Below are 72,089 nucleotides of genomic sequence, written 5' to 3'. Positions count from 1 at the left end.
TACAGGTTGGGGTAGGAGAGGAGTCAGGGTCGGTATTGTCAAGGTCAGTCATTTCCAATGTCATTTGTGGCACTACAGCCATGAATTGAGCTTTTGGTGCTATCTTAAGACAAATGCAGGTGCACATTAAACCAACAATGATCATTACCAGGACAATTAATATGGGCAGGAGCGCTCTAGCCAGAGTGCCCCACCATGATCCAAGCATATTATCCAGGAAATAGAATGGGTCATATTCATCATGGCCATGCAGAGTCTTTACCCCTTTAGCGGTATCATCTCTCAAATCTTGGACTGCCTGATCGGAATCGGATATACATGTGCAGCACTCTGCTCCGATTACGGTGCAGGTGCCTCCTTGTTCAGCTAACACAATGTCTAAAGCCATACGATTTTGCAATGCTCCCTTCTTGATTTCATCAACTTCCTTTGAAATCACAGTTATAGCACTCAGAGAGTGGTTCATGTGGGACTCTAACACCTCTGTTAGTGCTCTCACCTCAGTCTGCAGGCTGTACACACCATAGAATGTGGTCATCTGTGGCTCAGTTGGTAGAGCATGGCGTTAACAATGCTAAGGTGGGTTTGATTCCCTCTGGGACCAGATATACAGAAAAATGTATGCACTCACTGCAATGTAAGTCGCTTTGGATAAAAGCGTCAGCTAAATGGCATATATTATATAGAATGGAATTGTAGCACCAAAGAATCGTTGAGTTTTGGTCAAGGTACCTTTAGTTCTCAGTGTTACCCTTAGTTTAGACAATTAATCATGGCTTGCTTTTCTAATTAGAGGTACCACATGAGCCAAATAACGGGTACTAAATGAGCAACTGAGCATAAGCATCGCTCCCACAGACAGCGTATACATGGAGTGGACTATGTTTTTTTTAGGTTGGTAGCTGCTATCTTGGAAGTGTTGTTACAATCACTTGATGCTACGTAATTAATAAAAATCTGCAGGATTAGTTGATTCAAGATTAGAAAAGAAACAGTATGGTATGTCAAGTTGGGCATGCACCTTAAATTTCCCATAGTTGGGCTCATTATAGGACCTCGTAAGGTTAGCAGAGTGTATTGGTGCGCTACAGTTGTGTTCAACACAATCCAGACTTCCTATAGCAATGTATGAAGCCCAAGGTTTATAAGTAACCATGGCTACACACTTAAATGTGATGCCACCCTTTTTCCCTCCGGGTGGTCTGAGTACAGTCAGGCTACAGGCATTGGATATACCACAGTTGGTCTGTTTTAGGGTCAGCTGCACTGAATGTATAGTTACAGGACTATTTCTAAAATGCGTTACATGATGGAGGGCGACTCTGGAAAAGTACCTATCCCTCATAATACTTGGCAACTTTTGTTTATTTATCTCAGAGATTACATCGTCAATGCTCTCTTTATTGTAAGCTTTGGGAATTAGTCCAACAGGCAGGTGGTAAGTAACAGTCATGGTCGGTTGTGATTTCAAGGAATCTAGTCCCATGTCCCTGCCAGTCATACAACTGCCAGTCACCTAAAGTCAGGGGGAATGGGCATTAACATTGGAGAACCAGAGGTAACGGGCATGTGTTGGCATACCCAACAGTCAGACAAATTCAATTTCTCAGCATAATCAATCATCATAGACATGGCAATATTACTACTGTCTACCACATGTCGATTCTTCCTTCCTGCTTGAGCGGCTGTTATTTAAGTCCTGTTGTTGGACTGATGTAGTCTGATTGGAGACGGGGTCCTCAACTCCGAAGCACTTGAAAAACAGGTTCCGTTCTTCTTCAGCTTTTCTTACAGTCCATATTACTGTTGCTAGTAGCAGGCCTGTGACAAAGAGAAAAATGAGGACCCGGCCCATTCGTGTCTGGTTATCCCAGGGGGGAGGGACATCTCCCGGTCCCTCAGTGGGCCCATCTGGCCCAGGAGGTGCAGCGGCGTCTTGGTCCCCTGGCACCTTCCTGCAGTGGGAGGCGTGTGTCCACGTAGCCTTCTCTGCGGTCTTTATCATTGTCTGGGTCACCAGCAACACCTGGAATGGTCCGTTCCAACGGGGCAGGTACCAGGCACGTCTCTTTAGGTCCTTTATCACCACCCAGTCTCCTGGCTGGATGTCGTGGAGAGGTCCTTCCTTTGGTACTGGTAGAGTCTCTCGGACCCTGGAAAATATAGACTTCAAAACTTTGTTAAGTTCGACGCAGTAACTTACCATCTCTTTGTCAATGCCCATCAGGGTGAGTTGGTTCTGTGGAAAAGGTGTTAATCATTCTCATTGGGCGGCCCGTCAATATTTCATGTGGGGCCAACCCAGTCGTGGTATGTGCAGTACCAGTCAAAAGTTTGGACACACCTTCTCATTCAATGGTTTTTCTTTATTTTTATTGTTTTATTGTGATTAATATTGAAGACATCAAAATTATGAAGGAACACATATGGAATTATGTAGTAAACAAAAAAGTGTTAAACAAACCAGAATATGTTTTATATTTTAGATTCTTCAAAGTAGCCACCTTTTGCTTTGATGACAGCTTTGCACACTCTTGGCATTCTCTCAATCAGCTTCATGAGGTAGTCACCTGGAATGGTTTTCCAACAGTCTTGAAGGAGTTCCCAGAGGTGCTGAGCACTTGTTGGCTGCTTTGCCTTCACTCTGCGGTCCAACTCATCCCAAACCATCTCAATTGGGTTTAGGTCGGGTGATTGTGGAGGCCAGGTCATCTGACGCAACACTCCATCACTCTCCTTCTTGGTCAAATAGCCCTTACATAGCCTGGAGGTGTGTTTGGGGTCATTGTCCTGTTGAAAAACAAATGATGGTCCCACTAAGTGCAAACCAGATGGGATGGCATGTCGCTGCAGAATGCTGTGGTAGCCATGCTGGTTAAGTGTGCCTTGAATTTTGAATAAATCACCAACAGTGTCACCAGCAAAGCACCATCACACCTCCTCCTCCATACTTCACGGTGGGAACCACACATGTAGAAACCATCCGCTCACCTTTTCTGCGTCTCACAAAGACAAAAATCTCAAATTTGGACTCATCAGACCAAAGTACAGATTTCCACTGGTCTAATGTCCATTCCTTGTGTTTTTTGGCCCAAGCAATTCTCTTCTTCTTGTTGTTCTTCCTCAGTAGTGGCTTCTTTCAGTCGACAGGCTCTGCTAGACGTCTGCGAGAGCAAGATTTACAACGTTTTGGACACCACAACAGAGACACTCAAAGAGCTCTGATTATTTCGCCGGCCTGCGATTACTCGACTCGACTGCCACCACTCCCCCGGAAAGGAGAGGTCGGAAGCGGTGCGCGAGGAAGCAGAAGAGGGGCAAGCGCGGAGGTATCCGGGCTAGGCTAGCGGCTAGTCCAACTCGCCCACCCATACCATCCATCATCCTGGCTAATGTACGATCCTTGGACAACAAAATTGACCACATACGACTGCTGAGGTCAGAGAATCGGACAGTGAGTAACTGCTGTGTACTTGTTTTCACCGAAACATGGCTTAACGACAACATCCCCGACTCCGCTGTACAACTTGAGCAGCTAACATGCTATCGAGCGGACAGAGTCCTCGTCAACGGAGGTAAACAGCGTGGCGGCGGGGTTTGTGTTTACATTCGTGATGCGTGGTGCCGGGACGCTGTGGTAGTATGCAAACACTGTTCACCACTGGCGGAGTTTATGATCATAAAGTGCCGTCCTTTCTATCTGCCGAGGGAGTTTACTGCGGTCTTGCTAGCCGCGGTATCCATCCCTCCAACCTCCAGCAACAGTGACAGGAATGCGGCACTTTGTGAACTGTATCAGGCCATCAGTGAACAACAGACAGCACACCCAGATGGATTTACCATCCTCGCTGGAGATTTTAATCATGCTGACCTTAAGACTGTCCTACCAAAACTCCATCAGCTCCATGTCAATTTCCCAACAAGAGGGGAAAACACCTTGGACTTGGTCTACACTTCACACAAAGGAGCATACAAGGCCTCCCCCCTCCCCCACATCGGACTTTCTGATCACATCACTGTTATGCTAATGCCAGCATATAGGCCCAGAGTGAAAGTCGGAAAACCGGTCCGGAAAGCGATAACTGTGTGGCCGGAGGGGTCCAGGTCTGCTCTCAAGGACTGTCTTGCAACAACAGACTGGGGCATGTTCAAGCAAGCAGCCACACATAACAACCATACAGACAATGAGGAGCTTACAGACACTGTCCTCTCTTACATCCGTAAGTGCTCTGATGATGTGACCCACACAAAGACCATCATCACTCGGGCTAACCAGAAGCCATGGCTGACAGGGGCTGTCCATTGGCTGCTGAGGGCCAGAGACAAAGCCTTCAGAGCCGGGGATGAAAATGGCCTGAGAACAGCGAGAGCCAGCCTGTCCCGTGGCATCAGGAAAGCAAAACGGGACTACACCAACAAGATTACCTGCCACTTCAGGGACAGCAGAGACACGCGGAGCCTGTGGCAGGGCATTCAGACCATAACGGACTACAAGCCCGCGCCACAGACCTGCGACAACAACATCTCTCTGCTCAACAACCTCAACAGCTTCTTTGCACGGTTTGAAGCAACAAACAACACAAGCCCACAGAAAACTCCACCCCCCCCCACGATCAGGTTCTGTGCCTGTCTGCTGCCAGTGTGAAGAGGGCACTCTCTACCATCAACCCCCGCAAAGCAACAGGCCCAGACAACATTCCAGGCCGTGTGCTGAGGGACTGCGCAGAGGAGCTAAAGGATGTCTTCACGGACATCTTTAACACTTCTTTGATTCAAGCTGCTGTTCCATCACATTTCAAGACCTCCATCATCATACCTGTGCCAAAGAAATCCGTTCCATCCTGCTTCAACGACTATCGCCCTGTAGCACTGACCCCCATCATCATGAAGTGCTTTGAACGGCTAGTCATGTCTCACATCAAGTCCATCCTACCCCCCACCCTGGACCCCTTTCAGTTTGCATACCGAGCAAAACACAGAGGACGCAATCTGCTCTGCTCTCCACCCAGCCCTCACCCACCTGGAAAAAGCAGACTCATATGTGAGAATGCTTTTCATAGACTTTAGTTCAGCATTTAACACCATAATCCCACAACAACTGATCTGTAAACTGGACCAGCTGGGGCTCAACACCTCCCTCTGCAACTGGCTGCTGGACTTCCTCAGTGAGAGACCACAAGCAGTACGAGTCGGCAACAACACCTCGAGCAGCATCACACTCAGCACGGGGGCCCCCCAAGGCTGTGTGCTCAGTCCTCTGCTCTTCACCCTGCTGACTCACGACTGCACACCAACCTACAGCACCAATCACATGGTGAAGTTTGCGGACGACACAACTCTGGTGGGTCTCATCTCCAAGAACGACGAGACCCACTACAGGAAGGAGGTCAACCTTCTGACCACGTGGTGCAGAGACAACAACCTCCTGCTGAATGTCAGCAAAACCAAGGAGATTGTAGTCGACTTCCGGAGAGGCCACACCGAACACCCACCGCTGACCATCGATGGTGCTGCTGTGGAGAGAGTGAGCAGCACCAAATTCCTGGGGGTGCACATCAGCGAGGACCTCTCCTGGACCACCAACACTGCATCACTGGCGAAGACAGCCCAGCGGCGCCTCTACTTCCTCCGCAAGCTGAAGCGAGCGAAAGCTCCCACACCAATCCTGACAACATTCTACCGGGGCACCATTGAAAGCATCCTGTTCAGCTGCATCACTGTGTGGGGCGGTAGCTGCACCGAACACAGCAGGAAAGCACTACAACGCATAGTGAACACAGCTGGTAAGATCATTGGTGCCCCACTCCCTTCCCTGCAAGACACCTACTCCACCCGCCTCACCCGAAAAGCTACCTCGATTGTGAGCGACGCAAGCCACCCCGCACACAGACTGTTCAGCCTCCTTCCTTCTGGAAGGAGGTATAGGAGCCTCCGTGCCCACACCACCAGACTCATGACAAGCTTCATACCCCAAGCTGTTAGGAAGCTAAATTCTCTCCCCTCACTCCCCCCAGCCACATCCTCCAGGCTGCCAGGAAGCTGAGCCCCCCCCCCCCCCCCCCTAAAAACACTACGGACTCTGGACAATCTACCGATCTATTGCACTATTATTATTACCAGCATTTGCTATTTACTGTATTTACTGTCTTTACTGACTGTTCTTTTTGCACTGTTTAAATTATTTTATTGTCTGTCATTGAATGTTTCACTTTTAGTATGTCTTGTCTTATCTGTTGTGCCTGGGCACTTTATCTGTCTCACCGTGGGAGAGTGAGAAACGTCCTCTCGATTCCTTTGTATGTCTTGACATGTGAAGAATTGACAATAAAGCCACTTTGACTTTGCAGCAATTCGACCATGAAGGCCTGATTCATGCAGTCTCCTCTGAACAGTTGATGTTGATGTGTCTGCTACTTGAACTCTGTGAAGCATTTATGTGGGCTCTAATCTGAGGTGCTGTTAATTTGAGGATTCTGACGCTGGTAACTCGAATGAATTTATCCTCTGCAGCAGAGGTAACTCTTGGTCTTCCTTTCCTGGGGCAGTCCTCATGAGAGCCAGTTTCATCATAGGGTTTGATGGTTTTCGCGACTGCACTTGAGGATACATTCAAAGTTCTTGAAATGTTCTGGATTGACTGACCTTCATGTCTTAAAGTAATGATGGACTGTCGTTTCTCTTTACTTAGTTGAGTGGTTCTTGCCATAATATCGATTAGAACAGTAGTCGAATAGGGCTATTCACTGTATAGAACTGTGTACCAACCCTACCTCTGCACAACACAACTGATGGTCTCAAACACATTAAGAAGGCAAGAAATTCCACAAATTAACTCTTGACAAGGCACACCTGTTAATTGAAAACCATTCCAGGTGACTACCTCATGAATCTGATTGAGAGAATGCCAGAAGTGTGCAAAAGGTGGCTACTTTGAAGAATCTAAAATATAAAACATATTCTGGTTTGTTTAACACTTTTTTGTTTACTACATAATTCCATATGTGTTCTTTCATAGTTTTGATGTCTTCAGTATTAATCTACAATGTAGAAAATAATAAAAATAAAGAAAAACCATTGAATGAGAAGGTGTGTCCAAACTTTTGACTGGTACTGTAGGTTAAGGAGAGTAACATGAAATGATAGAATCTTGCCAGTAACTATCACGTAGCGGCCATTACGGTCGGCAGTGGTTAATAAATGTTGGAAAGGAGTATTTTTGCGCATTAATACAGCTACCCCACAGGTTTTTGATGAACGTCAATTGAAAGATTTGCCCCACCCAATTGCATCTCAGCCTTTGTGTTTAATGCGTTTCTTGTAGAAACATAATGTCGATGGGCAGTGACTGTCGTGGGGGTGTTTTAAACCCGGACATTCAGGCAGCCCTCTCTGATGCCTACTCCTTTTCTCATTCCCCTAGACTCTCTGGTCGAGGCGGGCAATCAGCTCAACCTTGTCTTCACCAGATCCTCCCATACCTCCAACCTTACTGTTACTCCTCTTCCAGTTTCTATCATAATTTTGGATCCTTCTCCATTCCCCTCAAATCCACCCCCTCCCAGTCAGTCTCTTCCCACACTCGTCGCAACCTGCATACCCTCTCCCTCACCGCTCTCTCTTCCTCTGTCTTATCCTCCCTACCCTCTGTTGAATCCTTCTCCCTTCTATCCACTGATGCAGCCTCCTCCACCGTCCTGTCCACTCTCCTCATCCTTCGACTCTCTCTGTCCACAGACCTCAAGGCCAGCACAATCCTCTCCACGCGCTCCTATGGGTGCCTGAAACTCTGCAAGCTTGTAGAATAGGGCTCCGGGCAGCTGAGAGGAAATGGAGAAAAACCAGCCTCCCTGATGACCGAAAACCTTATCTCTCTCTCTCTCCTCCTCAACTACACCTCATCTGCATCAGCTACTAAAAGCGTCTTACTACCATTCCAAAAATCAATCCTCTGCCTCTGACCCAAGGAAACTGTTCTCCACATTTTCCTCACTCAACCCTCCTCTTCCTCCTCCTCTCTCCTCCCTGTCTGCGGATTACTTTGTCACCAACTTTGAAAAGAAGGTTGATGACATTAGCAGCTCTTTCTCTATACCTCTCGCCAACACTGCCTCTCCTCCCAAACCCACTGCCCTACACTCGGTCTCTGGTTTATCAGCTTTTCCCCCCCTCTCCCCTGATGATATTCTAAAACTGGTCACATCCAAACAGGCAACCACCTGCCCCCTCGATCCTATCACCTCCCCCTTTCTTCAATCCATCTCCAAAGACCTCCTTCCGTTCCTAACCACCATAATCAATTCCTCTCTATCCACAGGATCTGTCCCAGCTGCCTTCAAGACAGCCAGAGTCAAGCCTCTTCTCAAGAAACCAACTCTTGACCCGCCTGCTGTTCATAACTACAGACCGGCATCCCTTCTCTCCTTTTTATCTAAAACCCTTGAACATGCTGTCTCTAACCAACTGTCTCTCTATCCTCTTTCAGAATAACCTCCTTGACCCTCACCAATCCGCTTTAAGGCTGGGCACTCTACAGCTCTCCTTGCTGTCACGGAGGCCCTCCACTCTGCTCGAGCTTCCTCTCTCTCCTCTGTTCTCATTCTTCTGGACCTGTCTGATGCATTCGACACAGTAAACCACCCGATCCTTCTCTCCACCCTCTCAGAACTGGGCATCTCTGGCTCTGCACTCTCCTGGTTTGTATCCTACCTGGCCGATCGCTCTTACCAGGATCGCTGCCCTCTCCACGAGCCCTCACCACTGGGGTCCCCCAGGGCTCTGTCCTAGGGCCCTTACTGTCCTCCCTCTATACCAAATCTCTTGGCTCTGTAATTTCCTCACATGGTTTCTCCTACCACTGCTACGCAGATGACACTCAACTCTTTCTCTCTTTCCCCCCTTCTGACTCACAGGTGGCAACACGTGTCTCTGTGTGTCTTGCATGTGTCTTGGGCTGACATCCGCTTGGATGTCAGCCCACCACCTCAAGCTCAACCTTAACAAGACTGAGCTGCTCTTCATCCCGGGGAAAGCCTGCCCTCTCCAAGACTTCTCCATCACAGTAGAGAACTCTACTGTGACCTCCTCCCATACAGCCAAGACCCTTGGGGTGATCCTTGACAACCACTTATCCTGTGTGGCGAACATCACAGCGACAGCACGTTCCTGTAGATTCTTCCTCTACAACATCAGAAGGATACGTCCATTCCTCACCAGTGAAGCAGCACAACTTTTGGTCCAAACACTTGTGATCTCTCGCCTTGACTACTGCAACGCACTCTTGGCCGCACTCCCTGCCTCCGCCATCAGGCCTCTGCTGCTCATCCACAATGCTGCCGCCCGTCTGGTGTTCAATCTCCCCAAATTCTCCCATGTCACCCCCCTCCTTCGCACCCTTCACTAGCTCCCGGTAGCAGCCAGCATCACATTTAAGACCCTGGTGCTCGCCTACCGGGCAGCAAAGGGAACAAGCCCCTCCGTACTTGCAAGCGATGGTCAGCCCCCTGCCCGACCACTCCGCTCTTCCACCTCGGCTGGCCGCCTGGCACCGCCGCCACTACGTGGATGCAGCAGCCGCACTACTCGGTCACGGCTTTTCACTGTCCTGGCACCCCGCTGGTGGAACGAGCTTCCCACTGCTGTCATGACTGCAGAGTCACTACCTATCTTCCGCAGTAGATTGAAGACCCATCTCTTCAGGCTACATCTTAAATGTCCTTCCTTAAGACCTCTTCATCCTCACTACCCCCCTGTGCAAGTTTCTCTCCTGAAAATAAAATAAAAAAATCCTTTCTTCTAGCACTGTGACTGCCAATAGCACCTGGTCCTAGCATAGATTACTTTTTCTTATGATGACTGATGGATAGATGATTCACTCACTTAGACAAATGTATTTGTCGTAAGTCACTTTGGATAAAGGCGTCTGCTAAATGCCATAAATGTAAATGACATTCCAACTAGCTAAAGTGATATTACCACCCCCTCGTGAAGGATTAACATTAGGCGGTGTCATAACCAAACATTTTATAAAACATTAGTACAGCATGAGAACTTTCAAACAAAGAGTAAAAGAGCACAAAAACACATTAAAACATTTCCCAGACCACCCTCCTGCTTCCCCAAACGAGGTGGGAATAGAGAACCCTCATTACCGTTGCGGAGCTGCAGGGCAATATACGGAGCAAAGAAAAACGCCGTCACAAACAAAAGTAACATACCTTGTTGTTACCAGCTCCATCCACAAACAAATGAAAATAATCGCTCTTAAATAAGAAAGAAGGAAAGCCACATTTATAAAACGTCCTGTCTCCTGGCTGGGAGCGCTGCCAGCCAGTCCGACGTAAGGGGAGACCCCACGCAGTCCCAGCAATCGGTCTTGTAGTGTCCCTTGTCAATTTCGGCTCTGTGAGGCTGTCTTGTAGGAAAAACTTAAATAAATCTTTCCCAAGTATAAACCAAAAAGTCAAAACATCCTGGAAAAAGAAAACAAGTTAATCAGATCCCCGTCAACTCTGCAGGGAAGCTTGTGGTGATATATACGCCTCAGCCTCTTGCGGTGACAAACGTTTTCTCCCTAGATCCGTGGGTCAGGCGTGTGAGGAAGAGGAGACCGTGGCTGATTCCCGCATCGCTGAGCCTCTTCCTAACCTCGTCAAACTCCCGGTGAAGTCAGGGTATATGCTAATCGGCCCTCGTAGGATAGCGGGGACTGGGTGCGGGCGAGCCATAGTATTTCCACCTTGTGGGGGTCATGGTGTATTCTGGCTATCATGGTGTGTGGCCGGGTGTACTCGGTCTTTTATACCCTGAGGGAAGTTGCCCGTGCCTAGTAGCTTGGGCAGGAGGTCAGCAACAAACTGGGTTGGGTGGCCTTTTTCCACCTTCTCAGGAAGGCCTGTGATTTTGATATTTTGCCTTCTGGAGCGCCCTTCCAGGTAGTCTAGCTTCAGTTTTAACTTTGTGTTATCAGCAAGCAAGTGGTCGCAGCGCTGTTCAAGCCCATCAAGCACAGCTAGCACAGTTCCCTCCTCACCGTCGATAACCACAGATTTCTCTTTTTTTTTTTTTTTTTTAGTTCCTTTTGTTTTTAGACATCATCTGGAAAGTCATGGCTCACTGCAGACATCTACTTCGGGAGAGCTTTAGAGGGAATTTTATCGAGAATGTAGAGGAGCGATGAAGGAAAGCGACGACTCCATGTGCTCCCCCGGGAGTTGCTAATTAATCCCCTTTTGAAAAGCTGGTGGACAGGTTTTTTCGACATACGCACATGCCACGCTGGAGAGAACGAGAGCGAACAGCAAATCCAGCAGTTCCTGGGCATTCTACGTTTATGGTTGATAATTTATGTTAAGTGTGTGTGGTGCAAATAAAAGGTATTACCCACCACTTCCGACGACATCTCTGTGTGCTCTATGGTACAGAACACGGCCGGAGCATTCTTGAGCCAATAAGTATTCACCTCCTTTGCTATAACACTCCTAAAATTAGCTCAAATGCAAACATTTCTTCAACGAGTTACTCTTAAGTTGAATTGAGTGCATGGATAATGAAATGAATATATATGTTTTTATAGGGTCTCTGATTTGCATAGAAATCAATTACACACTGTGTGGATTAGGCTGTCACTACCAACTCAGCTAATTCCATAATTTTCTCTTGATCCTGACAAACTCCCCAGTCCCTGTCGGTGACGAGCATACCCATAACATGGGATGGTTCGGAAACTGCATTGCATGTGCAAATATTAAAATAAAATTAATGCTTTGTAGTAAAACCAAATAAACACATTTCCAGCCACTTTGTTTGCGGTATCAGTTGAATTCATTGTTGGAAGAAGTTTGGAACCACCAAGACTCTTCCTAGAGCTGGCCGCACAGCCAAACTGAGCAATAGGGGGAGAAGGGCCATCGTCAGGGAGGTGACCAAGAACCCAATGGTCAGTCTGACAGAGCTCCAGAGTTCCTCTGTGGAGACGGGAGAACCTTCCAGAAGGACAACCATGTCTGCAGCACTCCACCAATCAGGCCTTTATGGTAGAGTGGCCAGACGGAAGCCACTCCTCAGTAAAAAGCACATGACAGCCCGCTTGGAGTTTGCCAAAAGGCACCTGAAGGACTCTCAGACCATGAGAAACAAGATTCTCTTGTCTGATGAAACCAAGATTGAACTCTTTGGCCTGAATGCCAAGCGTCACATCTGGAGGAAACCAGGCACCGCTCATCACCTAGCCAATACCATCCCTACGGTGAAGCATCATGCCGTGGGGATGTTTTTCAGTGGCAGGGACTGTGAGACTAGTCAGGATCGAGGGAAAGATTAACAGAGCAAAGTACAGAGATCCTTGATGAAAACCTTCTCCAGAGCGCTCAGGACCTCAGACTGGGACGAAGGTTCACCTTCCAACAGGACAACGATCCTAAGCACACAGTCAAAACAACCCAGGAGTGGCTTCGGGACAAGTCTCTGAATGTCCTTAAGTGGCCCAGCCAGAGCCCGGACTTGAACCCGATCAAACATCTCTAGAGAGATCTGAAAATAGCTGTGCACCGATGCTCCCCATCCAACCTGACAGAGCTTGAGAGGGTCTGCAGAGAAGAATGGGAGAAACTCCCCTAATACAGGTGTGCCAAGCTTGTACATAGTGGACTACTACTTGGTGACAGTGGATATGGTCAGAGTAACTTTTTATTCACTCCATTCATAAATCTCACAACAGCTGAGCAGCAAAGATACAACAGAGCTCATATCCGCACTCGAGGGATTGTCAAGCATATGTTTGGAGTATGGAAAAATCGATTCCAGTGTTTACGCAATACACTTCGTTTCAAGCCAAGGCGATGCTGCAAGGTGATCATTGCTACAGCTGTCCTGATCCTCCAATGGAAGATCAGGATCAAGCAGATGTGTCAATGGCTGAGGCAGGCAATGACCAACGAGGACTTGCACACAGAGTTGCTTTCACATTGCAGCACTTCAACTAGATGCATTTAAATGGAATGGAATTTAAATGGGATGTATTCATTATGGCTTATTTTTGCTTTGATGTTTGTTCTGTACAAAATTAAAATATTGTGCAACAAAATTAAATGAGTGACTAAACCAAGGCTGGTTTAAAATGTAGTTTGTGGTGATTAAAATACTCACACTCATGAATATCCAAATGACAAAACATTTATTTTTTACATATCATCTTGTTCACCATGGTTGGTAATTACAATTGTATCATTACTGTATCTTTTTTGGATCATAGCTCTCTCTTCCAACTTCATATCCAATTCAACCTATAGAATTCTCATTTTCATTTCATGTTCTTCCTTCAGATATTTCATTTTATGCTCATGAAATTCATTGGCTAACTTTTCATGCATGGTCATCTTTTTTGTTCTCTGCTGAAAGGTGGTGGCAGCATCTTCTCTCAGGGATGCTATAGCAGATGTGGAGGGTATACACTCACTGTACACTGGCTCTTCCAACCTGTTCAGATTAGTTTCCTCTGGAAAAAGAACACCATTTGAAGCACAAATAATATATGCCATTTTGCTGGCGCTTTTACCCAAAGCGACTTACATTGCAGTGAGTGCATACATTTTTCAGTATATATATATATATATATGGTCCCAGCAGGAATCAAACCCCCAACCTAAGCATTGTTAGCGCTATGCTCTACCAACTGAGCCACAGAGGACCACACAAATAAACTCATATGGTCCTTAGAATGAAAGAAGAATAAAGATTGCCACCGACAGTGGAATATATTTAACAAAGGAATTAACCAATTTACTTTCTTTGGTATATTTACCATTTGTGCTCAGTTCTTCATCTGAACTGTCCAAATGGTCATGGTCTGGTATACCATCTGGTATACCATCCAGAGGTTGCTGGTGCTCTATTATTCCAGACAGCAAGTCACTCAATTCATCAGTGTTGTCTTTTTTTGGTCCATCTCTTCTGATCTCTGCATTCTCTCTTTTTAAAGCCAGTTTAATGTTCTTCCACAGAGTCTATAAAGGCAGATATCATTAAATATAAGTGATGTCACAAAAATATGAATATGAGAAATGTGAAATACTCATAATAATGAAGATATCTCACCTGAAGTTGTTGTACTGTTCTTGTGGTTACATTTTCATTTGCATTGAATTCACTGCAAATTGCAGCCCAATCACTCTTTTTCTTTTGCCCAGTAGCAGTAGTATGGTTTTTACTTGTTTTAGTAGCGTTTTTTCATACTCACTAAAGTTTTTTGAACAAATAATGTTTTGCCTCTGCCATTGTTTTGTCTCAAGATTCACACAAGTAATGGTGTTTTCTATTCCATTCCGGGTTTTTATGAGCACCATTAGACCAACAGCATGGCTTAACCCAGGTGTTCTCATTTAGGCTTACTTACCTTACTCCAGGACTCCATAGTCTCTGACTAACAAAGCCAAATTTAAGCCACGTTCATGAAAGCTACTGAAATGTCAGAGTTTAACTCGTATACATTGGACCAGTTTCACAGACAGGGCTTAGATTAAGTCATGAGTAGGCCTCAATGGGCCAGTTTCACAGACAAGGCTTAAACCTAGTCCCAGACTAAAATGCTTGTTTGAGCTGTCTGAACTCAAAGTGACTTGCATAGACTTATCTTAAAATAGTCTTAGATTTAGCCTGTTCTGGATTAAACAAAGCTGATTGCAAAAGGGAGGATTAAAGCTACTCTAGGACTAAATTGAAGCTAGTTTAACTCGTACACATTGGGCCGGTTTCACAGACAAGGCTTAAGCCTAGTCCTGGACTAATTCACACTTTCAATGGCAAATTGCCACTGAGGATGCTTTTTAGTGTAGGACTAGGCTTAAGCCTTGTCTGTGAAACCAGCCCTAGAAGTACTAAATATGGATAAATTAACCACTAATTATATGTAACTGTATCTGGATATAAACATTTAATCCTCTCAATGTATTATTTGTGTTTTTAAGGATTTGGAATTATTTTAATATCCTAATTACTCTGATGAAAGACTGCTGCACTGCATAGCAGACACACAAATCCTTTTCCAAGGCTAAACATGATTTTTACTGCCAATCTAGTCAACAACACTTCTAGAATATGAATCAAGTGAGTCTCAACCATGAGGGGTGTCATACAGAGTGTTGTTGGCCCTTTACTGTGGCCCAACAGTTCAAAGTTCCTTGTCTACACTGTATAGGGAACACACAATTGACCGTACACTTCCGAAACCGGAAGTCTTATTGTCGGAACCTGCCGGTTATTGTCATTAATGTAGAATACAGCTCCATACTACCCGCTCGGGCTAGGTAACAGAATGACCTTGGGACTAAATCTTTCACTTTCAAAAGTATGCCAAACAAAAATCCTTGATAGCAAAGTTCAACAAACTATAGAACTCGATGCACAAGGACTACTTCTAACAATTCAAATTGGTATTTATGGGTAGTAGAGGACTTTAGGTTCACGATGAGGTATTGGAATCAGATTTTTGTTGTATATCATCATTCTCAATGGAAGTTACTTGCGCTTCATATTTGTTTGATTTGCTGGCTTTGCTTTCCCCACTGTACTCAACAACAATGAAGTCTTCATTTATGGGAGCATGAGGATGTTGATGCAGTGGTTTTTAACTACTCCTGTATGATTTCCCACTGTTTTTCGGCTGTCCCTGTGGAAGATCCCTTTTGGAACCCTTTTAAGTTCCATGTAGAACCCTCTGTGAAGGGGGACCCATGGAAACCAAAAGGGATCTCCCACAGGGACGTCCGAAGAACCCTTTTAGGTTCTGTACAACCTGTACAATAAGTGAATGTAGCCAATTAAATTTCAGTAATTCCATTACCGATTTGATCATTCTGTTACCGATTTGGTAACAGAATGACCAGTTTTAATCACTTATTAATTAATATATAAAATAAATATCAGTAAAAACACCACATATTTGGTAGGTCTACCTATACTTATTACTTTTGTTAACTTTCATTATCCTCGCTCCTCATGAGGCAGAGACATTTGAAAATATCATACACTTCTGTGGGTTTTAATCTTACAGAAGCCAAACCATTACCTAAAAATGAAATATAAATGTTGATATTAGTTGATCAGGGTCTATGCTTGAACATAAATTAGGTTTGATGTTTTTCTAAACACCGTTAAATACTTTTACTGGTAGATATACACTTACCGGCCACTTTATTAGGTACAGCTGTTCAACTGCTCTGTAATGCAAATATCTAATCAGCCAATCACATGGCAGCAACTCAATACATTTAGGAATGTAGACATGGTCAAGACGACCTGCTGAAGTTCAAACCGAGCATCAGAATGGGGAAGAAAGGTGATTTAAGTGACTTTGAACGTGGCATGGTTGTTGGAGCCAGACGGGCTGGTCTGAGTATTTCAGAAACTGCTGATCGACTGGGATTTTCATGCACAACCATCTCTAGGGTTTACAGAGAATGGTCAGAAAAAGAGAAAATATCCAGTGAGCGGCAGTTCTCTGGGCGAAAATGCCTTGTTGATGTCAGAGGAGAATGGCCAGACTGGTTCGAGATTATCGAAAGGCAACAGTAACTCAAATAACCACTTGTTACAACCAAGGTATGCAGAAGACCATCTCTGAACGCACAACACGTAGAACCTTGAAGCAGATGGGCTACAGCAGCAGAAGACCACACCGGGTGCCACTCCTGTCAGCTAAGAACAGGAAACTGAGGCTACAATTCGCACATGCTCAGCAAAATTGGACAGTAGAAGATTGGAAAAACGTTGCCTGGTCTAATGAGTCTCGTTTTCTGCTGCGACATTCAGATGGTAGGGTCAGAATTTGGCGTAAACAACATGAAAGCATGGATCCATCCTGCCTTGTATCAACGGTTCAGGCTGGTGGTGGTGGTGTAATGGTGTGGGGGATATTTTCTTGGCACACTTTGGGCCCCTTAGTACCAATTGAGCATAATTTAAACGCCACAGCCCACCTGAGTATTGTTGCTGACCATGTCCATCCCTTTATGACCACAATGTACCCATCTTCTGATGGCTACTTCCAGCAGGATAACGCGCCATGTCACAAAGCTCACATCATCTCAAACTGGTTTCTTGAACATGACAATGAGTTCACTGTACTCCAATGGCCTCCACAGTCACCAGATCTCAATCCAATAGAGCACCTTTGGGATGTGGTGGAACGGGAGATTTGCATCATGGATGTGCAGCCGACAAATCTGCAGCAACTGCGTGATGCTATCATGTCAATATGGACCAAAATCTCTGAGGAATGTTTCCAGCACCTTGTTGAATCTATGCCACAAAGAATTAAGGCAGTTCTGAAGGCAAAAGGGGGTCCAACCCGGTACTAGCAAGGTGTATCTAATAAAGTGGCCGGTGAGTGTATATCCATATGTTTGACCAGAAGACAAAGCCTTAGCTTCTCTCTTTTTTTATTATAGAAGATGGTTGAGAAATGTATTTCTGAGTTCATTTCCCAAAAATATAGACTATTATATGTTCTTAAACTATATATATAATATAAACTTTCATTTGACACCCAATTTGATATGCTCTGATGAATTTCACATTTTGATCCTCATGGATCCTTTTACACGCGATAAAACTAAGATTCTTAAAAGATAAAAGTTAGCCTTTTACCAAATGAAGAGACAAAACCCTGAGTGAAGTTCCAATTGTTTAATTCCAAGATGCATCAGCTGAATACACAATAAATGAGAGTTGCAGCTCTCCTAATGTACTCCCATGAAAACACCACCCCGCCCCAAGCAATAAGACCCTTGAAGGAAAGGTACAATATAGTGAACAGAACACAGTCTCTTTGTCTGAGAGGGTGAAGTTAGATGCCAGTGTCCACCAGTGTAGCTGTACTCCCCAATGTTATCTCGTGGGAGGGTGTTCCGCAGAGCCTTGAGAAAACTTGAGCTGCAATAGCACATCATACTTGAAACTAGGCTTATGGCCGTTCAATACATGTTGCACAGTTACACACACAGTCTCTATGCAATCTATCACATGGAACTGGCCGACTGCTGTGAGTTGTTCATCATGTTCTGCTCTGTCCTTTCCACATATGAGCATATCATCGCATGGCATATAACACCACTCCATCCGAAAGCTGGGATATGCGTCAGGACAAATGCTCAGGTCCTGAGGAGATACTGAACGGCAAAACGTTGAAACCCTGCAGTGTCACAAATGTAGTGAGCTCCCTACTCTCCTCTGATAGGGGTATATTTGCCAACACCTGCTTGGTGAAACCTGTGAGCCATTCAACTGAGCCAGCGACTGAACTACTGACGGTAAGATATTGTTCTCTCTGCAGACTGCCTCATTAAGTTTGGTCAGGTCAACACAGATCCTTTTTTTTTCCATTTTGCATGGACTACCACCATCACTGCACACCAGTCAGTGGGCCCCTCTATCCTAGAGATGACGCCCATTTCTTCCATCCATTCCAACTTGTCCTTTACCTTGTCCATTAGGGTTAGCCACATGGTGTGGGGGTGGTTATGGCGTAGGGGACTCTCTTAGGTTGAACTTGTAGTCGCCCTCCAACCTCCCTAGACCAGAGAATACTTTTGCGAATGTCTTTGTGAAAATCTCCCCCTCTCAACTTCAATAGCTGGCAGTCCCAACAGAGGTCTGGCTAACTACATAAACTGGCTGGGTGGCATCTTTGTCTTTACCTTCAAGCTTACACATTATCTGCCCTACTACAGGTAATCTCTTACTACCGTTTTTTTTGTTTGTAGTGAGTAAAGGGCCATCTCTAGTGTAGTTATACAGTTTAGTTGGGATAGCTGCCACTGCAGTGCCTGTGTCTAATTTGAATGACACCACTTCCCCATTTATTTTAATGTCCTGAGTGCCAGCTAGTATTGTTTTCCTTTACTTCTCCAAAGAAAATGCTGTCCTGCTGCTCCTCCTCTAAGACCACATGCATAATTGTTTTTGATCAACAGACTGCTGCAAAGTGTCCCGGTCTATGACATTTCCTGCACTCAGCATCCTTTACTGGACATTCCAGCTATGGACATTCCAGCTGTCCAGCTATGAAATATACACAGGTTATATATGTTTGGAGAAGGGTGTCTCCTTTACGTCAACCTACAGAATTTATATTTCACAATATTCGTAAACAAGATGTTTCCTTGTGGTCAAACAGAGTTCGGTTCATTCTAAGATTTAAGGAGCTTTCACAGTATATGAAACCAGATGTCTTCTTGTGGCCACACAGACTCCTGCATAGTATATCACCTTAATGTACACAAGTTTGTGGCCCCCTTAAGAGTTCTGCATGGTCCTAGCCTAGAATGTGGTCATTCACAAGTCACTATACTATAGCAGGGTCCAAGAGGACATCAAGCTCCCGTACCTTACTGTAGGGTGGTCATAAAATAATATATTTGATACATAAGGCACACATTGGTACATGTTAAATACAGATTATATTCAATTTTCCATCACTGCTGTCTCTTTACTGACTCGCTCTACCTGACCTGATTTACAGCTTTAGTCAAAGTTAACTGTGTCTTACTGTAGTTTTTCAGAAAGGGAACGACAATCCGATCACAGATAAGTCCTTTCCTAAGAACACTAAACTGACATGACATGTTTATGAATGGCTGTGATAAAGCCATCGGCAGATTCTCCAGGTTCTTGTTTGCGCACATTAAACCTGGTTCCCTCTAATATAATGTTATGTCTCCATAGGAAATGTTTTTCAAAACAGTCTTTCACTGGCTGGTGCTTGAGCTTTTCATCATCTGACAGGTGGGAGGCGTTCAATATTACCTCTGCTTCATCTCCCATAGAGTATATCAGAGTATTAACTTGGAATCCTTCCTGTTTCAAATTTAACCCTAAAGCCACACGATACCTCTCAAACCGTCTTATCCATTTTCGCCAATTCTAAATGTCCATACAGTCAAAGTTCTCCGGGGGGCGAAAACCTTCAGTTGTGGCTGACCTATACGTATTGGTGCCACTGGCGCGAGGACCCCCTGTGTCGACTGATCTTGCTAGCTCCTTGAGTCTGATAATGATACTTCCAAACTGTGATTCGCTCAGAAAGTCTTTGTATTTTATTTTAAGAATATTCTAACCACTCTGACACCATGTGATAATAAGTATGGAGGAGACAGACACCAGGGTGCATCTTCAAGTATGTTTACTGAACTCCGACTGCGTATGTCACACACAGGTATGGATGCCCGCAATGGACATCCTTCTACAGTCCTGGTTTCTTATCCTTTTACCCCCAAATCCTTTCCTCTTTCCCTCAGGGTGCTGTGTGGCTCTTGAATCCGTGTGGAGCTGTCCACAGGTATGTCCAGGAAGACCAGGCATGGCCGGCCCAGCCGTTGTCACTTTGGTCCCAGCAGCCACTGCTACCAGTGCGGGGACAGGGGCCACTATGCCTACGACTGCTACCACTTTAACAAGAGGGGGGGGTCGCCGGAGCAGGTACTGTAGTGGTTGTTATTTGAAAACCCTATTTTTTGGGCTTTGAAATATGTTTAATTATGTGGTCAAAGTAAACTATTAGCATAACAGAAGAAAAACTCTGAAGGGTGGTATGTGGTCACAAACTATACTGACCAGGTTAGATTATTCTCTATGGTTTCAGTAGAAATACCGGCTTTCCCCTCATGTTATTCCTATAGAAAGAGACATCCCCCTGATCACGCTCCAGGTGTCACTCACAGTCCAGGTTTCGTGGCCGCCATTATCAGTCGCACTTCCGCAGCAGCAGCAATGGCTAATGGTAAATTAGCATTACCATAGCTTCCCCTTCAGTGCCCCTGGTCCCAGATCAATATGGGATGGTTTCCTGGACTAAATCACACTTTCAAGAGACAATCTCCATTGAAGATCAAATTTAGTCAAGGATTACCCTTAATCTGTGCCCAGGAAATCAGCCCTATGTGTGTTAAATCCAGTCCTGTGACAGTCGTTGTCATGGTGTCATAGGAATTGATTGAAGCACATAGAGATCTGGGACCAGGCAACCTGCTCAGTCTTATGTCCTTCAAATCCCTCTTTGTACTGATATTTGTGTTTATACCCACAACACAGCAGGAACCGCTCCCCATGTTACTCCAAGCAGAGGAGCAGGTAACAGAGGAAGAAGCATGTTGCATTTGTGTTTTGTCAACTCTTCTCCTCCCTTATTAGGTCCAGGACCCCTGTGAGAAGGTATGTCCAAATGTATTAAGGGAGCAAAATATGCTTCTTAAAAGCAAGTCTTGAGTGATCCCCTCAAGGTTTGGGGATGCCTTCAGGTTTTTTGCTCCCATGGTTTTTGTCTTGCAGTCGCTAGACGGGCCCGATTCCAGGTCAGGGTTCAGGGCCAGAGGGCGTTCAGCCTCCCGCTCTCACTCCAGGTCCCACTCCCCCAGCTAAAAGAGGAACAGATAAGCTCCCCATCATGTCAAGCCTTCAAAGCTGTCTTGCAGGGTCTTAAATGTCATAACATAACCAATCGTCTTTTTGTCTTGTAGCCCTATATTTGACAACACTGCTATTAATAGTTTTTCTGATTTGGAACATGTCTTTGCTAATGTGGTTCAATAGAATATGCACCTATTTTTCAGAGATAACAGTCCACACGTCTACTCAGCTGAAGCTTAGGTATACTGCCATCTGTCAGACAGGGCTAGGTGTGCCCAGGTAAGTCATGGGTAGTAGATGCCTCCCCCCCTGAACATGACTGCTTAATTTGGACTTAAGCAGTCACTTAATTTGATAAATCTGTCCCATCTCTTTTGGGTACCCTGAAATAGGGGGACTATGCATAAAAAGTGTTGTAATTTCTGAATGGTGAAACCAATATGTACACAAATACCTGAGAATCTCTACTTTAACCCCATAGTAATTGTTGATTTCAAATCCAAACTTTTGGAGTGTAGAGCCAAAAAAAAGAAAAAATGCTTCACTGTCCCATTACTTACGCAGGGCACTGTATATTGAGTGTTTGTGCTCTTGGGTTTAAGTTTCTGCACAGAGGTGATACTTTGTCCGCTTTGCAAGGTCAATAGGATTACTAAGCACTTTGACTTGTCAAAGGAAATCCTTTTGCCATTCATTTGACCTGTCAAAGGCAAGTCTTTTGTCATTAATTTGCTCAGAGTGAATGTTTGTTATGGGTGTTAGGTGCCAATAAGTTCAGCTCCTGCCCTGCTCTTGTGTTTTTTGTGACGTTTGTATCACCTAAAACAGCACTTAAAACACCTCAGTTGCATCAAACTCTCCTCCATTTCCTTGGCCTTAGGAACTTTTACTTAATTTCACTAAATGTGCAAAACTAGGGTGCTCCTACACTGCAAAAAAGGCCCTACTAGAAATAAGCCTAATATTCCTAAATCTAGCCAAATTATCTTGTATTGAGCAAAAAAATCTGCCAATGGGGTAAGCAAAATATACTAGGTTAGAATTCTTAAAACTAGCAAAAAAGTCTAGCCACTGGAGAATCATAATGCGCCTTAAAACTAGACAAAAAGGAATTTGAGCAAATTGAGCTTACTACAAGCAATGCAATCAATTTATTTAAGACAGAGTAACTTAAAATGAGAAATTTAGTTTTATATTAGTATAATATAGTATTAGTATTTATATCTTGAAATAAGATTAATAACTAGCAAAACTCTTAAAATAAGCATTTTATTCTCTTAATTGAGCTGATTTTAAGAATTAATACCTTGAAGTTATATTAATAACTAGCCATAGCCATTTAAAACAAGACACTATCTTAAAACAGCACGATAAAAATAAGTTAATTTGTCTCAAATCAAGGCACCAGAAGCATCTTGTTTTTAGCATTTCTTTCTTTATTAAGAGATGTTTTAATCAACATGCTTCATTCAAAGCAATTGTTGTAACTTCTTCCTGTCAAAAGTGGTCACTGGTGTGTTTCCAATGGCGATCATGCAGTTATCCTCATAGACGAGCACAACTGGACAGGACAGGGGTTGCTGGCCAAGTATGCATCAGGGTCTTCTGAAGCCTAGATGACAAGAGTGGAAGTTTAGGAAATCACAAGTAACAAAAACTTTGTCCTGGACTGGGATACTTCCAAAAAAACACAACAATTAGGTCACTGACAACACTACCTTTTTTGCATAAATGACAGAGGCTTACCACAAAATAGAACAACTGAAAAATTAAATACTTTAAGTCTCACCGTAAGGACATGGAAAACAGCCTCGCTGCTTGCGCCCAGCTTCTTAGGTGGCATAGTGCTGGATGGGAAGAGCAGTGGCAGGGCTCTGAACACAGCAGTGGCATCCACTATTTTGAAAGAAAGCACAACACAAGGCAGTATGAGTAACCACTCATCATGAGATCTCAAAATATAAACTTGGACAAATCAAGGTATACAGTGACCTCACCTCCATCCAACGTTTTAGGGGGTTTCATTGCTTTTGAACATTCCAGTTGTACATTCAAATAAGGATCATATATAATATTTTGTTGCATATGTCCTGGTCTATCTATATTTTTATCATCTTTTGCTAGAAATGGTAGAAAGAAGCTCATTAGAGTGTTCAGAATTGAATTTTCAGCTTTCCCATATTCAAAAACCTACTTTTAGACACCAAGATCATCCAAATTGATCAAAGTGGTGAGATTATGTGTCAAATGTCCCCATCTACAAGTCTGCATGGCGGCCATCTTGGAAAATGGGTGGCCCGCGTGCTTTTTCAGAAGAATAATGTCTAAGGAGTATTTGTACCAAGTTTAGTGCTTGTATCACTATTTGAAAGATTGTTTCAGTTACTGCTAAATAACGTTTTGGCAAAGACACAAAACATCTACCATGTTGTACTAGCCTGCTAGTTCTAAGGTCTAACTGTCCTGAAAACTTAGCACTAAAGTTCCAGAGTTAGCCAACAGTTGTATAATTTCCTTAGTTAAACTTCATGCACTTTTGCAAAAATAGCATCAAAATACTTAATGTTTGATAATAAAATGCACAATATTAACTGTAGATACATACATAAGGATATTTTGAGCTTTACCATGCTAGTTAACTTAATGGGTTTTAGCACACAACCCAACCTAGCAAGGCAGGTTAGACACATAAAATGAAAAAAGTTAATGTTAATAAAACAGATAACTTAACAATATAACGTACCTCTTAGTGTAGCAATTGCAACTTCGTCCAGTTGATCCATTACCGCGATTCCAAAAACTCTCTGGCTGCAAAAATATGTACCTGCATTTGAGATCCAACGGTTACCGGCCTCTCTTCTCTACAGAAGACCGCACGTTGGAATATACCTTTTCAGGGTAGGGTCGGGGGTGCGGCCGGCCGGCCGAAATAGCTTAGTTTTTTTAGTTTTTTTTATTAAATTGAAATTCCTTTAGATAATTTCACTAACATATAATACATATTAAGCCCGTGTATGGGATAATTAATTAATGACTGGTTGCTGCTCTTATGAGACCCAGAGTCACTTCCCCTTGATGACCTAATGTGTCGCCCCAAGGGGATAAAGATATTAAAACTTTTGTTCCCATTAATAAATTGTGTGATGAAACACTTAGTACTTTTAGGACAACTTGACTTGGATGTTCTCAATAGTGCATTACTTGCATTTCCCTACTCTCCACTTGATGTCAGAGATAAACCAAGCCCTATAAGCTACAGCACATTAGCATCCAGTGACAATAAATTAAAGCAGTCCTCAGGCCAAATGATTGTTCTACTTAAAATTCTTCCATTTCTGATTGATACAGTTAAAGGTAATGAGTACACAGTCATTCTTGAGCTGATAGAAATAGTTCAAATTTTGTTTGCTCCTGTTATTGGTCTACAGACTATCAACAAATTGAAAACACTCATTGAACAGCACCTAAAACATATGAAGAACCTTTTCCCAGATAACAACATCACTCCAAAGCAACATTATTTGATTCATGTTCCATCTCAGATTAAGCTACTGGGACCAATGGTTCATCATATGTGCATGAGATTTGAATCAAAGCATTGCTTTTTTAAACAGTGGGCTTCAAAACTAAACTTTAAAAATGTCTGCAAGTCCTTAATAAGGCATAATCAAATGTATGAATGTTGTCAGAATGTAAGTAGTTCTGAACACCCCATTTTTTCAAATGATTGTACATTGGGACCGATATCAGAAATAAGCAACATGTCATACTTAAAAGAAAAAACGAGAGCCTTCCTTGGAAATGATGAGGTAAACCATGCAGTGTCTGTAAAATGGATTAATCTAAATGGCAACAAATATATACGGAAAAAGTCATTATTTGTGAATAATGTTAATTCTGATCTGCCAGAATTTGGACTTTTAAAAAATATCTATGTGATTAATTCATCATTGTTTTGTTTTGAGTTCATACAGTACAACACCATTTGTTATAATAGAGATTATATGGCATATCAAATAGAGATCCCAAACTTGGCACAAGCAACTGAACTGATATCGGTCGATAACCTTGTAGATTTCACTCCGTATTACAGCTTTACTCACAAGGATATGGTCTATGTCCCAATGAAATATTACCTCGGGGACGTGATTGGGCTACACAAAGCCTCATCTGATGTATTGTAAAAGGCACATTGTTTTTCTGTTATTAAAACAGCTGTGGCTCATATACAGTCATGGAAATTCTGCAAAAAGTTATTGAAATGTTATGAAATTAATTTGGTAAAAAGATAGTGGGCAACACAGAACTGTTTAATACCTTTTTCCAAATCAGTCAAACTGTATTGTCATGTTTGTCTAGTTAATAATGACAATAAATGAAAAATAAAATAATAAATTGCTGTCATTTCTTAAGATTCTTAAATTGAGAAGTTGTGCAAGTGGTCTCAATCTTAAAATAAGGAACATAATCTTGTTCCTTTGCTGGGATAATTTGCAAAATATGTCCATACCTTGTTACTAGTTAAATTGAGCTTGATATTAGCTAGTAAATCTTATTAAGAAAAAGTTAGATATATTTTCTCAAAATAAGACTATTTTTCTTATGTGAAAAATGCTTGGCAAGATTCTTCTTCTTATTAGACAAAAAATAGGACTAATTTTCTTGAAAAAGGGCTTTTTCTTCTTTCTTAAAAATCTGTTTTTGCAGTGTACATGCTTTAGTTTTTCCTTTTGCTTATGTATTAAATCCTCAAATCAGTTGGATGTGTTTTCTTTTGTCACACAAAAGGATCCTGGCCTAGAAAATGGGGTGTAGTGGGACTGAGTACCTTTTGGCAAACAGGGCTGGAGCTGTGATTGGCTCTGTGATAGATACCGGGTTGCTGTAAAGTGGACATTCTGGTTCTGTCCTGCATTCACACTCCTCCTTCAGTTGTTCACACTGTTTGTTTCAGTTGTTCCAGATCTGCAAGCCAGAAAAAGAGCCCGACCCCAGGCGATGACTAGAAGACGAAACTCCTTCCCAACCCCTCTCCAACCAACCTGCTTTAGCCCTTCCGCTGTTTCGTTTAGTCTTTTATCCCATTCAATTATCTGAAATGGCCTCATCCTTATTTTATGCTGCGTAGCTATTGTACAGGATTAGCTTCACACCTAACCCTGCATGCCTCAGATGATGTCACTTTCCTAAAGAATTCCTTATCCGTCTACTGCCCTTTTATACATTAAATACACTCACTTAACACTTTATTAGGAACACCTGTACACCTTCTCATGGTGGAGGTGGTGTTTTCTTGGCACACTTTGGGCCCGTTAATACCAATCAATCATCGCTTGAATGCCACAGCCTATTTGAGTATTGTTGCTGACCATGTGCATCCCTTCATGGCCACAATTTCTAATTGTCTAATTTCCAATCTTCTAATGGCTACTTCCAGCATGATAATGCACCTTGTCACAAAGCAAAAGTCGTCTCAAACTGGTTTCATGAACATGACAATGAGTTCAGTGTTCTTCAGTGGCCTTCCCAGTCACCGGATCTGAATCCAATAGAACACTTTTGGGATGTGGTAGAACGGGAGATTCACAGCTTGAAAGTGCACCTGAAAAATCTGCAGGAATTGCATGATCATGTCATCATGGACCAGAATCTCAAAGGAATGTTTCCAACATCTTGTGGAATCAATGCCACGAAGAATTGAGGCTGTTTTGAGAGCAAAGGGAGGCCATACCCAGTATTACTAGTGTGTTCCTAATAAAGTGTTCGGTGAGTGTATGTTCCATCTAATCGTTTAAATTTAAATGTGTTCCTAGTTCTGATTTGCATGCAGAGTAAGGCATTGAGTAAGGGCTTTTTACATTTCTCTTTCCCTTGACTGTGGCTGGAATAAATCTCTTCACAATGTCTTTGTGTCTTATTTTAACAGAATGTGTGTCATACTGAAACATGTATTTTACCTCAGCACTTTTGGTATATCAGTTACTAACTAGTAGTTGGCATGTAATCAAGCAATACCAATTCTCTGCAAGGCATTATGGCCCTTTGAAGTCTCTTTGAAACCACCTCAAATGTGATATTAATTCTCATCAGATGTGATTTGATTCTACCACAGTCATTCATCTTGGTCACTATGTTTAGAACTGAGCGTTTCTTTTACCATTCATAACAAAACACAGGTGAATAGACATGACAAAATTACACAAATACCTTATAAAAAGTACACCAATTAACAGTTGTGATCGCTTTATTGTTACATTAGCAGGAAATGGTCTTTATATATTAATAATGGAGAACCATTACAAATGTATATATTAAAATGTATGAACAAAAATACACTCTTTTTACTTTTATGAATGAATTTAAAAAAATAAAAAGAGTGTATTTTTGTTCATACATTTTAATATATACATTTGTAATGGTTCTCCATTGGTGTAACGTCCAGATTGGTGTAGGTTTAAAGCCAATTGGAAGCCGAAGTGGACTCAACAAGACGCGCCCATAGGAGTGTCTCTCTTTTGACTTCCATTTCAGTTCGTTACATCGCTAACCTTTTTTAACGAGGACAACATGGCGACCCAGACGAGCCGTTATTACAGCGAAGGCAGGGCAACGAAAAGACAAAAAACCGACGACGGAATGGCAACAGTAAGTATTCTACTACCGACGTCACTCAGGAATAGTGTTGCTAGAAAATACACTAACATTAGCAGTAAAGTTACTCTTCTGTTCACACACATGCATCACCAAAAAAAAAATTCTTGATTGCTTTTGCACCCGGCTACCCTCACGCGCTGTGCAATACTCGAGTATATGCATTTCACAACCAAACTCCTTTCGTTTTGTGCTACTCCATTTTAAACCCTCGAACGTATTATGTATTGAATTACCGTGTAGCTAGTATATCTCCATCTGTATACCCTTTCTTGTTTGTTTGTTTGAATGAACGGAATTCAGGCCACACCGTATGGCTATAGCTAGCGCCGGTAGCTTCTTGCTTTGTTCTACTAGCTAGCCTAGCTGGCGGAATCGCTTGCTTTGCCAAGAAATCAGCAAACGTGCTGCTGCCAAGCTAGTTAGCGGACAAATGTACATTTATTTTTTCATTGGATTAGATAATAGCCAGTGTCCTCAGTTATTAAGGCTAATACTATTACCAAGTTAGTGGAGGTACAGATGATTGTGAAAGTAAACTACTATTATTTTTGATCTGCCAAGTGAAGGCAGCTGCTCTGGGATTGACTAAAAATAAGTTAATTGCTCGAGGCTTTGATCAACACAGTGTACACTAGTGGTACCTGCTGGTCAAAATCTTTTAGAGCAGTCAAATTATTATATGATGACGTCCCACACGCCATATTGCGGAGACAGCGCTGTAAAATTTGGTTCGTTGGAGTATAATTATTATTTATGTTTGACAAAAACAAATGAAGACTTTCCAAGATTTAAATAAAGAGGGAAAACATTTGTGTGTAACAACATTACGTATGCCTTCGCTGGATAGAATAATATAACACAATAGAAGCACACAACTTTCAACAACCGTCGAAATGAGTGAGGTTTTCGCCTTCCTCCTATTCTCAAACGAAACCAATACCAACCCAATCAGGTGGTAGTGCAAAGCGATATTGGTTTCTAACGTGCATCGCTACGAATCTAGCAATATCTGACTTTAATCAATTTTTTCCAGGAAGGCTATAATGACCCACACAAGACCCTCCCCTCTCCAGTTGTGCATGTGAGGGGCTTGGTGGATGGCATTGCGGAGGCAGACCTTGTGGAGGCACTGCAGGAGTTTGGACCTATAAGGTGACGAACGTATCTTGATTGGTTCTGTTGTCAATATCTCCATTGCATAGTTCGCTTTAGCCCCATCTGTAACTAGTATTTACATTCGGATGTTGTGTGTTATGGCATATCACAATATTATTCCCCTACTGAAAATGGTATGCAAAAGTGCTATTGGCAGTCGCAATGCTAGAGACAGAAGAATTATTATTATTATTTTTTTTATTTTTTTTTTTACATGAGAGAAATTTCTACAGGGGGTAGTGGGGATGAAGAGGTCTTTAGGAGGGACAGTTAAGATGTAGCCTGAAGAGATGGGTCTTCAATCTATGGCGGAAGATAGGTAGTGACACTGCAGTCATGGCAGCAGTGGGAAGCTCGTTCCACTAGTGGGGCTCCAGGACAGTGAAAAGCTGTGATCGAGTAGAGCGGCTGCGGCCAGCCGAGGTGGAAGAGCGGAGTGATCGTGCAGGGGTTTGGGGGCTAACCATTGCTTGCAAGTAAGGAGGGGCTGTTCCCTTTGCTGCCCGGTAGGCGAGCACCAGGGCCTTAAATCTGATGCGAGCTGTTACCATGAGCCAGTGAAGGGTGCAAAGGAGGGGAGTGACATGGGAGAATTTGGGGAGATTGAACACCAGACGGGCGGCAGTGTTCTGGATGAGCTGCAGAGGCCTGATGGTGGATGTGGGGAGACCGGCCAAGAGTGTGTTGCAATAGTCAAGGCAAGAGATCACAAGTGTCTGGACCAAAAGTTGTACTGCTTCTCTGGTGAGGAATGGACGTATCCTTCTGATGTTCTAGAGGAAGAATCTAGGAGTGTGCTGTCGGGATAAGTGGTTGTCAAGGATCACCCGAAGGTTCTTGGCTGTATGGGAGGAGGTCACAGTAGAGTTCTGTACTGTGATGGAGAGGGCAGGCTTTCTCCGGGAGGAAGAGCAGCTCAGTCTTGTTAAGGTTGAGCTTGAGGTGGTGGGCTGACATCCAAGCAGAAATGTCTGCAAGAGACACGTGTTGCTACCTGTGAGTCAGCTCTATACCAAAGTCAGAAGGGGGGAAAGAGAGAAGGAGTTGAGTGTCATCTGCATAGCAGTGGTAGGAGAAACCATGTGAGGAAATTACCGAGCCAAGAGATTTGGTATAGAGGGAGAACAGTAAGGGCCCTAGGACAGAGCCCTGGGGGACCCCAGTGGTGAGGTCACCTGGTAAGAGCGATTGGCCAGGGAGGATGCAAACCAGGAGAGTGCAGAGCCAGAGATGCCTAATTCTGAGAGGGTGGAGAGAAGGATCGGGTGGTTTACTGTGTCGAATGCAGCAGACGGGTCCAGAAGAATGAGAACAGAGAAGAGGGAGGAAGCTCGAGCAGAGTGGAGGGCCTCCGTGACAGCAAGGAGAGCAGTCTCAGTAGAGTGCCCAGCCTTAAAGCCGGATTGGTGAGCGTCAAGGAGGTTGTTCTGAAGGAGGTCGTGAGACAGTTGGTTAGAGACAGCATGTTCAAGGGTTGTAGATAAGGGATATCGGTCTGTAGTTATGGACAGCAGATGGGTCAGGAGTTGGTTTCTTGAGAAGAGGTTTGACTCTGGCTGTCTTGAAAGCTGCTGGGACAGATCCTGTGGATAGAGAGGAATTGATTAAGGTGGTAAGGAACCGAAGGAGGTCTTCTGAGATGGATTGGGGGAAGGGATAGGATTGAGGGGGCATCCATAAATTAGCTGCGTCATTGTTTAAGCCGCGAGGTTCAAAGCGTGGGAAAAAAGCAGCGGCTTATAGTTCCTGGATGAAGAAGGCATTGATACCATTGAATGGCCCTCGTTCCCCTGACCTAAATCCAATTGAGCACCTATCGGACGTTATGTATCGGTGCATCCGACGCCACCAAGTACCGCCACAGACTGTCCAGGAGCTCACTGATGCCCTGATCCAGGTCTGGGAGGAGATCCCCCAGGACACCATCCGCCGACTCATCAGGAGCATGCCCAGATGTTGTCTGGAGTGCGTACAGGCATGCGGGGGCCATACACACTACTGAATCACATCATGAGTTGCTGTGATAAAATTCACACAAGTTGGATCAGCCTGTGATTTAAATTTTTTACTTTGATTTTCTGTGAGATTTTGAATCCAGCCTTCAGTGGGTTGATTATTTTGGTTTCCATTGACTTATGTCATTTTGTTCTCAACAAATTATACAATGTACATCAGTAAAGATTTTCAACTTGAATAATTTGTTCATCAAGATCTGATGTGTCCCTGAAGTGTTCCCTAAATTCTTTTGAGCAGTGTATATACTGGCGCGCGCCAGTGTTTCATTATGGTGATATCGTCAACCAAAATGCAACAGCCACTGCTCTTAAACCTTTGGATGCCATCTACCATAGTGCCTTTGGCTTTATCACAGGTGATAGTTTTAATACTCCTCATTCAAGGACATACATTGCCTAACTTGTTCTCAGAGTTGGTTAACTCATGAGGTTCCTTGGGTCTCCACTGAATTGGGTAAATACGCTTTAAGTGATGGTACACCTCACTGCTGGAACAATCTACGAAGAAACATTTTGGTTGGTTGTTTAGGGTGTGATTTTCTCCTGATATTGTCGTTTTATATGAAGTATTTAGCTGTTGTGTTTTTTGTAATTGTGGAAATACGTGGACAGGGTGCACCTGCAAAAGAGGCCTTGGTCTCAGTGTGTTTTCCCCTGTAAAAATAAAGGTTAAGTAAAATAAATAAATAAATATAAACCTTTTAAATCGAGTTTAAAACATCCCAGAGTTGGTGCTGCTGTTATGCCTACTCTCACGGGAGGCCACAGCTGATGTGTTGGTGGTGGTGGAGGAGCAGCAGCTATGAAGCTGCCCTGCCACCAATCACAGATGGTGGTGGGCTGGAGTTCGGCTGACATTAAGTTACCAAATTTCAGCTATGCAGGACACCGCACAAACCATCCCGCCAAACAAACTATCTGTTTTGTTTGTGCAAACCTACAGAAGTTACATTTCAAGTATGCTCCTAGCTTAAAGCTTAGTGTTCTTTCTACCAGGGAGTTTCTTGTAATACGCTTTTGGTCTTGTGCCTGTCCTTATGTCAAAATACAGCAAAATGTTTTCCCCATATCTTTTGTGTCTTGCGCTGTTGCGTGTGTCTCGCACTCTTGTGTGTAGCCTATCGAACCGTGGCAGTGAGTGAGATGCGGTCAGGCCTATGCTTGTGTACAGTTGGTGGCAGCAGTCAGCTGGAGACAGATGCAACACCAATACCTTTTCAGTGGCTAATCTAAGAAGCTAGAATCTCATCTAGAGTGAGATTCTGGGGTCATAGGAAGTTAACACTGACGACAGGAAGTTGTCGGTGGATCCTCACCCCCTGAAGTTCTCTGTAGCTCTGCCTGTGCCGCTCATGATGCCCCGCCCACCCTCTGTTTTCAACCGGACTTGCACGCATTGCAGTTATGGAGTTGGCTGAAGATGTTTTCGATGCCATCATTTTGCATTTGAGCCTCCTTTTTTCAAGGACCTCCTTAACGCCTCTTCAATAGAATTTGTGTCACTGGTAAAATTCACCAAATGGATAACCGCCCCCAGCCTCATTTCCATGACTGAAAATGACTCTGCTCTGCTTTAAATGCAGAGTCCGATGGTGTCACCAGCAACATGCAGATTCTACTGAGCGCTTCAAACGCAGATGGATTTCAATCAGACATTTTTTTTTTAAATGGGTAATTGAATGCACACTTCGTGTTGAAATGCTGGAGTCAAACAGTTTCAACTTACTCCATGTTTTAATTTCGTTCCATGCGTGCGCATCAGTTTGTAAAGAACAGCATGGGCAGATGAGGGGGGCCATCGTGCAATTCAGATGGAGCCTACAGCAAAAAGTTGAGGGGTGTGTACTTGCTTACAACTTCCGACAACACTTTTTTTCTTTTTCTTTTTTAACCTCCTCCGCCCCCAGAGTCTTAATCGAGATGAGATTCTGGGACCTGTGGTTACTACATTGGAATGCACAAAGCGGTTATTAATGGAGCCAGGCTTAAGTGGTTAACTTTCTTCTTTCTTTTTTTTTTTCTTTTTTTTTTTTTTTAAAACAGCTATGTGGTTGTGATGCCTAAAAAGCGACAGGCCCTAGTTGAGTATGAGGACATGAACAGTTCATGCAATGCAGTGACGTATGCGAACGACAACCAGATCTACATCGCTGGCCACCCCGCCTTTGTCAACTACTCTACCAGCCAGAAGATCTCCCGGCCAGGCGACCCGGATGATTCTCGAAGCGTCAACAATGTTCTACTGCTCACCATCATGAACCCAATTTACCCTGTTACCACGGTAAAGCGCTATTTCACCTCCCTCTCTACCCAACACATTCACTTGTTTTTAGTAGGGATGCACCAATATCGCTGTCGGGCCAATATGAGGTTTAAATACTTGATATCAGAGAAATGCCCAAATCGATACTAGTGTCCACTAAACGCACCTTTGCCTAAAAAAACGGGTATCTGAAAGTAGTAGCTTTCAAACCGGAGTGGAAAAAGACGTGTCTCTTGTCGCTAGGATACAGTGCTGTAGTTGACAAGATAGCTAGCAACGATAAGCCATTATGCTGACAAACTTCGTAGGCATTTCTATTCTAGTAACAGAGTAGGTTGTTAGCAAAAGGGGGTAAAATACATTTACTGCTTGTTTCATACAAAAAGAGTATTTCTGAAACTCTAGTAGAAGACTACTAAAGTAGTGGCAATCTTTTGATTTATTTGGATTCTTGGCCCAAAGTGACATTAATGAGGAGCACTCCTTTAGTACTTGTACCGGCAAGTACCCAAACTGGGATGAGAACTGACTGAAAAGAATATTGGTGTATCCCTACTTTTTAGTGTTATCTAATAAGTGACTTGATGTTTCTTCAGGATGTGCTCTATACTATCTGCAATAACTGCGGCCCTGTCCAGAGGATTGTCATCTTCCGGAAGAACGGTGTCCAGGCTATGGTGGAATATCCTTTGCTACAAAAGTTCTTATTCTCATACCCCTCACACCAGTCACAAGTTTACATTACGATGACTAATCTTTTCTGAACCGGTCCGAAACTCTGACACAGTACCTCCACAGACTCATCCTACCTTTCGTCCTGCAATTTCTGTAACAACATGAATGATGTGAGGTAATTTGATGACGTTTTCACATGAGGCCACAGGGGCTGAGGCAATGAACCCTGTAATTACAGAAATGTGTTTTGGTGTCTGTCGACACGCCGTGCTGTTCCTATCACCCGAGAACACGAGTCCTTTCCTTGACTCCCTTCACGTTTGACTCTGTGCAGAGTGCGCAACGGGCGAAGGCTTCCCTCAACGGGGCTGATATCTACTCCGGCTGCTGCACACTGAAGATTGAATATGCCAAGGTAGCTCAATGTTTTAATTTTTATTTTTTTATCCCACAATTTAGGTAAATATCATGCTATAAGAAGGCTTTGATAAAGGAAGAAACTAATATTTCTTTCCACAGCCAACTCGGCTCAATGTGTTCAAGAACGACCAGGACACCTGGGACTACACCAATCCCAACCTGAGTGGTCAAGGTAACTCTCATAGCCTCCCATGGACCTTTCGGTTTGGGGGGAGGGGAGACGAAGGCGAAGTAGACCTTCAGTGGTAACACTACTGAGCACAGGTAATCTCTTTGACCAGCCTCATGTCATTCTGTTTGGCTTATAGGCTTTTGCCAGGGCTGGACTGGAAAAGTATTCGCCAGCCACTGTTTAACCCATTTGTGCCGACTGCCGCGCGACATCTACCGCCGGTTGCTGCGTTGCGCACATTTGAATTTACCGCCATTTTTGATTTGTCGTAATTTTCATGAGTTCAGCATATAATGCACTGTCATTGGTTCAAATACACATGAGGTGGGTCTTGTTGATTTTTTAAAACCACGTGAGCACCCGAATGTCGTGTCGTTTCGCGGAAAATCAATCAGACATACAAGTGCGTTCGGCAAACCACACGACATTTGGGTGCTCACGTGGTTTTAAAAAATCAACAAGACCCACCTCGTGTATTTGAACCAATGACAGTGCATTATATGCTGCACTCATGAAAATTACGACAAATCAAAAATGCTGCGCTGCGCAGCAACTGGCGGCAAATTCAAATGTGCGTAACGCAGCAACCGGCGGTAGATGCAATGCTGCGTAGCGCAGCATCCGGCACAAATGGGTTAAGCTAACTGGAGTGTTCAGGGGAGTCCCTCTGTCTCTGATTATCACCTGAGGTGTCTGGTCCTCTGGTGCTGCACAGCCAGACACACTAGTGATGAAAGGAGCAGCTGGATGAAGAGATGTTATGCTTCACTCTGAGACTATAGTGTTACAACCTTTTTTTTTTTTGCACTCTTTCTATATGCCACCTGTTAGTTCTGTCATGCAGTTTTTCTAGTTTACCTTGAATAAATGGCTTGTTAACTCTAGAGAAGTCATAAAACTGACAGCCATTTCTTAGTTGTTAGAAGGGCAGAAAGGGTGTGAGACCTGCAATCAAAACAGAGTGCAATAGTCAATGCTAATTAGACAACTGCTTTATTAGTTTGACAATCCATCTGATATGCTAGTCTTTGCATGTCTTGTTTTTCTGCCTTTTGAGCAAGGATCACTTATTTCACATTTGCTGTTTCCCCTCCCAGTCCCAGCAGCCAGCTGCTCCTTTAAGGACATGCCCACTTTCTGTACCAAAACAGAAGCACCATGGCCCATTTACCCCTCTGACACTGGGAGGGATGGACTACAAGACCATGAGAGCAGACATCTTTTCCAACATGTGTATAAACTGACACCCAACTCCCACTTCTCATTTCTCTGGTACCACAACAGCATAGCTACAAACATGCTTCTTTTTGAGCTCTCTCATTCGGGGCAGTAGAGAAAGGCGGCGGTAATTGCACGGCAGACTCAGAGGGCCCCTGCACTGCGTTTGTCACCGCCAGTTGAGGTTGTGGCCAAAACAGTTGTGCCATGGCCAATTTGGAGCCCTGATGGCGGCTGCAGTGTTGGCAGCATTGTCAGTCGTTATGGCCGAGAGTTGATTCGCATCCAAGTGTTGCGCATCAACAGTGTTGTCCACTGTGTGGTTTTCTGGGGAAAAGCTATTCTGTCACACCCGACTGGAAACTACAGTCAAAATGCCTACAAAGTGGACGGTTAACAACATGTATGGCGTCATGTTAACTGACAACCACATATCTGTTATCAACGAATAGCTGTTTGAACCCAACAGCAGCACTTGATACAGACAGATATCCCATTTGTGCAGCTGTTAATGGGTGTTTCAGTTTGAAGTGCGAGTGTAGATTAGTTCCCATTAGTGTTCCCATCTCTGGCCGTCATTTTTTTCATGCAAATAACCTCGTCCAAATCTGCAGGCTCTCCTTTATCGTCGGGTCAGAACCTGAAATGCTGCCATATAGCAGCAATGGCATTTTTTTTTAGGGGCCAAGTCATTAGCGCCAAGTCATCTTTTTTTATTAAATTTTTTATTTTCCTCCGTCTCTTGTTAGGTGGAAGAGGTCACGTGCAACACCCTGAAATTATTGTAATACTTTCTCTGACCACATTATGAATTGACAAACGGCACTTAATTTGGCAGTTTGATGGATAATGGAGCAGACAACAATTGTATGACTATTGAAAAGTATACCGTGGGCATTTTCAAATCCTGCAGGATACTGTTATACCGCCCAACCCTAGTCTCTATGCTACAACACATTTTCTGTGGGGAATTTGGTTGTTGGGATATTTGCACTAAGCTAACCCTAACTTTCCGTACCTGTTTTGTGCGACCTAACACATTGAAAAGCAAGCCATCACCTCACTGGACAAGGAAATCCTTTGACTTATTCCCATCCAGAAGAGACACCATAAACAAACATCCAAACAGAGACAAACTGTCGTGACAGATGAAGACACCACAAACAACATGCACATTGACAGATTCTTCTGAAATATCTACCCTAAGTATCTCATGGATTCTGTTATGTTTTTCCTCCCCTTTTTCTTTCCAACTTGTACTGTTCTTGCTCCATGCATCCCTGTCTAGGTTCACCAATTTTTTCTTCTGAGATTTTATACTTTTGATTACCCATGTAACACCTTCCATGTGATGCAGGTCCTGCAATTTGGTCCTGAAGGCGACCCAACAAGTCTTTGAAATGTGCCCAATTTCAGCTTTCTGGCCAGCCAATGGTAAGAAGTATATTACATGCAGAACTTGGATCACCAACCAATAAAGGACATGCTGCCAACAACACCAACTGCACAAAGGACTGCAAAAAAATAAATAATGAAATTAACATGGCTGGCGTGTGGTGTAATGGGCCCCCTCTGCAAAATAACTGCGAATGTCTCATGCTTTGGTCTTTTCCCCCCTATTATATCCATGCTGTAAGTAAACTGCGTCTTGGAGAATGTTGTTACACATTGTTCCAGTCTCAAACATTCATGATGTCTCAATGTTGTCATGACTACATTAATTATACTGAGTGGGGTCCAGAATTAGGCCTACAGTTTGCATTAATCTTTGCCATGATGCGGTTGTTTTCTGGCCCCCTCTGTGCCCACTGATTCTACATACCTCCTGAGAGGAGGGGCACTGTGAGAAGCACCCATAGTGCCACCATTGGACATTATTCCTTTATTCAGTGACTTGCTGCAATAAAGCTCATTTTTGTGTGTCTCTCCACTAGGGGGCTCTTTGTAGTGGTGGTTAGAGCTGTTTACACACTTTTTACAAGTTAGCAATTTAGACAGGCTGACCTCAAACCATATTAATGTTGCTATATGTAAGTGCATGTCCATAATCTGGCTTGAGTTTTGATATCGATGCAATGTGTACCTGTACAGATGCAGAGGCTGATGGCAATGGGAGCAGTTCAGGTGTGTTTGTGTACTCATGTTAAGTACTGTATCCCCGTCCTCTCATACACACCACTTCCTCTTTCTACCACGTGCTGACATTTGTTTTGTGAGGTAACTCTCAACTCTTGGTTTTATTAGTGATGCAAGATATTACCATGGTCACTGTGCTCCCTTTTTCTCTAGATGTGTTGTTTTTCTCATCCTCAATTAATATCAAGTACTGTTGCTGCATTGGCAGCCATGTCTCCTGTTGCTTTTTGCCAATTTGTTGCTTTCTTTCCTCCCCTGTCTCTCCCCTCTCTGTTGCCTCAGATGTAAATGCCAACCCCAACAAGCGCCAGAGACAGCCTGCACTGCTGGGAGACCACCCTCCAGAGTATGGTAAGGCTCTCTGCCCTGAGGACATACGCTGGCCTTATAACGCTCGCCTCACACTTAAAGGTGCACTCCACTACAACAGTTTCCTATATGGATGCTTGCTTAAACAAAGGTTCAAATTGAAGTGGTAGTGTGTTCCACAAGTGCCAGATGTCTGCCAAGGAGCAGACTAGTTTTGCTTTGCTACTTTTTCAACTTCATAAACTACTTTTGAATTTGCACAGTGCAAAGTCGGCATCACTACCAAATTGTTCCTTTAAAACAGTGGTTCTCAACTGGTGGGGCACGAGTAGGCTACAGGATGGGAGGGGGAAAAAAAAGAAAAGGAAAAACACGAAAAATCACGGACTCACTGGCTATTAGTAGACCTACAAAGGAGATGCAACAGATTCCCCCCCCCATGTCGAAATGCAAGTGGTTGGACTATTATAGCACACAAACAAATCAACCACAGTTTCATTTCAAATCTACCAATACAGGGGGTAGTATTTTGAGCCTGTGACGCGACGTCATGTAAGTGCTACTATATAAGCGTCCGCACACGCGTCGTAGCTTCATTCACTCTAGTCTTGTCTCTTGCCAAGTTCGCTTGTGCCAGCTCTCGCTAGTCTATCTGTTATCAATCTCGATATCGATTTACTTAGGCCTATACTTCAAAAGCCAAACAGTCTTTTTAAAGACTAACCCCACAAACAGTCTTTTTAAAGATTATCCCCATCTCAGCCCTAGCCAGTAATTTTTTAACTGCTAGGTGTGCACTTAGCTAACTAGCTAGCAACTGTTTCACCGTGTTGCAATACGACTATACGACCCACGCGACTAAGACACACACACACACACACACACTCACCCACTCACTCACAAAGGACTACAATTGTTGAGTCTTAAAATAAAAAGACATTGCGCCAAGAATTGAGGATCTTTGCAAGGCAAAGCAGGCGTCAGGTCTCACATTAACATCGCCTACCTGCAAGCTTCTGTAAAAAATGCAGATGATATGCCTACTAATAGGCCTAGTAATAATAACAATAATAAAGCATAAATTCATATCAGAGGTCTGGTGCCAATTCCCAATTATAGCAATAGCCTAGTAATGATAATAGGCCTACTGATGATGATGATGATGATGATAATAATAACAACAACAATAAAGCATGTAACCTCATATAATTATATAGCAATAGCCTAGTAATGATAATAGGCCTACCACTACTCATAATAATAATAATAATAATAATAATAATGCCTGCAAGCTCACATTAGAAGTCTGGTGCTACTGCCAATTATAACAATAGCCTAGTAATGATAATAGGCCTACCTACCGCTACTGATGATGATGATGATGATAATAATAGTGTGGGTCTAACAATAATAGCCTAGGGCTATCTATCTATCTATGCAAGGTGGTGTAGTGGGGGTGGCGCCGGGAAGGGGGGGGGGGGCTGGCGCTGGGAGGAGGGGGGCCCAACTGCAATGAACCAGCTTTGGGGGGGCCCAGCTTGCAAAAGGTTGAGAACCCCTGCTTTAAAACAATTGATATATGTATTGTTTGTAAACAATGGCATGGGGAGAGGAGGGTCATTGCGTGCAAAAAGTTTTGAGTTTTGTTGACTTGCTTGCAGCTTTTGATAGCACTTTTTACATCCTGCACCCCCAGAAAGCGAGAGATGACATTCTAGCATCTCAGATTACCCACACAGTGGTAGTGAAGTGGTGCTGTATAGTCAAATCTCTTATAATAACCTAATGTGGTAACTTTCCACCAAAACCAGAGGAATCACAAAAGGTGAGGTTGACCACTTTGTTAGAAAACACCCCTATCCCTTCTGTTTATGCCCATCTCAACTGTCCCTTTTCTGTGCCCCTGTAGGTGGTGGAGGTTATGACGAGAGCTATGGCCCCCCGCCGCCACCACACTACGAGGGCCGCCGCATGGGCCCTCCAATGAGGGGGAGAGGGGGACGGAGCTTTGGAGGACCCGGTTACGGCCCCCCCCCCCCCCCCCCCCCCGGTGAATACAGCGCCCATGCAGACTCCCCTGTGGTGATGGTGTACGGTCTGGAGCCTGTGAAGATGAACGCAGACAAAGTCTTCAATGTTTTCTGCCTTTACGGCAACGTGGAGCGCGTAAGTGTTGAGTGAAAAGGGGAAGGGTGTACTCTATTGCAGCTATAGGCGCTTGTGCTCACTCTGATTCAAGATTCAAAGTGTTTATTATCATATGCACAGTAGAAAACATGTTTCACTGTACAACGAAATTCTTGCTTTGCTGTCCGCAGAATGCCAACCAATGTAAAATATACAATACTAAAGAATATACAATATATACTAAACAAATGTACAAGACCGCAAAATTTAAGGCATAAAATAGCAGCAATAATAAAACAGTGCAAATGTAGCAGTGCAATTATGCAAACTGGAAAATTCAGTTATTGAGGTAGTAAGGTTATATTAATCTCCTATGGATTGTTTAGGAGTCTGATGGCAGTGGGAAAGAAGGAGTTCTTCAGTCGGGTGGTCCTGCATTTAACACTTCTGTACCTCCGGCCTGAGGGTAGAAGTGTGAACAGTCCGTGCTGGGGGTGGGTGGGGTCCTTGAGGATGGAGGCGGCTCTCCTGTGGACTCTGCGGTGGTAGATGCTCTGCAGAGAGGGCAGTGGAGTCCTGGTGATTTTCTCAGCAGTCTTCACCACTCTCTGCAGGCGTCTGCGGTCCATAGCAGTAGTGCTGCCATACCACACAGTGATACAGCTAGTTAGGATGCTCTCAACAATGCAGCTGTAGAAGTTGCTGAGGATCTTGGGCGACATGCCAAACTTCCTCAGCCTCCTCAGAAAGTACAGCCGCTGTTGGGCCTTCTTAACCAGCTGAGTGGTGTTAAGTGTCCAGGTGAGGTCCTCGCTGATGTGGACGCCCAGGTATTTGAAACTGCTCACCCTCTCTACTTCAAGTTCCCGGATGTACAGTGGCCGATGAGGTCCCCTCTCCTTCCTCATGTCCACTATCATCTCCTTCGTCTTGTCCGTATTGAGGGTGAGGTTGTTGTCCTCGCACCATGTTACCAGACTGGCCACCTCCCTCCTGTAAGCCGCTTCGTCCCCGCCAGTGATGCATCCTATCACTGCTGGTCCTGTTGGTGGCAGGTTTATAAGCAGATAGTTGTATGCCTAGTAGTGGCTATCTGCTTAAGAACAGTCTTTTGTGGTTGTTAAAGTAAGTGTCCCCCCTCAGGTGAAGTTCATGAAGAGTAAGCCAGGAGCAGCCATGGTGGAGATGGGAGACTGTTACGCTGTCGACCGAGCCATCACCCACCTCAACAACAACTTCCTGTTTGGACAGAAACTCAACGTCTGGTGAGGAGAACTTTACAGCACACCTGAGTCAGCTAATAAAACAGCATGTCCTTTTTATTTTGTTGCTATGGTCTTGATTCTCAGCTCACCAGTTCCTTAAAGGGGAACGTGTAAATGCATCTTAAAGTGTTTCGCGTCAAGAAGGTGCTAGTGGTATTACTGCCACCCTATTTCTCCTTTCTTCTCCTCCAGTATATCCAAGCAGCAGGCCATCGTGCCCGGGCAGTCCTACGAGCTGGAGGACGGCAGCAGCAGCTTCAAAGACTTCCACGGCTCCCGAAACAACCGCTTTACCTCCCCAGAGCAGGCGGCCAAGAACCGCATCCAGCACCCCAGCAATGTCCTACACTTCTTTAATGCCCAGCCCGATGCCTCTGTCGAGATCTTTGCACAGGTGAGTATGTAAGTTCCATCTCGACCCCTATCCCATACGCACTTTTGATCTGACAGGATGGAGGAGGATGTAAGGAGTTTGGTAATAGCTCTACCATACCCTGACTGGTGGAATTTGTGACACATTGCTTACACCCATCTAATCCTCTCAGGTCTACAGTACACAAGTGCATAGAGAGTAGGGGCATGGGGTTGATTTGGGGTGAGAGAAATTCCCCATTCAGTTAGACAAAAGCACAGGTAAACATTTGGCATGTACATTGTTTCCCTCCAGGAATCAGTTAAGTATATTCAATCAAATTGAACAATTCCTGATCAAGGCAAATGGAACAAGATAACACCGATGTCAAGTGACCGGTCCTTTTTATTTTCAGATTTGTGATGAGCTTGGTGTCAAGAGCCCCGCAAACATCAAACTTTTCACAGGAAAGAGTGAGTATACGCTTACTGGATAACCTTTCATTCGAGTAAATGCCGATTCATGCTTCATCGACAACGCAACCAGGGGTATGCGTAGGTTCATGAAGGTCGCGCAACTGTTGCAGAGGAGGTTGCACAGGGGTTCACGCTCCTCTCTCGATTTCTCAATGAGCGACCTACCGAGTAGATGTTGCACACCATTGATTGGTTGGTTAGTGAATGGAGGCGGAGCTGAAATAGTTATATCGGTAGCTTAAAAGCACCGGAAGACCGAGACAAACTATCCTGAGGAAATACAAGCAGCCTTTGTTTACTAGTTAGCTTTATTTGTTAACTAGCCACTACTGCTACCCTACTTTGACTGCAGCTGTTCTCAACCATTAATTATGTAATCGGTAATATAAAAGCCAAATATGTGTTCTATCTAGAGACATGACATGACACCACTGCACGTAGGCTACGCAGAAGTATGCATTACAGGGTGCTTGCGACAGTGTTGCGCAGAGCAAACCTTGTACTAGTTGCACAAGTGACGCAGCAGCATGTAGAGACCTTTAGACAGGGATCAAGGATGTAGAGGAGGGTAAACTGCATTTATAATTTACTTTATTTTATGAATTGTGTTTACCACCCTTTCACGATGATTTACAGATTTTAATATTATAATTATTATTGAGGGGCTTTTCTCGTGTTCGCTCACCATCCTTGGATGGCATTCTGAAAGTATGCAGTGTCTTTAATGTGTCAGTGGTGCAACATCTGATTTAGACTGTTCTTTGTGCCAGGCGGGGCAGCGCCGAGTGAGCGCAGTTCATCAGGCCTGCTGGAGTGGGAGTCTATCAATGATGCCATGGAGGCATTATCCATGATGAACCACTACCAGATGAAGAACTCTAGTAAGTTAACATTTTGTTGTTTGTTCTATTGCACGGCAAGTTAGTTTCAGCAGTATCTACACACAACATACATAGCCGGTTTCCGGGACACAGATTAACCTATTCCTCGACTAAAATGTGTCTCTCGATTGTGATTTAGTCCAAGACTACGTTTAGTCTTGTCTGTCTGGGAATCGTCCCACAATGTATGAGCTGGTGTCCAGGCCAGGTGTTTGTCCAAGGTGTTAACAGCTTGTAACTACAGAAAAACTCCTTTTGCTGTTAAAGATGTGGTGGTTGCTGTTGCTCTAATACAAAGTCTTTGCCTGTCTCCTCAGCTGGCCCTTACCCATACACCCTCAAGCTGTGTTTCTCCACTGTTCAGCATGCAAACTGAGCACCCACCCCCAACATGGAGAATGTTCCACGTCAAACCAGCGTCCCTACAGCCTTCCCGTGAGTGTCTGCAATTGTATAGACTTGACCTTCTTTGATATTAAGTTCATAAACTCCAAATGTGTGAAATGACAAACATTTTTCATGGTAGATGGATGAATAAGGAAACATGCTTCAGTATTGTTGTCTTTTATTATAGCTCCCATGTTTGTTTGTTTTTTTATTGTGGTCTGCTCTGTACTGCACCTCCACAACAAGCTTGTTGATATTTAGAGGAAAGGAGAGTGTTTCTTATGTTGTAAGAAAAATAAAAAAAAATTGTAGTAAAGTTGGCCTCGTTCATTTTTAATTTCATAATGGCCACAATATGGTGGCTAATGTGGTAATTTCCTTAGGACCTTTTCTCTTATCTTTTTGACAATGGCAATTTTCTATGTTTTGTATTCACATATGTACATTGGTATGGTGCTGGAGACAATGAGTGAGGTTATATATTGTTGAAGTGAGCAGAAGCGCTATGTAGCAAGCTAAATTCACAACTTATATCTCTAGGGTTTCTTAACTGTATTTTGCATAACTTATAATGATGTGACAGGACACAGATGTTTAGTTTAATGTTTTAGTTTGAACTGCGCAGCATCACTGACTGATGCATTCATTATCCCATAGTGCCCTGTATTAACCCACTACGGTATGTAAATGTACAACATTTCCATGCAGGTTGAGGTAGGCTGAGAACCCTCTGGCATGTGGAGCATGTCTTCGCCTTCCATCCAAACTAGGCTACCAGAAGTAACTCTGAGCGATTTCCTTCATGCGAACTATACCACGGTGCAGCTCCAGTCCAGGGAGCGAAAACTTTGAGGGACGTTCCCTGGACGTCCCTCACAGAGGGATTATGTCCATCACCCCCAGATAGCACCGGGTTGTTTGTGGTGTCTGCACACTTGTTTTGAAGGTGTGTGTGTGGTTTTTCCACAATTAATGGAAACCTCAAGTTTTGACCCCCAGCCAGGCCTGTGAATAGATCATCAATATGCGGCAGCGGACAACACAGGGTTCTCTTGAGGACAGGTACAATGGGCGCTGCCCATTCACTCACACTGACCTGCTCCACCTGCTCCAGCACTCCGTCCTTCACGGCCTATGGGCTGTGCTTTCAGAAACTGGTTTGCTGTCTGGCTTAATATCAAGCTTCACTGTCTTGCTACCCAGCCCATACAACGTATTAATGTCTCTTTAATATGGCGGGTAAACCTGAGTCTCCATGCGTCATCATGCGCACTGACGGCCAGTCCAGTTTGATGCTCTCCATCCATGAGTATCCCAGTAGAGATGGGTAGTCATTTTGAACTGCGAAGTGGCAGTTTCCCCAGTCTGTCCCTTTAACTGAACTGTAACTGGTGATTCCTTTCATGGCAACGAATTCTCCAGTATATGAGCGATTGATGTGTAAGGTTTTCAAGAGTGAGTACATATTTTGATTTTAACACTGGGTATGTTCACACAAGTGTTGTCTAAAAAAAATTTTTTTAAAAGTGTTTTTTTTTTTTTTTTTTTTTAAATGTATTATAAGTCTCATCTCATGACAATGGCCATATGGGGTAACCACTCTATTTCCTAATTAATCATTTTCAGTAAAAGGCTCACAAAAGATTTGTGTTTGGTCATTTTTAGACTATTTCAGATGCATATGCATAGATAAATCTAAACTAGAAAAGGAAGTTCTTGAAGAAATGTTGCGGGCTTGCAAAGTTTTATTTTGGTGGTTGATCAAGTAAAATGGCTTATTGTTTAAAAAGTCTAAATGGTATCAACAATCTGTTTAGCAATTATTTAAGTTGTCAGTTAGTACCCATTTTAAAGTTGGATTGAGTTGCCAATCTTAAAAGGAGATTTTAAAATGAATCATAGGAACCCAATGGTCCTCATAGAAACCAATGTTAATTCACGCAACTTAAAAAGGCCTAAAGTTTAAAAAGTCTAAATAGAATCAAAACTCTGAATGGAAGTTATTTAAGTGGAGTAAGTCTACACATTTTAAAGTTGAATTGAGATGTCTCTCTTCAGAGAGAATGGCCCATAGGAATGAAGAGTATTAGGACATTAAAAAGGTATGATACATTTTGCCACAGGTGTGCCTCTGGGGGAATAGATATGGTGCAGAGGAGTGACATTATGGGTGAAAGGGTGGCACTGTATGTAAAATTAAGTATGACGAATACCAGTAGTGTTGCTTCGCAAGCACACTAAGTGAAAGTAAAATAAGTAATTGAAACATCAAGAGTTGGACTTGCTGATGCAAGCCACTACTAATTCTAAGTCAAAGTATGAGCAAGAACAATAGATGGACTTGCTGAAGCAAGCCCACTAATTAATGACATGTAAGTGCCAAGAGCCATGCTGTGCCATACAAAGTTTTAGGAACTGTCCATGAGGATGTTCCTGTAAAAAGATGAAAGCTCAAATAAAGCATTAAAAAAAATCTACTCCCAAATATGACTTTCAATATGTATTGTATTGATGTAATTTGAAGTCTTTGGGAATGCATAATAGAGGTTACCTTGTATGGTACTGATGGTACCATACACCCCATTTGGTAAATGGTACACCCCATTTAATTCCAGAGGGCTGGCTATGAAATCCAGTGAATTCATGATGCAATTCTCAACACATGCATACCCCTATATTAACCATGAGTTTAGAAGGCATATGCTGTTCTAGGAACAAATATCATAGGGATGTTTTCTTTTTAAGAATTAAGCCTAGTCTTACCACACAGATTTGACATTACATAGGTGTCCTGTTCTTCACCCTTTTCCTGAAGTGTTCGCTTGTGCACTCATAGCAACTAGGGAGTTTTTCAGGGCCAAAAAGTGTCAAGTTGTTGACGCCAAGTCAATCTCCACATTTAAATCCTATTCAATGCTAATTTCCTTTGCTGAAGACTTGAGGCAAAATGTCCTCAAAAGAAAGATGGCTGCAGTACAGGCCTGCCAGAGCATCACCAGAGAAGATACCCGGCGTCTGGTGGGGTCAATGGGTCGCAGACTTCAGGCAGTTATTGCATGCGAAGGATTGTCGACCTAATACTGAACATCAGTGCTTCATTTGGACATTCAATAAATTTATCCCATCACTTTTTGGTACCCTGAAATAGGGGGACTATGCATAAAAATGGTTGTAATTTTGGATTGTTGAAATCAATATGTACACAAATACCATCAAATAAAAACTGACAATATGGTAATTGTTTGATTTCAAGAAGCCGAAAGAAGAAAAAATGCTTCACTGTCCCATAACTTACACAGGGCACTGTTTTTTTAGGCTACTGTAGCTATAGGGTTCAACCCCAAATGAATGGAACGATAGCCTTAGAATACAGGCAACACATTTGCTTAATTAATTTTGGATTAAAGGCATATAGCTGGATATAGACCACATTTTATGAGGTAGGGACACATCAACACCATTTTTGAAGTCTGAAAACATCACATTCACTGATTTCAGAGTGAGCTAGTATGTTAACATCTACCCATTTTTTGTTTGTCTATGGACATTCATGGCCAATCAAATGTTGCAGCAATTGCCTGCTGGGTTCTGTGAACACCACAGTGAGCTTGAACAGAGCTCCTGTGAAATTCTGCAAATATTGGCCTCTGCTGCAGTTTTGACCACCTTGGCCAGGTGAGGGTTGTTTTTAGACTGCACATTTGTAGAAGAGTTCCTTATCTAGTCAAATGAGATTCAGACGCAATCATATTGGACACTTTTATTTGGCTTACCTCATAGGTACTTGCTCTTCTCTTCAGATCAAATCTCACTTCGGTTCATGCCCTCTATTTAAGGTTCACAATTTCCTTGTGAACATGCATGTCAGGGTCCATGGTCCATGTTTCTTTTCCCTTTTATAAACCTCTGAATGAACATGTCAAAGCTGTTAGACATTTTCCTTCAAACTGCTGAAACAGTACAGAAACAATTCCTAGCCCCCACCAAAGGCACATGTGGAGATTGATTAATTGGAAAGGTATAAACAATGGTATAAACAATCCAGCTTGTATTCCATCCTATCTGGTAGCGAAGTGGAGATGCATTGGTTTAAGCACTATCAAATACTTCATTCATGTAGAGTGTATGGGGTGTGGACCATCCATTAGCCTTATATTGGGTTGTGGTGTGTATAACTTTCAGAATCATTTGGGCTTCCATTGAGATGTGAGATGCTTGTCTAATCCATTATGAAGTGGAATATGAGCTCTTTAAGATGTATTTCTAGTTGGGAAATTGTGTTCCCCAATCATAAAAAAGCTCCAACTTTAACTAATTAAACCAAAACCTCAAACAATTCTGAAATACATTACTCACACAATATGCATGCATTAAGGTAATTTATCAACAATTGATTAGCATAATATACAGAAATCCCATATTTTCTTTGCGATACCAGTGTGTATGTGTGCATGTGAAGGAGCAGTGTTTAATTATTACACCCACAGCAACTTTTCATGCGAGATAAAAAAAATAATAATAATAAAAAAAGAAAATAACAGGTAGGCTAACTGTGTGCTTCTCTTTTAACTCAGCCTTCCTATGATAGGACCCCACCGCACACATTTACACACAAACCTTTCTGTCCACACAAACTTCCCTGTCCACAATCCTGCTGATCTACAGTATCTTGTTTGGATGTGGTCTCTAGATATTCAAAATAGGCTGATCACCGCGCAGGCACCGTTAACCGGTGAAATCAACAAAAGATGTGTTTGTCGAAATGATGATGCAGGCCGCAAAATGATTGACTGCATAATTAACAGTGTTTAGTGGAATCGAACCAGTAGCCTACGTTTCAATGGCTGTACAACTCTTATTCCCATTCAATGGTTAGTCATAATGTTTGTTGAACGATAACTTGGTATGGCATGGTTTCTAAAAATATAAAGCAATTTCTGTTTGTAGAGTGGCAGCAGCAGAGATACAGAATAAACGTTGTAATGTCTCTGTGGAAATGTGATCCGACAATAATGTGATATGCAAACACGCACCACCTGTATGGAAGGCCCAGTGGCTCAGATGAAACATTCATACGGCGGCCACGTTGAAATTGAGACGATGAATACACCATTTTCCGGTAACTGGTGTGTTTTGCGCCGTTGACAGCGTTTCCAGCGCCGGAATGTAAATCAAACATGAACCAATCACTGATTGAGAACAGCCCACACACAAAAGGATACTCTTCTACTAGGCCCATAGCCAACAGTGACTATCAGAACACACATAATCCTTTTCTTAATTGTTAGGAACACGACTCCTCATGTCCTCTCCTCCATCGTCCTCAAAAAGCATTGGAGCAGAAGATCTAAAGGAGGAACCTAGATCTTCTCCTCCAATGCGTTTTCAGGAGGACACGAGTGAGTGGAGTTGTACAGTCTTATTGCGGCAGGCAAAAAAGATCTCCTATAGTGCTCCATTGTGCAACGTGATTGTAATAGTCTGTTGCTAAAGGAGGTTCTCTGCTCTGCCACAGTGACATGTAGGGCATGGGAGGGATTGTCCATGATGGCCAGGAGTTTGGTTCTCATCCTCCTATTGGCCACCTCCTCCACAGTGTCCAGGGTGACACAGAGGACAGAACCCAAAAAGCTTGTTCAGCCTCTTGGTGTCACCTTCCTTGATTTACATTTTTACATTTACATTTATGGCATTTAGCAGACGCCTTTATCCAAAGCGACTTACAACAATACATTTGTTTAAGTAAGTGAATCATCTATCCAACAGTCATCATAAGACAAAGTAATCAATGCTCACACCAGGGGCCATTGGTAGTCGTAATGCCAGTAGGGTTTTGTTTTTTTATATATATATATATATTATTAGCAGGAGAGAACTTGTACAGGGGGGTAGCAGGGGAGAAGAGGCCTCGGGGTTGGGGTTAGGGTTAGTGAGGGTGAAGCGGTCTTTAGGAGGGACTGTTAAGATGTAGCTTGAAGAGATGGGTTTTCAATCTACGGCGGAAGATCGGAAGTGACTCTGCAGTCCTGACAGTAGTGGGAAGCTCATTCCACCAGCGGGGCGCCAGGACAGTGAAAAGCCATGACAGAGAAGCGCGGCCACTGCATCCACGTAGAGGCGGCGGTGCCAGGCGGGTGGTGGACGAGCGGAGTGTTCTTGCAGGGGTTTGGGGGCTAACCATTGCTTGCAAGTAGGGAGGGGCTGTTCCCTTTGCCGCCCGGTAGTGTAATGGCAAAAAATATATTTGTACTATTTTGTTTTAGTTTTATATGAAATGTATTGACCTTTCTGTGACCCAATGTACTTTGTTATTTTTAATTATGTGACTGAGGAAGAACCAAAACCGACTGCTCCTTCTCTTGTATCAAAGATGTTATGTGACCTTGGAACACTCCTAACTGCAGGCTGAGGTTTGAGATAGTGGCTCACAACGCCTACGCTTCTTTCTCAGCTTCTTGATCAGCAAACAGGTGCAAGATATGTTTACCCCTAGACCTATGACGTATGAGCATTGGAGTTAAGGATGGTCCTCTCCTCAGCCACAGCATCAGTATCTGAATCCACACTGTTGGTGAAAGAATGCTGATCCAGCTGACCAACGTTGTATAATACTTTCTATATGCATTAAAACTCTCAACTGAGACCAAACATCGTTTATTGTTGTTCACTGAAAGATTTCCATAACAATCTTGGGGGCTCGCCGGGGATTGCTCGACTGAGGGTACTCTGACCAGGCGCCGGAGGTGACCAACCGTCCTGAAGAAACAGTCTTCAGCCTTAAACCTCATTAGAACCGAGTGACAAGGACCAAGGGCCCTGGGACAGACTTCACTCAGCGCTGCGATCCCTTGAACCTGGTGAGGAACCTTCAGTTTATTCTTTGGCAACAATTTAAATTGACCAAAACACATGACATCACGAGACTAAAATGTTTTGATGTGTCTCTCATGAAGTTTTACTGATAAAAATGTATTATTGGTTTTAAGAGTAAAAGAGCGAAGGTGTTGTGTGAGATAACATAGGAACTGGGTTTTTTGGAGACCGAGTGAGGCTCCTGAGTATTTTTAACCAAGGTTTAGTAAAACCTGGAGTTGTACTGACGAGTTCAACTTACAGACTGTTTAAGTGCTTGCGTAAAATATACCAGTAAGTATATGGGAAGAGTGTGACTGGGTCATACAAGGAGATAAAGCAAGTGCAGACAGGGCTGAAAAGCGCGCAAGGTATAGATCACGTTCCTATTGTTAGATCGCCAACACCAATCTAAACTACTAAAAGATTTTAGTTATAGAAAAAACTAAAACAGAATACTGTCTTTCATAATACTTTGGGTATAATACTTTGGGTAATAAAAAGAAAAACAAACTAAAATATAATACTGTCCACCAATACCAACCTAAACTACTTAAAGATCATTTATAAAAAAAAAAAGGTAACACTGTCTTTTATAATACTTTCGGTAATAATAATTGTTATACATTGTGTTTAATTGTCCAACACTCTTGTATGAACACCTCAAGTCAAAAGGGAAATTGAAATAAAACAAAATGGGCTCAAAACTTGGTAAACAAGATCCGAATCAGGCCTATACTGGCCCTAATGTCAATTTCATGAGAAAGAGCTATGGTGACGAATCAATTACTCAATATCATGTCTGGGTACAACATTTTGGTTTTCCAGCAGATGGTAGTTTTAACCTAAAACGACTAGATCAACTAAAACTAAAAATGGAGGAAAGGGAAAGAAAGAGCAAGGGAAAAAATAGAGGTGACTGGAAAGCATATGGAATGTGGCAGAAAGAGGCTATGATAAGGGATAGGAAAAGTGAGGCAGGGAAAATCTCATGTGTGCCTCAGTGTGTTCAGTTGCAGGACGCCGACCTCGACTGCGCCCCGCCAAGAAGACGACAGCAACAACCACCCCCGCAGAACGTCCAACCACAGGTCAACCAGAATCTGCCGCCCGTGACGGGACCAGTGGTGAGGCCAAAGCAACCCAGGGCTCCAGCAGCATCTGCACCCCCCGCAGAGGACACAGGCGATCTACCTCCGTACCTGACCCCTCACTCCACCCCACAAAAGTCAACAGTGACCGCGTCTCCCCACACGCCAGACAGCTCTGCAAGCATATCATCTGCTACGAGGTCCGGGGTGACATACCAACCTGAATCTCCCCCACAACTCACCCTGCCAATGATAGAGGTGGCGGGAGGGGACGGCACTGCGATGTTGGTCCACAGACCATGGGCCGAAAGAGACATAAGAGAAGCATCAAAACACCTACCAAATCCTGAAGACGCAGGAGGGGTGAGGTTTGGAAAACAGCTGACTACCTTTTGCAGAGAATTCCGCCCAACTTTATATGAACTCAGATGGATCCTGATGGGAAAATATGCAGGGATTGGCTGGACAAGAGTTCATGGCTCCTTTCCCCCACCAGAAGATGGAGATATCAGACTGGCTCATTCAGAGTGGAACGACAACACCAACGGCCCCTACAGGGATGCTATACAGACAATTGTGGCCTGTTGCGAGCGTGAGTTTCCCACAAGAATGGATATGGACAAGGTTGCTACATGCAAACAGAAGGACGATGAGACAGTTCGCGAATATCTCTCAAGATTGACGGAAGTATACAAGATCTACTGCGGCCTTGACACACCACGAGACATCAACGCCGCTGAAATCACCCCATGGGAAGCCCACCTGAAAAACAGCTTCCTCAACGGATTACAATCTAACATCTCTGATATGGTGAAACGCAGTTGCATCACCTGGCGCCAAGACAAACTGCGCGCAATTGAAGCACATGCTGTTCATGCTGAAGATGTGATGAAAAGCACAAAGAAGAAAAGGAGCGATAAAGACACAAAAGACTTACACTTGGCCCAACTTACCATGATGCAACACCTAACCGGTGAGGGCAGAGGACAGAGCAGGGGAGGAAGAGGCAAAGGGAGAGGCAGAGGGGCAGGCAAGGGCCAGTTCAGAGGACGCCCAGGCCGCCCAGACTCCAGACAATATGTGGACCGCGATACTTGTTTCAAATGCGGAGAAAAGGGACATTGGGCAAAAGAATGCCCCAAGAGGAACCAAACAGAAGCTGTACCCAATTCAGATTGAATCCAGGCGGCGGGCGTGCGGGAGGGGGAGGAGTCCAAGCCACTGACATCACTGACGCACAACAAAGATGAGACCAACCACCCGACACGTCAGGAAGGTGATTGCACAACACAAACACACAACAACATTAGCAAGGAAATGATAGCTGAGATTAGAGGCTACGGTAAAAAAGGAACAGTCATTAAACCACGGCACATATATCAAGTATGACTCAAAGGCCTACTTAAAAATGCCAACACTTACATTAATGGTAAATGATACATACATCACATTTTTAGTCGATTCAGGAGCAACAAACTCAGTGATCAAATTAAGTGCATTCCCCACTCCACCCAAACTCAGTGGTAGATATGCACACTCTGTTGGTGCATCAGGCGAGTCTGTAAAAGAACATTACACAACTCCACTGACATGTCAGGACACAGTTCAGGGTCACTTAAAACACTCATTTCTACTATCACACTGTTGTCCCATTAATCTTATGGGAAGAGAGCTGATGTGTAGATTAGGGATCACCCTCATTTCCACACCTGAAGGGGTAGTTGTGACCAGAACAAACGGTAACCACACACCAGACTGCCACACTTTTGTACAACACAGCCACGACTCACTGCTGTATGTGTATGAATGGAAGCTGGGTAGGACAGGAAATGACACGCTAGTGCAGCAAGCAAAAACATTTACACAAGAGAAGGACACACAGTACATGCAACCAGAAGACTTACACTGCACAGCATATGTAAGCAGAGGACAAGACACAGCATATGAGAAACAATGGTATCGGACAGGTTATGAGCATGAAAAGCTAATGTTAACTTGTATGTATTGGAATAACCATAGATGTGCAATTTCTGTCAAGCTCCCAGAAAAGAAACAGGGTAATGTGAATTCAACATCACCATCTATCTCTCATGCACACTGTCCGGAGTATCCTGCACCGTTCCATGTACCTGGCTCTCACCCACATGTGTCACTTGCCAAACACAAAAAGGATGACTGGGAGGATCTGGGTCCATGGGTAAGACGATGTGTTCAGGACTCTTGTAAGTGGGAAAATACAGCAAATGCAAAAATCAAATGGAACCATGACTTGAAGGTTTTCAAACAAAGTGTTTGTTCTATAGTGCATGCAAGTAGAACTGTAGAACTGGTACCAGAGAGCTCAGATATGTTTCAACAGGTAAAAAGTGACGTCACAACCAAACCAGATCTAAACCCATCAGACTTGCCAGCCCTCAAGGAAGTTCCAAATTCCCTATGGGCACAGGGCAAACATGATGTGGGCCTAATAATAAAATGCAGAACCAGTAGTGATTATTCCCAAATCAGACTACAGACCATGTCAGAAACAGTATCCACTTAGGAAAGATGCAATTGATGGAATTACACCTGTCTTCAACTCTTTGTTGATGGCTGGGGTAATTGTTCCCTGCAAAGCCTCACCAGTCAGAACTCCAATCTTTCCTGTAAAGAAAATTAGAGACAAGGGTCAACCTGATGAATGGAGATTTGTACAAGACCTACAAGCAGTAAATGAAGCTGTCCAGCAGAGGGCACCAAATGTGCCAAACCCTTATACCATCCTCTCACAGGTACCTCCTAAGAGTAAATGGTTCTCCGTGGTAGATTTGGCAAATGCATTTTTCAGCATACCCGTCCATCCAGACAGCCAGTTTTGGTTTGCTTTTATATTTAATAAACAAACTTACACATTCACACGTTTGTGTCAAGGCTATTGTGAGTCTCCAACAATCTACAATGAATGTTTAAAAGACAGCTTGTCAACACTCACTCTATCGCCAGGAAGTGCACTCCTACAATACGTTGATGACCTGATGATTTGTAGTCCAACACAGGAACAATGCGAGGCTGACACTGTTAAACTATTAAAACACTTAGCAGCGGAAGGTCATAAGGCTAGCATATCAAAATTACAGTTTGTCAAAGAAAAGGTTGTTTTCCTAGGGCATGTGATCACAGCAGAGGGCAAATCCCTCTCCCCTAAAAGAGTTCAAGCAATCCAAGACATTCCGAAACCACAAACTAAGAAACAGGTTATGTCGTTCTTAGGTATGTGCTCTTATTGCAGAGCATTCATTCCCCACTATTCTGTTATGGAAGCACCACTCAATGCTATGATCCACGGTAAAGGCCTAACAGCTGGCAGCAGAATTGTTTGGACTTCTGAAGCTGAGCAATCATTTAACGACTTGAAACTGACCTTACAGACGACTCCCACACTGGGACTACCTAATTCTGACAGACCATTCACACAGACTGTGGACGAAAGGAGAGGTTGTATGACATCTGTGCTCCAACAGGAACATGGTGGGAGACTTAGGCCAGTGGCTTATTTCTCAGCCAAACTTGACCCCGTGGCAGCTGGACTCCCTGCATGCTTAAGAGCAGTGGCAGCTGCAGAAAAAGCTGTGATGGCTTCAAGGGGCATTGTAGGATATTCTGATCTAACCCTTTTTGTCCCACATGCTGTGTCTATGATCTTGCTTGAACAGAAAACATCCCATCTCTCGGCAGCACGTTGGCTGAGATACACGACAACCTTACTAGACATGCCTAACATTTCAGTAAAAAGGTGTACTGTTCTTAACCCTGCTACCCTTCTCCCAACAGAAGACGACGGCGAACCACATAACTGTGTTGCTTCCATTTCACAGATCTGTTCCCCAAGGACGGACCTTAGGGAAACGCCCATCCCTAACGCCGATCTAGACCTGTTTGTGGACGGATCTGCATCACGTGACCCAGACACAGGCATCAATAGAGTTGGGTATGCTGTGGTAACATCACATGACACATTAAAATCTGACTCCTTACCATCAAACCTCTCAGCGCAAGCTGCAGAACTAATTGCTCTCACAGAAGCATGTAAATTGACTGAAAACAAAACTGTCAACATCTATACAGACAGTAGATACGCATTTGGCGTAGTACACGATTTTGGCGCCCTGTGGAAACATAGACAGTTCTTAACCTCCACAGGGAAACCCATAGCTCATCACAAACTTGTGTCTGCTCTCCTTGATGCTGTTCTGCTTCCCTTATCAATTGCTGTGGTCAAATGTGAAGCTCACACACGGAACACTGATGAAGTGTCATTGGGTAACGCTCATGCTGACAAACAAGCAAAGGCTGCAGCCAAAAAACCATATGACTCTTCTTTCTCTCTCCTAAATGACAGCACACCTGCCACACCCTTCCTTGACTTACAGGAAATCCAGAGGAAGGCTCTACCAGACGAAAAGTCCACCTGGAGGAAGAATGGCTGTGTGGTAACAGAGGGTGTCTGGTATGGTCCTGACAACAAACCATGTCTGCCTAAGTATATGTTTCCCCATTTTGCTAAATTGACACATGGTCAAGACCACGTGTCAAAAGGGGGGATGTTAGCATCCATTAACCAACACTGGTACACAAAAGGGTTCGCAATATTCTCACAAAGATTCTGTGAAGCATGTATAATTTGTGCAGCTCACAATCCTGGCAGAGGGGTTTCCACCCCGCAAGCAGCACACCCACCTCCAGACAGACCATTTGACCATCTCCAAATGGACTTCATTGAACTCACCCCAAGCGAAGGTAAAAAGTATTGTCTGGTAATGTGTGACATGTTCTCAAAATGGACAGAGGCCTTCCCAACAAGTAAAGCTGATGCAGCAGTAGTTGCCAAGGCTCTGGTAAGAGAGGTCATACCAAGATGGGGTATTCCAACAAAAATTTCTAGTGATAACGGCTCACATTTCGTGAATGCAACATTAAGGGAGGTGGGAACATACTTTGGCATTGATATGAGACAACACTGTGCGTATCACCCTGCCAGTGGTGGAGCAGTTGAAAGACAGAACGGAATCTTGAAAAACAAATTGGCAAAATGTTGTGCTGAGACAGGGTTAACCTGGATGAAGGCACTCCCAATTGTGCTCTTCCAAATGAGAGCACGAGTCAGACCAAAATATGGGCTCAGCCCATTTGAAATTCTATTTGGGAGACCAATAGAAACAGGCATTGGACCACGCCAGAGACAGCTCCCATCCACAGACCAATGTGAAGATGAAATGTTAAGATACTGTGCTAACCTCTCTTCTACCCTTAGAGACATTCACAAGCAGGTAGGAGACGGCCTGCCCAGATCAGCTGAGGGTCCACTCCATGACCTCAAGCCAGGTGATCACGTGATGGTGAAAGACTTCAGACGAAAGAATTGGGCTACACGTCGTTGGCAAGGACCATTCCAAGTGCTCCTGACCACCCACACCGCAGTAAAAGTTGCAGAGAGAGCTACGTGGATCCATTGCAACCACTGCAGACGAATCAAGACAACACCAGAGGACCAGACCAGACCAGAATAACGACGCTCTCAAGCCAACAAGTGGAGTGCCAATCCACCAACTGCAGAGAAAACTACACCCTCAAACCAACAGGACAGGGAGACAATCGGTCGTGCCCTGGTCCCAACAAGTGGAGTGCCAATCCACCAACTGTAGGGAACTCCCTGCAGCAACAAAGGACAGTCTAGATCATCAATAACCCTGACTACCAACATGAAGCGACAAAAACAAAGACCATGGCATCCATTCAGACACCCAGGTTTTTGTGGTGCCGGGAGCACCATTCTTTTCCTACTAATAATGACATGTGTGATAGTGGGACCTATATTGTGGCTCCTAGAGCATAGAACTGACATAAATGGTAGTGATGCTAATGATAAACAAAACCGCTCAACACTCTCCTCCACGGTCAGCCCAACAGCAGGTCCAGAAGCCCGTAAAACAATTAGATCTCGGCGAAGTGTTTTAAATACATCTATATCCGATCAGACTCAGAATCTGTGGTATCAAACCATATACATATCAACGAGACGACTAACCAACACGAGTTGTTACGTTTGTACCCAACTACCACATAGCACTGCCTCTTCAATGCCCCTTTTGCCATATCCATTGAATGCCTCAGAGGTAATGGGAGCAATGATAGCCCTGACGTTTACCCAGAACCACACGGTAAAAAATTTGATCAACAAATTGAACAGGCTTAATGTGTCTGTACCTAATTTTTCCCACAGCACTGCTAGACTAGTCAATGTGTCCAAGGATGTAACCAATGAGGACGTATACAGGCCGGTGTTTACCACACCACCAGGCAGAATGCCTTCAGGCATATGTTTTGAACGAAGTTGTGATAAGACCAGCAAGCCTTTGGGACAGTCAAAGTGTAATTTAACAATACAGGCAACATGTGGGATAAAAGCAGACAACGGTTCCACCACCAATTGTAAGAATAGCGTAGGAGTCCCATATCTTGGAAAATTAAATCTAACTAATCATCTGATTCTCCTTAACAGCAGGACAGGTAACGTCAGCAATAACCCTCTCGTGAGTATGCCCCACGGCGACGGGTTTGGTTGCCTCACCCAGCATGTTTGGGTATGTGGTAAAAACGTATATCAGGCCCTGAGGCCTGGCTGGTGTGGAAAATGTTTCCTATCCCGCCTACTCCCCGCGATAGGAATGCTCGGAAAAATGCCTAGGTATCATGTAAATTATCCACATTATTATGTGCCCCATCAGCCACTACGTGTTCAGAAACGTGATCGAGTGAGGATTTCAACAGGACAGAAGCTCTTTGGAAGTCTCATACCCTTTTATGGAACAGTTAACAATGCACATAATATAGACGCACTTACTCTAGATTTAGAAAACCTCACGGCATTGGTAGAAAAGGGTTTTGAGACCCTGACTCCCGAAATCAGAGCTCTTAGAAACTTGGCGTTACAGAATAGAATGGCATTGGACATGATGTTGGCAGCACAGGGAGGGGTCTGTCATATAGTGGGCACCAGTTGTTGTACTTACGTTCCCGATGTCACTGATAACATGACCCATGTTGTTGACCACCTAAATGACCTTCTTCACGAGGAGCGCAGTAGAGATACCAAAGAGACCCAAGGAGGGAACTTATGGGCCTGGCTAACAGGGGGAGGGTGGGAAGCCGCTCTCTGGAAAATATGTACTCCCATATTATCTGTGTTATGCATAGTGTTCCTGGTGTTCTGTTGTGTTGTTCCCTGTTTAAAGGTGATGATGAGCTCGATGATAAAATCCATGATGGGACAATACGTCCAGATACCCCAACAATATGAACAAATGACCGCATCACCTGACCTTTATCCAGACCTGGATCCCACCCCTGAGTGGATTCCTCCCTATCATGACAGTGATGATGACTATGATGACACTGATACAGTATAAATGAACAGTATAAAATGTGATCCCTTTTGCCAACCCCAGTATAAAATGCTTGCTACAACATAGAGTTTCTTCAACTCACAAAAACAGCTAACGCTGAGATAAGTTTTTCTGTTTGTTCGACTATGAAGTGATTGCCGAAAACTGTTTTCCAGAAGGGTAATTATGGATGCAAATGAATAAATTTTGTAATATACTTTGAGATCCTTAAAGGATCTAAGGGGGGATTGTAATGGCAAAAAATATATTTGTACTATTTAGTTTTAGTTTTATATGAAATGTATTGACCTTTCTGTGATCCAATGTACTTTGTTATTTTTAATTATGTGACTGAGGAAGAACCAAAACCGACTGCTCCTTCTCTTGTATCAAAGATGTTATGTGACCTTGGAACACTCCTAACTGCAGGCTGAGGTTTGAGATAGTGGCTCACAACGCCTACGCTTCTTTCTCAGCTTCTTGATCAGCAAACAGGTGCAAGATATGTTTACCCCTAGACCTATGACGTATGAGCATTGGAGTTAAGGATGGTCCTCTCCTCAGCCACAGCATCAGTATCTGAATCCACACTGTTGGTGAAGGAATGCTGATCCAGCTGACCAACGTTGTATAATACTTTCTATATGCATTAAAACTCTCAACTGAGACCAAACATCGTTTATTGTTGTTCACTGAAAGATTTCCATAACAGTAGGCAAACACCAGGGTCTTGAATTTACCCTGGTAACATACCATTGCGTACAGCACTGTGCTGGCCACCACAGAGAATATAGTATTCACCTTCTGTCAAAAGGTGATGACGTCACATGAATTTAATCATCAAAAATAATACTTGAAAATTATAAGTCCCGCCCCTTTGGGCGGATGTGGTGGGTGTTGATGCTTGCACAATGAGACGTTGGTGAGAGGACAAGGTGTTCTGCTGTTTGTGAAATTAGATTTAGGAACTTGACAGTTTTTTGAGGATGTGGTCACCCCCATAGGATATAGAACCGTTAGAACGGTTGGATTAGGGGCCTTTTCTCTTTCTAGGAACCCAGGGGCCCTGAACTGACTGAAGACCAACCAAGGGCCAGCTAAAGTTTGTCACTGATAAGTGCTGTGTGATGTGTCGTGATGACTTCATGCCGCATACATACATCTATGTCAAAATTGCATATGAGGCTTAAAATAAAAGCTCAATACTGAGGGTTAAAATGTGCAATTAAAAAATGGTTAGGCTGCTACTCTAGTGGTAGTAATGTGTTCAATAATGAAGAATAAAAATAAGTGTTCAATAATGAAGAATAAAATGGGGAATTAAAAAATGGTTAAATTTTTAAAAATGTTTAGTTTCAAACATGGGTATGACACATGTCGCGGGCGTGTCACTGATAAGATCACGTGTTTCCCGGGCAAAAGGTGTATATATATGAGCCTGTGTGAGATCTGTAGTAGTTGTCACTATATGACAGTGTCTAAAATGTCGTCTACAAGTATGATGTGGGAATTGGACGGCGGTTGTGTAGTGCGTGTAGAGTTTGCATCAGGAGGTGCATTCCCCTATGTGGACATATACACTTTCGAAAAAGAATCTGAGAATCTTCTGAGAATCTATTCATCAGAATTCGAAAGATTGAAGGGTCACATCCTGGAATTCATCCCAAAGCTGAAAAGATGGCGAGCAATTGTCAAATAAATAAAAAATGCCTTAAATGTGGATTTACATACCGTATAAACCTCACAGACTCTAAACCCCATGTCTGTATAATTCAAGTTTGTAACATCTGTAAACAACCCCTTCAGACCGCTAAACCGCCACCTTCATCATCTGTTCAGACTTCTGAAGAAGTGTCTGAGTGCGTAGATATTCATCAATGTTACATGCAACCTAAACCTTGTGTAGCAGAGGAGGAGATTAATCAGAAGCTGGTATTTTATGATTTTGAATCAAGCCAGACAACAGGAACACATATCCCTGTCTATGTGGCTACACAATCCTTGCAAGGGGATAGATGGGGTGCACAGATAGAGTTTTTAACATATTACCGTCAAAAGAAATTCAAAGGCACAGTGTTCTTAGCACATTATAGCAAAGGTTATGACAGTTATCTAATTTTAGATGCTTATGTAAAACAGGGGATAACACCGTTCGTCATAGCCCAAGGGAGTAAAATCATACTCATTATAGATAGACAATTCCGGCTCAAATTCATTGACACATATTCCTTCATCCCCATCCCCTTAAGACAGTTTCCAAAAGCGCTCGGATGTAAAACGGAAGCAAAAAAGGGATATTTCCCTCATAAAATGACCGATTATTCAAACATGTTAAATAACTACAAAGGTCGGTACCCTGCTGCTGAAATGTACGGGTGTGATGAGATGTCTGTAGAGCAGAGAAACAGTTTCTTTAAGTGGTATAACACAGTAAAAGATCAGGAATTTGACTTTTTATCCGAGTTAAAGGCTTATTGTCAGAATGATGTGGAGATTTTAGCCGAAGGTGCCACCAATTTCCGCGATGAATTTATAAAGACAACTCAATGCGACCCTTTTGAGAGCGTGACAATTGCGTCAGCTGCTTTAGCTGTTTTTCAAACCAACTTCTTAATCGAAAACACAATCGCATTACCCGATGCTAACAACTACAGACGACAATTCAAGGCATATTCCCATGCTTCGATACAGTGGCTTGAGTATCTAGCGTCTTCACGCGGCATTGACATTGAACATGCATTAACACCGCAAGGTGAACGTTGTTTTGGTCCTCTTCATGTCGATGGATTTGCCGTGATAAAGGGTGTGAAAACAGCATTAGAATTATATGGCTGTTATTTTCATGGTTGTCCGACTTGTTATAACCCTCATGACATATCACCGCTTACAGGATTAGAGTTTGGGGTGATATACTCTGACACCATGAAAAGGCTAACTCGGTTAGAAACAGAGTTTAAGCTGAAAACAGAGGTTATATGGGAACATACATGGAATTCGATGAAACAACAGCAACCTTCTGTTAAATTGTTCCTAGAGAGATACCAGGAGCCGAGCCCTTTAAATCCCCGGGCCGCGCTATTCGGAGGAAGAACAGAGGCCATATGCTTAAGGCATATTGTTGAACAGGGTCAGACCATTCAATATGTCGATTTTACCAGCTTATATCCTTACTGTAATGCAGAGTTTGAATATCCAATTGGCCACCCGGTTATAATCAGAAAAGATTTTAAACCGGTTGAAAATTACTATGGCTTCATACATGCTAAAGTTCACCCGCCGAGGCGTTTGTTTTTCCCTGTGCTACCTATGAAAAATGACGAAGGTAAACTGCTTTTTACACTCTGTCGAACATGTGGGATTGAGAATAATCAAGCAACGGCATGCATGCACTCACAGGAAGAGAGAGCGCTTCAAGGTGTATGGGTTAGTATTGAGTTAATAGAAGCACAAAAAAGAGGCTACATTATAGCTGAAATTTATGAGGTCTGGCAATTTGAACAGAGATCCGATAAATTCTTTAAAGATTACATCTACACATTCCTTAAGCAGAAGCAGGAGGCCTCTGGGTATCCTGATGAGGTTACAGACGAGGTTAGTAAACAGGCTTACATAAACGATTATATAGAGAACCAAGGTATCCAACTTGACCCTCATAAAATTGAGTACAACGCAGCCAAGCGTCAGATCGCAAAACTTTTACTTAATTCCCTCTGGGGAAAAATGGCTCAAAGATCTAATCAACTTACAACCAGCATAGTGAAAGAACCCAGAGAGTTTTTTCAGTACCTCTTTAGCAGTAAGTATGATATAAGCCAGTTCCATTTCATAAATAATGATGTTGCAATCATTCAATGGCGTCATAATTCCAGGTGTGTCTTACCACCCGGTGAATCAAATATTTTTTTAGCTGCGTTTACGACAGCATATGCGAGAGGTGAATTATACAAACAGTTACATTTATTGCAAGAGCGAGTCCTATACTATGACACCGACTCAATCGTTTACCTCTCTACCCCTGAGGATCTTTATACCCCTCCGACAGGCAATTATTTAGGTGATTTGACATCGGAATTAGCGGCTGATGATTATATTTGTGCGTGGACAGCAGCGGGGCCAAAATCCTACGGCTTTCTCACCCAGCAAGGAAAGGTGTGTTTGAAAGTCAAAGGTTTTATCCAGAATTATGAAAATTGTAAAAAACGTAACTTTAATAATTTGACTGATCTGGTAGAAGACTATATTACAGATCCTAACACGCGACGCGAGATCCCTGCCTGTTACAATAGAATTAAACGTGATATCAAAGCTTTTTCGCTCACTAATAAACAACAAGTGATCAACTTTTCAGTTGTTTTTGATAAGAGACGCCTTCTCCCCTCAGGTAGAACACTGCCGTTTGGTTACTGAGTTGTTATTACCTGTTATCACCTGTTATTACCTAGGTTCACAATAGACTGTGTTCACAATATTACCGGGTGTTTTCTATAGTTCTGTAGGAACATTATTTGAAAAAATGTATTCTACAATGTATCCTAATGGTGTTTTATTGTATTTGAAAAATGTATTCTACAATGTATTCTACGATGTATCTGTAGTTAATAAACTTAGATGAAGAAAGGAAGCTGCAGAGGTCCGGATGAGTCAGTTTAATCGTCTTTAATTAATCATAACTTCATCGTTACAATCCACAGCCAGATGTGGGGGTTCCTATACAGTCAATGATGTCCCCTCTTCCTAGTCTAGCCGTTCAGTCTTATGTACAGAACAGCATGCTTTATCTTCCAGATTTGGGCATTGAGCATGGAATCCCTAGGCGCGTTACTCTAAACATTTTCAACCTATACTATGGTGATGTTCATAGCCTTAACCAAATAAGGCTATACCCGAACAGGGGCCCGGAGCAGGGGTTTTAGGGGTGCCCAGAGAATCTGAAAGGGGGGTGTCAGCTGGTAGTGTCTAAGCCGGAAGAAGATCCAACAGTTTGGGTAAAAGTTAATGGTCATTCATTAGAAATGATGGTTGATTTTGGAGCATCATTTACCTGTATCTAGCCACAAGACACTATACACTCCAATAAAGTTGAGACGCAAGGTCAACTTATCACGAGACACAAGCTTGAGGAGCACATGCCATCAAGGCTGTAGAGTCCTACTTGCATATTAGACTATACTTTTGAGCTATTGACCAATACAACTATTTTCGATTGCTACATTCCTAGCGCTAATAGATTATACACCTATCATGGCCTCCATCACCCAGTCGTCTGACCCTGAGATCCCAGACAACCACAAAGAGAGCTGGATAATTCTGTATCTATTCGTCTGGAGGATTTTGTGTCAAATCGCGGGATCTGTGTAGCCGGGCCTGTGGTGGAACGGAGTAAGGCCCTCCTTTATGACCCAGCAGCAGGAGCAGCTATTCTAGCTAGCTACTTTACTAGCTAGCTGTCAACGACAGCTCTCCGGCTAACTAGCATTAGCTAGTGGTGACACCAACGGGATTGCGAGGGAGAAACATATTGGTAGCGTTTCGTACAAAGGCAACAATACTCTCTCTTAAACTCAACACCTTAAGGACTCCTGTCACAGATATGGCTGCAATAATAAAGGAAATTGTCAGCCAAAACAAAAGGAGATACCAGGAAGATGGGTTTGACTTGGACTTGACCTATATTTATCCGAATATAATTGCTATGGGCTTTCCTGCAGAAAGACTTGAGGGTGTCTACAGAAACAATATAGACGATGTAGTACGGTTTCTGGACTCAAAACACAAAAATCATTACAAGATATATAATCTTTGCGCCAAGCGACATTACGACACCGCAAAGTTTAACTGCAGAGTTGCACAGTACCCCTTTGAAGACCACAACCCGCCTCAGCTGGAGCTAATCAAGCCATTCTGTGAAGACCTGGACCAGTGGCTAAGCGAGGATGACCATCATGTGGCAGCCATCCACTGCAAGGCAGGGAAGGGCCGCACCGGCGTCATGATCTGCGCCTATCTCCTCCACCGAGGGAAGTTCCTGGAGGCACAGGAAGCACTCGACTTCAACGGGGAAGTGCGGACAAGAGACAAGAAGGGAGTCACAATCCCAAGCCAGCGACGCTATGTGTACTACTACAGCTACCTTCTGAAGAACCAGCTAGAGTACAAGCCCATCGCTCTGCTCTTTCACAAAATGGTGTTTGAGACGCTCCCCATGTTTAGTGGAGGCACCTGCAGGGACAGTACCATTAAAAACAGGAGTGACCCGATTCCTCAGGGCTTCAAGAAAGGGAATTGGCATTGGGATCCGCAGTTTGTGGTTTATCAACTAAAAGTCAAAGATCCATACGTCCAACCCAGTGCACACAAGGCGAGAGGACAAGCGTATGTACTTTGAGTTCCCCCAGCCACTGCCTGTCTGTGAAGACATCAAAGTGGAGTTCTTCCACAAGCAGAACAAGATGATGAAAAAGGACACAAGGCCTCTCAGAAGACTTGATTGCAATATTGCCAGGAACGTGTAGTTTATTTAGGACAATCCATAGCACACTGGACACTGTTGTGACGACGAAGCTCCAACTTGGAAAAGACGACGATTTCTAGCAGCACTGAAATAGTTGACGATAGTTAGCTACAATAGCTCTGACGAATCATTTGAGGAGTAACAAGTGTTGCCATTCAGAACTTTGACTTTAAGTTTAGCAATAGTGAATGTTTCAAAGTTAAATCTAACTTTTTTAAGTAGGCTATATGTTGCTCGTCTTGAGACATAGAAAGAGAATACTTTGCGAAATTTAGCTAAACATATTTTGATTCACTTTTAGCTGAATCCGCTCAGGAGCACGACTGAGATGGGGTAAGGAAACAGCCCATCACCAACCTACCAGGATGGCAGAACCAAGACTTCAGAATTCCCATCACCTGAAAACTTCAGATACCACATCAGGTGGGAACGGAACAATTTTTGAGCATCCCCCAGCCAACGGGAGCAGACAGACCAGGTGCAGTTCTTTTGGTGACACACGAAGTGGAGTTAGAGGAGAAAATGACTCCCAAAGACTTGATCATGATGCAAGAGGATGCAAGTGCACTGGATAAGAACTTGTGGCTTGCCAGAGGAGCGAGTCAGGATGCTACAGGCCTCTGGAGGAACCATGAGGGTTTGATAGTAGCACCTCCTAACTTGCTAGGACTATTGATACATGACGCTCAAGGGCTTGCCCATGTAGCGAGGGGGGGAAGTGAGAAGGACAAAAGAATACGGATTTTGGGCACCATATCTACTAGAACAAATTGACCATGTCATAGGTAGATGCACAATCTGTTTGAAAAACAATATTAGAAGAGGAGTATTAACTCCTCCAGGACACATCCCAACACCAAATGGGCCAATGAAAGAACTAGTCCTCGACTACGTGGATATGATTCGCCCGGTAGGAGGCAAAAGATATTGTTGGTTGTTAGGTAGCTGTAGTAGTACACATAGCGTCGCTGGCTTGGGATTGTGACTCCCTTCTTGTCTCTTGTCCGCACTTCCCCGTTGAAGTCGAGTGCTTCCTGTGCCTCCAGGAACTTCCCTCGGTGGAGGAGATAGGCGCAGATCATGACGCCGGTGCGGCCCTTCCCTGCCTTGCAGTGGATGGCTGCCACATGATGGTCATCCTCGCTTAGCCACTGGTCCAGGTCTTCACAGAATGGCTTGATTAGCTCCAGCTGAGGCGGGTTGTGGTCTTCAAAGGGGTACTGTGCAACTCTGCAGTTAAACTTTGCGGTGTCGTAATGTCGCTTGGCGCAAAGATTATATATCTTGTAATGATTTTTGTGTTTTGAGTCCAGAAACCGTACTACATCGTCTATATTGTTTCTGTAGACACCCTCAAGTCTTTCTGCAGGAAAGCCCATAGCAATTATATTCGGATAAATATAGGTCAAGTCCAAGTCAAACCCATCTTCCTGGTATCTCCTTTTGTTTTGGCTGACAATTTCCTTTATTATTGCAGCCATATCTGTGACAGGAGTCCTTAAGGTGTTGAGTTTAAGAGAGAGTATTGTTGCCTTTGTACGAAACGCTACCAATATGTTTCTCCCTCGCAATCCCGTTGGTGTCACCACTAGCTAATGCTAGTTAGCCGGAGAGCTGTCGTTGACAGCTAGCTAGTAAAGTAGCTAGCTAGAATAGCTGCTCCTGCTGCTGGGTCATAAAGGAGGGCCTTACTCCGTTCCACCACAGGCCCGGCTACACAGATCCCGCGATTTGACACAAAATCCTCCAGACGAATAGATACAGAATTATCCAGCTCTCTTTGTGGTTGTCTGGGATCTCAGGGTCAGACGACTGGGTGATGGAGGCCATGATAGGTGTATAATCTATTAGCGCTAGGAATGTAGCAATCGAAAATAGTTGTATTGGTCAATAGCTCAAAAGTATAGTCTAATATGCAAGTAGGACTCTACAGCCTTGATGGCATGTGCTCCTCAAGCTTGTGTCTCGTGATAAGTTGACCTTGCGTCTCAACTTTATTGGAGTGTATAGTGTCTTGTGGCTAGATACAGGTAAATGATGCTCCAAAATCAACCATCATTTCTAATGAATGACCATTAACTTTTACCCAAACTGTTGGATCTTCTTCCGGCTTAGACACTACCAGCTGACACCCCCCTTTCAGATTCTCTGGGCACCCCTAAAACCCCTGCTCCGGGCCCCTGTTCGGGTATAGCCTTATTTGGTTAAGGCTATGAACATCACCATAGTATAGGTTGAAAATGTTTAGAGTAACGCGCCTAGGGATTCCATGCTCAATGCCCAAATCTGGAAGATAAAGCATGCTGTTCTGTACATAAGACTGAACGGCTAGACTAGGAAGAGGGGACATCATTGACTGTATAGGAACCCCCACATCTGGCTGTGGATTGTAACGATGAAGTTATGATTAATTAAAGACGATTAAACTGACTCATCCGGACCTCTGCAGCTTCCTTTCTTCATCTAAGTTTATTAACTACAGATACATCGTAGAATACATTGTAGAATACATTTTTCAAATACAATAAAACACCATTAGGATACATTGTAGAATACATTTTTTCAAATAATGTTCCTACAGAACTATAGAAAACACCCGGTAATATTGTGAACACAGTCTATTGTGAACCTAGGTAATAACAGGTGATAACAGGTAATAACAACTCAGTAACCAAACGGCAGTGTTCTACCTGAGGGGAGAAGGCGTCTCTTATCAAAAACAACTGAAAAGTTGATCACTTGTTGTTTATTAGTGAGCGAAAAAGCTTTGATATCACGTTTAATTCTATTGTAACAGGCAGGGATCTCGCGTCGCGTGTTAGGATCTGTAATATAGTCTTCTACCAGATCAGTCAAATTATTAAAGTTACGTTTTTTACAATTTTCATAATTCTGGATAAAACCTTTGACTTTCAAACACACCTTTCCTTGCTGGGTGAGAAAGCCGTAGGATTTTGGCCCCGCTGCTGTCCACGCACAAATATAATCATCAGCCGCTAATTCCGATGTCAAATCACCTAAATAATTGCCTGTCGGAGGGGTATAAAGATCCTCAGGGGTAGAGAGGTAAACGATTGAGTCGGTGTCATAGTATAGGACTCGCTCTTGCAATAAATGTAACTGTTTGTATAATTCACCTCTCGCATATGCTGTCGTAAACGCAGCTAAAAAAATATTTGATTCACCGGGTGGTAAGACACACCTGGAATTATGACGCCATTGAATGATTGCAACATCATTATTTATGAAATGGAACTGGCTTATATCATACTTACTGCTAAAGAGGTACTGAAAAAACTCTCTGGGTTCTTTCACTATGCTGGTTGTAAGTTGATTAGATCTTTGAGCCATTTTTCCCCAGAGGGAATTAAGTAAAAGTTTTGCGATCTGACGCTTGGCTGCGTTGTACTCAATTTTATGAGGGTCAAGTTGGATACCTTGGTTCTCTATATAATCGTTTATGTAAGCCTGTTTACTAACCTCGTCTGTAACCTCATCAGGATACCCAGAGGCCTCCTGCTTCTGCTTAAGGAATGTGTAGATGTAATCTTTAAAGAATTTATCGGATCTCTGTTCAAATTGCCAGACCTCATAAATTTCAGCTATAATGTAGCCTCTTTTTTGTGCTTCTATTAACTCAATACTAACCCATACACCTTGAAGCGCTCTCTCTTCCTGTGAGTGCATGCATGCCGTTGCTTGATTATTCTCAATCCCACATGTTCGACAGAGTGTAAAAAGCAGTTTACCTTCGTCATTTTTCATAGGTAGCACAGGGAAAAACAAACGCCTCGGCGGGTGAACTTTAGCATGTATGAAGCCATAGTAATTTTCAACCGGTTTAAAATCTTTTCTGATTATAACCGGGTGGCCAATTGGATATTCAAACTCTGCATTACAGTAAGGATATAAGCTGGTAAAATCGACATATTGAATGGTCTGACCCTGTTCAACAATATGCCTTAAGCATATGGCCTCTGTTCTTCCTCCGAATAGCGCGGCCCGGGGATTTAAAGGGCTCGGCTCCTGGTATCTCTCTAGGAACAATTTAACAGAAGGTTGCTGTTGTTTCATCGAATTCCATGTATGTTCCCATATAACCTCTGTTTTCAGCTTAAACTCTGTTTCTAACCGAGTTAGCCTTTTCATGGTGTCAGAGTATATCACCCCAAACTCTAATCCTGTAAGCGGTGATATGTCATGAGGGTTATAACAAGTCGGACAACCATGAAAATAACAGCCATATAATTCTAATGCTGTTTTCACACCCTTTATCACGGCAAATCCATCGACATGAAGAGGACCAAAACAACGTTCACCTTGCGGTGTTAATGCATGTTCAATGTCAATGCCGCGTGAAGACGCTAGATACTCAAGCCACTGTATCGAAGCATGGGAATATGCCTTGAATTGTCGTCTGTAGTTGTTAGCATCGGGTAATGCGATTGTGTTTTCGATTAAGAAGTTGGTTTGAAAAACAGCTAAAGCAGCTGACGCAATTGTCACGCTCTCAAAAGGGTCGCATTGAGTTGTCTTTATAAATTCATCGCGGAAATTGGTGGCACCTTCGGCTAAAATCTCCACATCATTCTGACAATAAGCCTTTAACTCGGATAAAAAGTCAAATTCCTGATCTTTTACTGTGTTATACCACTTAAAGAAACTGTTTCTCTGCTCTACAGACATCTCATCACACCCGTACATTTCAGCAGCAGGGTACCGACCTTTGTAGTTATTTAACATGTTTGAATAATCGGTCATTTTATGAGGGAAATATCCCTTTTTTGCTTCCGTTTTACATCCGAGCGCTTTTGGAAACTGTCTTAAGGGGATGGGGATGAAGGAATATGTGTCAATGAATTTGAGCCGGAATTGTCTATCTATAATGAGTATGATTTTACTCCCTTGGGCTATGACGAACGGTGTTATCCCCTGTTTTACATAAGCATCTAAAATTAGATAACTGTCATAACCTTTGCTATAATGTGCTAAGAACACTGTGCCTTTGAATTTCTTTTGACGGTAATATGTTAAAAACTCTATCTGTGCACCCCATCTATCCCCTTGCAAGGATTGTGTAGCCACATAGACAGGGATATGTGTTCCTGTTGTCTGGCTTGATTCAAAATCATAAAATACCAGCTTCTGATTAATCTCCTCCTCTGCTACACAAGGTTTAGGTTGCATGTAACATTGATGAATATCTACGCACTCAGACACTTCTTCAGAAGTCTGAACAGATGATGAAGGTGGCGGTTTAGCGGTCTGAAGGGGTTGTTTACAGATGTTACAAACTTGAATTATACAGACATGGGGTTTAGAGTCTGTGAGGTTTATACGGTATGTAAATCCACATTTAAGGCATTTTTTATTTATTTGACAATTGCTCGCCATCTTTTCAGCTTTGGGATGAATTCCAGGATGTGACCCTTCAATCTTTCGAATTCTGATGAATAGATTCTCAGAAGATTCTCAGATTCTTTTTCGAAAGTGTATATGTCCACATAGGGGAATGCACCTCCTGATGCAAACTCTACACGCACTACACAACCGCCGTCCAATTCCCACATCATACTTGTAGACGACATTTTAGACACTGTCATATAGTGACAACTACTACAGATCTCACACAGGCTCATATATATACACCTTTTGCCCGGGAAACACGTGATCTTATCAGTGACACGCCCGCGACATGTGTCATACCCATGTTTGAAACTAAACATTTTTAAAAATTTAACCATTTTTTAATTCCCCATTTTATTCTTCATTATTGAACACTTATTTTTATTCTTCATTATTGAACACATTACTACCACTAGAGTAGCAGCCTAACCATTTTTTAATTGCACATTTTAACCCTCAGTATTGAGCTTTTATTTTAAGCCTCATATGCAATTTTGACATAGATGTATGTATGCGGCATGAAGTCATCACGACACATCACACAGCACTTATCAGTGACAAACTTTAGCTGGCCCTTGGTTGGTCTTCAGTCAGTTCAGGGCCCCTGGGTTCCTAGAAAGAGAAAAGGCCCCTAATCCAACCGTTCTAACGGTTCTATATCCTATGGGGGTGACCACATCCTCAAAAAACTGTCAAGTTCCTAAATCTAATTTCACAAACAGCAGAACACCTTGTCCTCTCACCAACGTCTCATTGTGCAAGCATCAACACCCACCACATCCGCCCAAAGGGGCGGGACTTATAATTTTCAAGTATTATTTTTGATGATTAAATTCATGTGACGTCATCACCTTTTGACAGAAGGTGAATACTATATTCTCTCACCACTGACTGGTAAAACGTGCAC

General features: G+C 43.3%; 1 protein-coding gene and 1 pseudogene across 3 annotated transcripts; both read left to right on the top strand.

Moving 5' to 3' along the window:
- Positions 1-27,927: 27,927 nt before the first annotated feature.
- LOC310824219 (heterogeneous nuclear ribonucleoprotein L-like) lies at positions 27,928-44,211 on the top strand. Of its 2 annotated transcripts, XM_083697037.1 has the most exons (14): positions 27,928-28,041; positions 29,084-29,202; positions 33,264-33,501; positions 34,080-34,165; positions 34,477-34,573; positions 34,678-34,750; positions 38,060-38,092; positions 38,387-38,455; positions 40,323-40,579; positions 41,684-41,805; positions 41,998-42,199; positions 42,573-42,630; positions 43,404-43,514; positions 43,832-44,211. In XM_083697037.1, the coding sequence occupies exons 1-14, from the start codon at positions 27,964-27,966 to the stop codon at positions 43,888-43,890; spliced, it is 1,602 nt and encodes a 533-aa protein (XP_083553163.1). In that variant the 5' UTR covers positions 27,928-27,963; the 3' UTR covers positions 43,891-44,211. The 2 variants fall into 2 exon arrangements, with proteins under 2 accessions (XP_083553163.1, XP_083553164.1); XM_083697038.1 differs by lacking the exons at positions 29,084-29,202; positions 33,264-33,501 and having other exon boundaries at positions 27,951-28,041.
- Positions 44,212-64,855: 20,644 nt separating this feature from the next.
- LOC310824091 (phosphatidylinositol 3,4,5-trisphosphate 3-phosphatase and dual-specificity protein phosphatase PTEN-like) lies at positions 64,856-65,777 on the top strand (annotated as a pseudogene). The gene has a single exon. The product of its transcript is annotated as a phosphatidylinositol 3,4,5-trisphosphate 3-phosphatase and dual-specificity protein phosphatase PTEN-like (transcript).
- The last annotated feature ends 6,312 nt before the right edge of the window (positions 65,778-72,089 follow it).

Source organism: Argentina silus (genome assembly GCF_951799395.1).
Source record: "Argentina silus genome assembly, chromosome: Y".
Classification (NCBI taxonomy): Eukaryota; Metazoa; Chordata; class Actinopteri; order Argentiniformes; family Argentinidae; genus Argentina; species Argentina silus.
This window is presented reverse-complemented; position numbering and strand designations above follow the sequence as displayed.

Bases quoted from the DNA above. Each gene is read 5' to 3' on its own strand.
- LOC310824219 (XM_083697037.1), top strand. From the start codon at position 27,964: ATGGCGACCCAGACGAGCCGTTATTACAGCGAAGGCAGGGCAACGAAA. The intron at 38,456-40,322 runs GTAAGGCTCTCT...GTGCCCCTGTAG, and splicing joins AGACCACCCTCCAGAGTATG to GTGGTGGAGGTTATGACGAG. The intron at 42,631-43,403 runs GTGAGTATACGC...TCTTTGTGCCAG, and splicing joins CAAACTTTTCACAGGAAAGA to GCGGGGCAGCGCCGAGTGAG.